General features: G+C 35.7%; 2 protein-coding genes, 2 long non-coding RNA genes and 1 pseudogene across 29 annotated transcripts; 2 read left to right on the top strand and 3 right to left on the bottom strand.

The window, feature by feature from the left end:
- Nucleotides 1–5,507: 5,507 nt before the first annotated feature.
- On the bottom strand, nucleotides 5,508–12,506 carry LOC147411158 (putative LRR receptor-like serine/threonine-protein kinase At1g07650). Of its 24 annotated transcripts, none has more exons than XM_086445339.1 (10): nucleotides 12,170–12,506; nucleotides 11,497–11,547; nucleotides 10,964–11,029; nucleotides 10,595–10,635; nucleotides 9,538–9,917; nucleotides 8,907–9,450; nucleotides 8,326–8,694; nucleotides 6,772–7,519; nucleotides 6,128–6,437; nucleotides 5,508–5,810 (listed from the first exon to the last, which is right to left on the bottom strand). In XM_086445339.1, exons 5-6 carry the CDS (start codon nucleotides 9,769–9,771, stop codon nucleotides 9,148–9,150), a joined length of 537 nt encoding a protein of 178 aa, XP_086301465.1. In that variant the 5' UTR covers nucleotides 9,772–9,917; nucleotides 10,595–10,635; nucleotides 10,964–11,029; nucleotides 11,497–11,547; nucleotides 12,170–12,506; the 3' UTR covers nucleotides 5,508–5,810; nucleotides 6,128–6,437; nucleotides 6,772–7,519; nucleotides 8,326–8,694; nucleotides 8,907–9,147. The 24 variants fall into 24 exon arrangements, with proteins under 24 accessions (XP_086301465.1, XP_086301458.1, XP_086301491.1 ...); XM_086445332.1 differs by having other exon boundaries at nucleotides 10,595–10,638; XM_086445365.1 differs by lacking the exon at nucleotides 11,497–11,547.
- A 21,566-nt stretch (nucleotides 12,507–34,072) lies between these two features.
- Nucleotides 34,073–37,699, bottom strand: LOC147411159 (uncharacterized). 2 transcript variants are annotated; one of them, XR_015179142.1, is made up of 3 exons: nucleotides 37,204–37,699; nucleotides 35,600–35,710; nucleotides 34,073–34,581 (listed from the first exon to the last, which is right to left on the bottom strand). It is a non-coding gene; the product is annotated as an uncharacterized LOC147411159 (long non-coding RNA). The 2 variants fall into 2 exon arrangements; XR_015179143.1 differs by having other exon boundaries at nucleotides 37,103–37,214.
- Nucleotides 37,700–39,657: 1,958 nt separating this feature from the next.
- Nucleotides 39,658–43,878, top strand: LOC147411160 (tropinone reductase homolog At5g06060-like). The gene is made up of 5 exons (XM_086445425.1): nucleotides 39,658–39,818; nucleotides 39,921–40,128; nucleotides 42,723–42,939; nucleotides 43,210–43,316; nucleotides 43,502–43,878. Exons 1-5 carry the CDS (start codon nucleotides 39,739–39,741, stop codon nucleotides 43,673–43,675), a joined length of 786 nt encoding a protein of 261 aa, XP_086301551.1. The 5' UTR covers nucleotides 39,658–39,738; the 3' UTR covers nucleotides 43,676–43,878.
- A 6,438-nt stretch (nucleotides 43,879–50,316) lies between these two features.
- LOC147411161 (14-3-3-like protein D) lies at nucleotides 50,317–51,814 on the top strand (annotated as a pseudogene). The gene is made up of 4 exons (XR_015179141.1): nucleotides 50,317–50,544; nucleotides 50,648–50,954; nucleotides 51,050–51,137; nucleotides 51,721–51,814. The product of XR_015179141.1 is annotated as a 14-3-3-like protein D (transcript).
- A 3,401-nt stretch (nucleotides 51,815–55,215) lies between these two features.
- LOC147411162 (uncharacterized) lies at nucleotides 55,216–56,930 on the bottom strand. The gene is made up of 3 exons (XR_015180333.1): nucleotides 56,368–56,930; nucleotides 55,930–56,208; nucleotides 55,216–55,849 (listed from the first exon to the last, which is right to left on the bottom strand). It is a non-coding gene; the product is annotated as an uncharacterized LOC147411162 (long non-coding RNA).
- Between the last annotated feature and the right edge of the window lie 15,159 nt (nucleotides 56,931–72,089).

Raw genomic sequence — 72,089 nt, forward strand, 5'->3', positions numbered from 1 at the left:
TTCATGGTTGGTAGTATGAACAATATCCAGACAAACCCTAATTTGTAAGGAGTCATAATCATGTAAAAAATAAAATAATGAAAACATTACGTCAATTTAATTAAATAATATATGATTAGGGTCACATTTTTCTAAAACTGGGCCGTAGTAAAGTTTTAAACATTTTCATATATTTGACCAAAAACGTGACCTGATTGGTAGTATGAACAATATCTAGGCAAACCATAATTTGTTAAGGAGTCATAATCTAGTAAAAACCCAAAATAATGAAAACATTACATTAATTTAATTTAATAATATATGAATAAGGTCACATTTTTCTAAAACTGGACCATAGTATAAAGTTTTAAACATTTCACATATTTGACCAAAGTATGACCAAAATGTGGCCTGATTGGTAGTATATATGTAGACAAACCCTAATTTGTAAGGAGTCATAATCAAGTAAAATAATGAAAACATTAAGTTAATTTGATTGAATAATATATGATTGTGGTTGCAATTTTTTTTTTTTTTTTTTTTTATAGAAGTCAGCCACAGTATTATTCTAAACATTTTCACATAATTCAATTTCATTTTGGGTTTTCAACCCAAAGCTCCACCTTTTAGAAAGTATTTGATTAAATAAATATGAATATAATTTAAAATTATTGTTCCTTCAAAAAAGTGTGAATGAACATTCACAAGTCAATCAAACAAATATAAACAATCATATTAAATAAGAATAATAAGATTGTTTTCATTTGGTATGGTTGGCACATGTATTGACTACCCCACGTGGTAAACTCAATCAACTACCCATACGTGATAAGTTTGTGAATCGTAAATCTGCATTCCTCAGGATACATGACTGTACTTCCCCATAAAAAAGTGTATCTCGAAGGGAATTGTATTTCTCGATGAGTGAAAATCTACGATTCCCGAACTTGTCACGTCAGGCAGTTGATTGAGTTTGCCACATGGGGTAGTCTCATTATCACGACTCAAAAAAGTGTGAATGAACACTCATAAGTCAATCAAACTAGTATAAACAATCATATTAAGTAATAATAATAAGATCATTTTCATTTGGTATGGTTGGCACATGTATTGAGTGTGGATACCACAGGCTGACATGCTAAAAAAGTGGAATCATGATAATCTGACTACCCCACATGGCAAACTCAATCGACTACCTTGACGTAATAAGTTTGGGAACCATAGATCTGCGTTCCTCGAGATACATGGCTGCACTTCCCCATGAAAAAGTGTATCTTGAGGGAATTGTGTTCCCCGAGGAGAGCAGATCTATGGTTTTCTAACTTGTCATGTCAAGTAGTCAATTGAGTTTGTCTCATGGGGTAGTCAAACTATCACGACTCAAAAAAGTGTGAATGAACACTCATAAGTCAATCAAACAACTATAAACAATCATATTAAATAAGAATAATAAGATTGATTTCATTTTGTATGGTTGCACATGTATTGAGTGTCGACACCACAGGCCGACATGATAAAAAAGCATCGTGATAATCTGACTACCCCACGTGGCAAACTCAATCGATTATCCTAACATGATAAGTTTGGGAATCATAGATCTGCGTTCCTCGATATTAGTGTATCTCAAGGGAATTGTGTTTCTCGAAGAACGCAAATGTACAGTTCCTGAACTTGTCACGTCAAATAGTCGATTGAGTTTGCCATGTGGGGTAGTTAGGTTATCACGACTCAAAAAAGTGTGAATGAACACTCATAAGTCAATCGAACAACTATAAACAATCATATTAAGTAAGAATAATAAGATCGATTTCATTTGGTATGGTTGGGTGCTGAGAGCAAATTTGTTCCGAGAAATTTTTATTTTTAGATTTTAAATCTTAAAAAGTATTGTGGGATCCACATGAATTATCATATTGGCCATTAAATACCACAATCTTTTAGATTTCATGCAAACTTCATAGTAAAAAAAATGTAAAAATTAATTAATTAATATTTTTGAACTTAATTAATAATATTGAAAATGGACGGCTACTGAGCAACTAAATTTAAAATTAAAATACAATATTAAAAAATACTTTTTTTTTTAATCAGTAGAATTTCATCCCTTGTAGCATTTTTCTATTGGATCATATTTTTGAATAAGATAAAATGATCTTATTAGAAAATTTTGATTTTTTACCATGACCGAAGAGAGAGAAAAAAATCTCTTATTATTGCTTATGTCATGAGGGCCACATGTATTGAGTGTAAACAGCACAGGCAATAAAAAAATGGTAATAGTGGGTAGGGTTTGGAAGACTGGTGGTTGTAGATGGTAACAATAATACTCCCACCCTGATGATGTCCAACATGTCGTCACCTTGTTTAGAATAAAGTGTGAATCTAGATCAGATACATCCAGAGAAAGGTTAAAAAATCTTACTTGAAACCTCAGATCTTGCCAGGTTGAATATGTTAGTAAAAGAAGATTTTGATATCTATGTGGAAAGATTTGAGCTGCGAGTGTAGGGTATTAAATCTCTCCCTAGTGTATGCGATCCAAACTCTCCTGTGGAGACCGTTTCTTTTTGGCTGAGGTTATGAATGGGAAGTATCATGCCGCTTCTTTTCCCACACGAGGTGAAGAGGCTGGGTGAAGTTTCCTAATTTAATACGAAATTAATTAATGATAGAAGTGAGAGAGAAAGAGAGATATGGATGAAGAAGAGTTTGGGTCTCTCTCTCTGTCTCTGACACACACACACACGCAGATTGTTGTTTTTGACTTTTTGTAGCTTTGTTAGTTTGTTTTATTGCCAGCCATGCAATCGTGGAGGAGCTCGCTGGCTTCGGAGCGTCTGTCCACACGTGTTCCCGCAAAGAAACTGAACTCAACTAGGTCTTAAGTGAGTGGAGTCAGGCGGGTTTCTGAGTCTCTGGCTCGGTCTGCGATGCATCAGAGAGAGCCCAACGAGAGAAGCTCATGGAGGAGGTCTCAACCGTCTTCAAAGGGAAGCACAAAATCTTCGTGAGTTTATTACGTATCGGTTCAATTTTCTAGTGATATATTTAGAATCGTGATAATCGGACTATCCCACGTGGCACACTCAATGGACTCTCCTAATGTGATAAGTTGGGGAATAATATATCTATACGACTCAGGCCCCACAAAAAATTGTGTCTCGAGGGAACCATGTATCTCAAGGGTTAGCCGGGTGCCCCTGTTTCGAAGAATGGAATCTTAGTTATGAGAATAAGACCGGGGCCAAACCCTTCCAACATATGATATTAGAAACTTTTTCAATATTACCATCAGCTGCAAAGCTTGGCTTCTCGCCTCGAGACTCAAGGTTCCTTAGACCCAAGTAGGCGAAAGCCCTAACTTCCTTGACATAGTATAGATTAAGCTCAGAAATCTGAGTTTGAGAAGGTTAGGATAATAAAAATAAATAAATAAATATATGAACTGTGATAATCTGACTACCCCACCTGACACACTCAATGGACTCTTCTGATGTGATAAGTTTGAGAACCGTATATCTATATGTATCGGGATATAAAATTGCACTTCCCCATAAAAAAGTGTCTTGAGAGAATCATGTATCTTGAGGCATACAAATCTACAATTCCCCAACTTATCACATCAAGAGAGTCCATTGAGTGTGCCACATGAGGTAGTCAGATTATCAAGACTCGTATATTTATTTATTTTTTATTATCCTAATCCTCTCAAGCTCAGATTTCCTAGAGGTTTGTACAATTTTTCTTGATGATTTTATAAAAGTCCTTTATACTTTACACTACTTGAAAATACCCTAAATTAGACAAGTTAAAATCATTGAATTTTTCAAAATTCGACAATTTCACCCGTTAAATTGGGCCATGTCAAAAAAAAAAAAAAAATTGACGACTATAAACCATAGAGATTATTTTTTGTCGAACTTGAAAATCGTCGAAAAAGCTAAATTCAACGGCTTTGAATTGTCGAAAAACCTACATTCGATGGCTTTGAGCCATTGAATCTGGTATGTTAATATGCATTGGACAAGTGTGTATTAGAGGTGACGACGCCATCAAGAGATCCTCGAACATCAGAGAAGATAAGCTGACATTGAGGGTCACCATTGAGGTCACACTGATCAAAAAGTTAGTACTCACCAAATATGGAAGATCTTAGAACAAAATAAAGTAGTGAGGATAGTTGAAATACTAGAATGGTTATAACCAATGAAGATAACTTCATCTTCCACAGTGCCCACCATCTCCCTGTAATTCCAGCCAAGGAAAGGATTCTTTTCCACACCTCACTACTATAATGACATTTAAAGAGCAAGTGGTCATTTTCTTCACTATCATTGGAGTAAATTGAATTATCTCAATTGGGAAGTGATCGGAAGCCCTAAAGAGAGTTAAACATTGTGTCAAATATTTTTCAAAATAAGGGTTGGAAGTTTCGGAATGCACTGATTTTTTTGTGAAGATGATCTCTATGCTGAAGAGATCATCCTCACCAAAAATCAGCCCATTCTGAAACTTCTAACCCTGGTTTACAAGTTGAAGAATTGTGTACCGTCCAATTTTTGTAAACCATTTTTTATGAGTATAAGTTTCAGAATGGGCTGAAGAGATCATCCCTACAAAAGATCAATCAATTCCAAAACTTTTAACCCATGCATTGAAAAAATGTTTGACTCTCTTTAGGGCCTAATCCCAAAGTACTGCTTACCTTTAAATAGAATAGAAAAAGAAATGTAGTTGAATGAAATATTACTCAAAGATAATGACAGCCTACAAAACAAAAAATTGTTGTTTTTGTAAGGCTCTATTCTGGTACCACTAAATTAGTCACTTGGCAGCTTCTACTTGACATCTTATTCGGGAATTTTCTATATATGGTCCCCAGCCACTCCATTAGGATTTTATTAGTTAACATTGGAAAGATCATGTTCAATTATAACTTATCATCATCATCATCGAAGCCTTATCCCAAATACTAAGGTTGGTGTAAACGAATCATTCTCCTATTCAATTCGGACTAAAGTCATGTCTACTATTGTTGAAAATATATTTAATTACCAATTTCTACCCTCTCTAATCATGAAAATGTCAAATTTTGTTAGTAGACAAGACGGAATGTGAGTTGTGATACATCAATGAGTGGTAATTCCTAATGGCACTACAACAAATATGGCAATTAGGAACGGTTTATTACCGTTCCTAAGCCACTATGAAACGGCTTGCAGACCGTCTTTAATCGAGGCGTCGTTAATGAGGTTAAACGGCTGAAAGCCGTTCTATATATCATGATTTGAAACGGTTAAAAACCGTTCCAGATCTCGGAATTTGGAACGGCTTAAAACCCTTCCTAATCTACGTCTTTATATAACAGCACACAGTACCTCAAAAAGATTTGAGACATCGGATTTTATAGAACTGATGTCTTACGTCTGAGACTTTAGACATCGGTTATAAACCGATATCTTAAATTGATATCTAAAATTATTATTATTATTAAATTTTTTTTTTTGCTACTTGCCTGTTACCCACGATTAAAATAGATCCAAATAGAGAACATCAAGGTTCTCTATCACATTAATTTATACACAAAAAGAACTGCAATGAGTCATAATTTACAAATCCAAAATTACAATGCATCGATAAACCATTCACAATCATTACACAAGCACAAGTGCTTACAAGGAAGCAATGCCATCACTCCCATCCTTCCTTATCTTCTTTATGATCCCCGCAATGCCCGCAACTACCAATAAAAGAATTCTTTCGTGTCACCACATTGCATACTCTCACGATGAGTTTCCGCACCTTCAAAAAAGTGTTTGAAATAAGTGCTCCTGATCAACCAAAGATGATACAGATAAGCTTCCACTCTCAAAGATGATGCAGATAGCTGTCTAATCAATTATTTCACTATCTATGGAACACAATAAATAGCTATTGTTTTACAAAGAATTATTGATGGAGGAATGTGATTTATGTCAATATAGTTGGGATAGAGGTGGTGATGATTCATGTCAATATTGTGCTATGTACCCACATTAATGTTCACCAAAACTGAAATATAGTGATAGCCACAACTAATGATGTGATGTGGATTGAAAATACAGACTAAAATAAAGCTCATAAATAGTCAAAACCTATGCAGCCTTACCGAAGAATGTGTGGACTCTAGTAGCTATAACAATGGCCTCGATCATGGATTTGTCCACAGTAAGCTTGTTGAGGGTCAAAGTCCCAGTCTTGTCACTGCAAAGCACATCCATCCCAGCCATTTCTTCAATGGCAGTCATACGCTTAGTGATGACACCTTGTTCAGACATCTATGAGACCCAATAGCCATAGTAACAGACAACACAGTTGGCATAGCAATTGGAATCCCTCCAATAAGAAGCACCAACAAGTTATCAATTCCCTCTTTGTACTTCCTGTGCTGTATGGATTTCACATGCTGATAATGTCTCCTGGTACCAAGATACAAATTTGTTTTGTTAATGGCTAAGATACCCCTGCATATTTCTACTATTAACTCTTACTCTTGTTTAAGGGACAGTATGGTCAATAAAAACACAATTAAGAATGTATAAGCTGTTTTTCACCCAAACCCTCGTGACTTTTGGAAGTGTTTTTACACTCCAAAAAATACTTCTTGTATATCTTCACCAAACAATTGATATTGCAATCATGATTCTTATAGAAGTGATTCAAAGAATTTGAGGCTCATAGAGAATAATATTTCTGTTAAAAAGACTACCAAGTTATGCTAGATTGAAGAAGTAAGTTGGAGTTGGAACTTACAATGAATGAAATTGTTCTTGAGCACTGTTTGTCATAGAGGTGGGCTTTGGATTTGGATCAGACTTGGACTGAATGAAATTCAATCTTCTTGACCCAAGATAGATGACATGAGAATACAATTGAGAGAGATCTGCACAAACAGAGACCACCCTAGTTTAATAAAATAGGGTAAAAAATTCTAAACCACAAATAGATTTAGAATCTGTGTTGCCATCACCCAACACAACACCCATAAGTTTAATAAAATATATGTAAAAAATTTAGATCAAAAGAGAAGAATCTGCCCTTTCAAGAACCAAAGAGGCATTTTTCCTTGATAACATTGTAAAAGAGTAGCCAAAAGGACTGAACCCAAGGCCCCCAACAAATTCCACGGATCATACTTACTACCTTGTCATCTTCGTCACAAAATAAAATTATTTCTTACCATTATTATACTCAAAACAGAACCTGTCTCACAGATCAATTTATTTACTAAACATGACCCATTACTTAACCAAAACATTGATGCTGCTCTCAACCACCAACATATTACCTACTTAATATGTTAATTATTTTCATTACAATCTACAGAGAGAACCACTGCACTGCTGCTTCATCACAGCAATAAAAATAGTGGTCATCATCAGTACACTCTGAATGAAATTTCATTCAGAAGAGAAGGCCAGCCAATCGAAAGCCCTTTTTACCAATTCTGTAAAGCCCTCTACTCCACCAACGAATTGTTCTTGGTCGGTATCTCCAGTACCTGCAACATACAGACATCAAATGACCATTGGATTTTGTTTCTCGACAGGCCTTTTGTTACATGGCATCAAATTCTAAACCACAAATAGATTTAGAGTTTGGCCAGAGCAATCAAATGGTAAGGCATCTGAAGATTGTTGATATTAGGGGAGGATAAATAATGCCATTGTCAAAACCACAACGTGAAAATGGAAACACAAAATAGGATGATTGTCATTCATAACCACTGTTAGCATATATAGATTCACTGGTGAGAACCACCACCAACTCACATCAGCGCGCCTAATTAAATTTAAAGAGAGAAAATAGGAGGTAATTCAGTCATTCCTCTGAAGAAAAGAAGCAGCAGGCCTCACGTAAGTGAACCCCTTGAAGTTGGTGTCGCTGGCAGTTGGGCTTGAGGCAGGAGAATCTAACAGTGACATGTTAGTAAATCATGGCTTATGAAAAATGTTGAAGATGAGGTTATATAACTCATTTAAATTATTCTCTCAGAGAAGACCTAGGTCAAGGGAGCATGTCATCAGTTTGAAAACAAAATGGGCATCTCTACTATGTGCTACAGCCTACAGGTACTAACCAAAAAACAAAAAAGATCTGCCCCTCACAAAGAGATCTTCAAAATGCTTCGAGAAATAAGATTGAAACAAAACCACAGCTTACTAGCTAGATCATAATTTCTAATAATAAAAAATTAAATAATAATAATAATAATTGTTGTTTGTAGTCCAAGTTTAACCAGTAGTAATCACTCTCACAAAAACAACATCAACAAATTCTACCTTTTCATTAAATTTTTTGCTTTACCGATCTAATAAATGTTTTTCGATCCCAAGATGGAATCATTGGAGAAGAAAGCAGCAATAGAATTCAAAGCAGCAGAGACGCTCATCTTAAAACGGGATTCCGTAGCATTGGTAGAAGCAAGAGAATGTACAATATTTGATAGCGATCAACAAGAAGGAGATCGATGCTTAAGTGCTGTCGATGAGATCCAACAATTGATGGAGTCTGTTACTGTATCCACTACTGGTCCTAGGAAGATCAACAGTTCTGAATTACAGATCATAATGGCTGGGGGGCTCCAAGATGAATTCTGTAAAATACTGATCACTCACACCAATCAAATTGAAACCGACGTGCTTATATGTCCCAATTCTTCAACTCCCTCGAGTTCTGTAATTGAAAGTACTACTGATTTCAGAAATATTTCATTTGAAGATGAATTCCACAACATATAATTCACTCATACCAATTCAATTGAAAGTGTTAAACCACTCATACTGTTTTTATTTTTTATTTTTTTATTATAAGAAACTCTCATTACTAACCTCACTATTAATACTTCTATATGTGAGAATGAGAAAAAAGATGAAGAAAAGCAATACCTGTTAGCACTTTAATACTCTTTGGATCATCCTTTTCCCTCCTCCTTTATCCGGACTTGGGACCGGCAGTGTAAAATATTAATTTTACAATGGCGGAATTAAAAAGGGGTTAGTTGACACAAAAACATATAGTTAAACAATATAACTAAAAAAGTAAAAGTACTTTGTTGATAAAGAACCTTATAGTGAGAAGAAACATTACTAGTAGTAGTAAAACTTTAGAGGGGTTATCCAAATACAACTAGTAGTACCACTTAGTATCTAGACATATGCCAAAAGAAGGATAACCAGTATTGTACAGTAAAATAAAGGAAAATTTGAGGTATACTACGTGTATTCGGGGTAACTCACCAGGGTTCACAGAAATTGCTGATATAAGAGGACCATAGGTTCCTTTAACAGGGATCCCAGTTGTTCCCTTCCCAGCCCAATATAAGCAAATCTCTAAAGTACTCGTCACAACCGCTTTAAATGTTTTTATGACTACCTTATCAGCACCGCCCGCTTCATCCTCAATATTGAGATCCTTCAGTACTAAATTTCCCTGCAATAAAATTAATCTAGTTAACTCTGACATTTAATTTATATGCTAATAATAAAAGCATATATTCGTAGTTCTGTTTTAACATACCTGAATGTAAATGTCAAATATACATCTTCCAAGGCTACTATATGTTGTATCATTTGTAAACATTATCTCCGCAAAGTGACGATTCACGGTATAGTTTCCCTTTAGTAGACAGAATCCATAATATGTGAGAGAGATGGGAGAAATGCGTGCTGTCGTGTATAATTGGTAGTTGTTCATCGTGAGTCTGAATATATTCGTTGTTGTGTAGGGGTCCACATCATTATCATTGTCCATGAAGTTTCCCGTGGTACTTAATGCCTAGTTATATCTACTTTGGATAAACTTTGAAGCACCAGCTGAGTCTATATCGTCATGGTATGTAGTATTTCCATTGATAGTAACTTCTCTTCCATCGCAGTTTATATGTAACGAATACCAGTCTGGAACCAAAAGTACTTATAGATTAATGCTCAGTGGTTATAAGCCTTATTACAAAGTTAGATTTTTCCCTTTCTTTCAGTTTTAATTTCTTTTCTATTTAGGAACTGGGAGGAAAATGTGCTTAAGGTGTTTTTAATGAATAAATTGTCAATCAATTGAGCGAGATGCTTAATAGGTGTTGGTTAGAAAAGGAAGAAATACTTAGTGGGTAACTTAAAATAACTACGTTACTAGCTTTGAAGTTCTCAAAAAGTATTTTAGAATTCTAAATTGAAACAATATATATATATATATATATATATATATATATATATATATATATATATATATATATATATATATATATATATATATATATATTATGGCTACATAGAAATAGTTTTAATAATGAATATGATTAGAAGATCTTAATGCGAGCCCTCGAACGTATTCACTTTTACTACAAGCTGACTTGTGGATTAAAAGCTACAAGTTTTGAAAAAATTTAAGGAATTTTTTTTATTATCAAGAGAAGCTAATTTGCTTTTTTGATAGGAGAGAAAATACAGGAACCACTACACGTTAATAATATAAACAGATGACATTTATAATATAACTGAAGGAAAAATAGAAACTAATCTCCAAACAAATGTGAATCCCCAAAAAAGAAATTAAAAAAAAAAAAACACAGCCTTACTTCATGGACAACGAAAGCTCCTCAAACATGGAACCACTCCACTTCTTGATCAATATAAAAGGTCCAAAGCATGTCAGCATTACGAGATTAGATTGCGCATGCTTATATATAACAAAGAAATGAACTGAAGATGATTTTCATAAACAGTTTTGATAATCTAAGAAATTTATTATGATGCAATGTCACAATAAAAAGATGTATTAGTGACTTATGAGTTATTCCCCAAAGAAGAACTTCCAAATAAGTTTCTAAAGAAAATAATCCAAAGTAAAAAACAAAAAACAAAAAAGTATCGAATTAGAAAGAAGATAATTAACCATATGAAGATAGAAACTATAAAGAAGCCAGAATTTAAAGGAGTATTCTTACACATTCCGCTGTTGACAACCAACTGCCCCCGAGTTTCCTACTGAGAAGTTGTTGTAGGAAAGATCACTGTATGCCAACATTGTAATACAAAAAGTCATCTTCTTGACTTAGCTAAGATTAAGTAATTTGAAGAGCAGTGTAGCATTCAATGGTGTGTACTGAAAAACATGCATGCATTCCTTATAATTAATAATAAAAGTAAAAAATTCAATAAGAATTTGGTTCATCCCACACGTACACTGCACGTCATGGGCATCGTCCCTTTATTTTTTATATATACTTATATGTAACTCTTGGGGGTCAGGCTATTTTATATAATGTGATTTTGACACTTAAAAGCATGATTTTAGTTCAGAATGATCAATTTGTAGAATCGTAACAAATGTAAGATCACAAGTGTTGTTTCCACCCAATTGAAAACTGCACATTACATGGGAAATTGCTCATGGAGAAACAGGGAAGCAATTTAAACCAGTGGATAATCTACTGCACATTACATGGGAAATTGCTCATGGAAAAATAGGGAACCAAACCTATTGCATCATAGCTTGAACTAGCATCACATGGAAATTTCTAAACTGTTGCTGCACACAGAAGGAAACATATTATAGAAAATCAAGAATTTTTATGCATACATATTCAAGAAAATAGGAACTTTTTAAGTACCTGCCAGGTCCAGTCTTTTGACTTGCAAAAGTTACATTGGGATACAAAATCAAAAACTATCCTACTATACTATTGTCATAACTACCAAAGCAATATGTTGCTATACTATTGCTCATAATAGAAATTTATCAAAGAAATGAATGTAACCCATCATTTTCAAGTCCTGTTGCTATACTATTGTTTGGTTATCTCTTAAAGATAAAAAACAAAGATATAATGTGAATAACTTGGTCTGTAACGAGAGAAGGTGTTTAAACTAATAGAGATTAGTGTTACACACCAACAGAAAATTGAAGTCTTCTCTGAAAATTTCAATGTTGAACTTGAAATCTCAATGAAAACAGAGAAATCAACAAGATCAATTTTGTGTTTAAGAGACAGATCCGAAATAAGATTTAGGGTTTTGTGAAGATCGATTTAGGATTTGAGAGACAAATCCGAAATTAGATTTAGGATTTTGTGAAGAATGAAATCGAAAAGATCGAGTTAGGGTTGTGTGAAGATCGAAGATGGAATGTCAAAATGGAAGATCAAACCTACTCGAGCTCTTATGGTTCTTCCTTTTTTCGTTTCTGTGAAAATAAGAGCCCGAATGTGACGATCGAAGATGGAAGATGAAGAAGGGAGACTGCTCAGGCTCTTACGGTTCAGCCATCTTCTTCGTTCCTGTTAGAATGAGGATCCAAAGAATGTTTCTCTTTTGATGTTCATCTATTAAAACGGCTTTTAACATTGAGATGAGATCGAGTGGTTGAGGGATCGACTGAGAGGTCGATCGAAGGAGCGACTGAGAGAGAGAGATGAGATCGAGTGGTTGAGGGATCGACTGTGAGAGAGAGTGAGAGAGAGAGACAGAGAGAGTGGCTCGTTGAGACGGAAAATGCGACATTTAAAACACGATTAAAACGGCTTTAACAGGTAAAACGGTTTCAACCCGTTTTTAATTTGAAACGGATAAAATCCGTTTTATAATTTGGTTCCAGATTCACTATTTTCTTGTAGTGTGGGTTCTAAATCAAATTAATTCAAGAACCCTCTTTAACAATTAAATCAAGGAATCAGAAGGCTATTTACAATCAAAGCCAATATAGTGATTCCTCTTCGTTCTTGCAAAATCAAACAATGGAGACAATCTACTCCAAACACCAACACTGTGTAACACATTAAAAATGATGGGAACTTATTAACTAGTATTAGGGAGGCGGACGACACTTGTCCAATTTATAATGCTTGTCCCATTTCTGCCCACCATGGTAGTTGGAGAAGAGTTAGGAATCACATTTTTCAAATCATGGAGATCACACCCATGTCCTAGATTGCTGTAAGTTTTAATTTGCACCCTCTAGCTTTAGATAATTTCATATCAACTCTTTATTTGAAAATAGTGTATGTAAACCACATAGGGAGATTTTCATAAACAATTATTTTATTTTAAAAGAGGAAAGCATGCCATCCCACGTTTCTTGCAAACATGAAAACGCCCCCAACAATTCCATAAGTACTTGGGCTTCCATGTTCGTGTTTACCAATTTATTTATTAGAAGAAAGCAGAAAAATAAAACATATAAGGTCGATTATGTCCATTTAATTCTATGGTATATAGAATCCTTCTTTGATTCATTAAGCATGGTTTTAAAACTTGTTTGATATGAATGAGACTGAGTCATCTTAGACGAGATATCCAATATATTTGAGTCATCTCGGACGAGATTTCAAAAAATGCCTAGAACCATGTCTTTCAGACAATTTGTCAACCTGTCTAATTGGTGGATGATACCAAGACAACTCAGTCGAGTCATCACGATCTCATACGAGATTTAAAGCCATGGTGTCTAGTAACCTTATGTTTTTCCCGAGTGAATGACACTCATATTTAAAGGACAAACATATTGTAGACACCCCATTTTTGCACTCGCCTGATTAATCAACTCGTCAACCCGATCGCAATGATTCCCAATGATGGATGTGTATTCCATTGCTTTATTTTGTTACCAGATGTGTTTCAGAAATCCGGATGAGGTATCTCAAACTAACAAAACCTTAGAAACCACGCTACGCTAGGTAAATACGACCCCAGAAACATAGAAATCATCATCTTGCAAACCAAAAAGAAGCTTCACGATAAAAATCATTAAAAACTATCAAATTACCAAAATACCCCTAATCTCAAAACAACCCTAGAGCCTACGTTACGCTTAGGAAAACTCATTCAAACACATAAAACAACAAATCGAAACCAAATAAATCATTTCGTCAATTTTCACAGAATTCGACAAAATTACGAAAATGCCCCTCATAAAGTTCACTACCATTTCACACAAAAAATTTCATAAATAACACAAAATAATATTTCCATTGAATTCCTTACGAAAAATTGATTCTAAAACATCTTAGAACATTAAAAACCGACTTAAAACGTGAAAAGTCCTCTCTGGGGGCAAAACGGTAATTTCACAATTTTCATAATTAAAAAAATTCGAAATTAATAAATAAAACATTAAATAATTAAAGTAAAATATTAATGAAATTAATTTAAAATTTTGAACCTAAAAAATCGATCAATCGGACTCTCAGGCAAAATTGTTGAGGGTTCGTGGGATATTTCTTTAAGGACCCCTCCATTTGGGGGTTCAAAGAATTAAAGAAATAATGGAGGGGCCTTCTCCAAAAATTTAAAGTAAATCAAGCAAGACTGAAGTCAAGGTATTAAAGTCAATCAAGTGAAACTGAAGTCAAAATTAAAGTCAATTAAGCAAGACTAAAGTCAAGATATTGAAAGTCAATCAATTAAGACTAAAGTCAAAACATTAAAAGTCAATCAAATAAGACCAAAAGTCATAATAGAGATCTAATTAAATAATAACTCTATCTAATAGAGTTCTAACTTAAAAACAATTCTACCTAAAACAATTTGAATTAAAACACAATTCTACCTAAAACAATTCTAATTAAAACACAATTCTACCTAAAACAAGTCAAACTAAAACACAACTCTAATTAAAAGATCTCTAATTAAACACTAACTCTATCCAAATCAATCCCTAAAAACATCTATAAATAGAGGTGCTCACACCCTATTTTCGTATCAAATCATAAATCCTAAGAGAAGTAGGTCTAGAAGCTCCCCTAGCCCCCCATAAATCCTAGTTTTGGAGTCCCAACTCCTTAGCTAACATCCCTCCTTCAATTTTAGTCTAGAAAACACCCAAAAGCCTTCTAAAAACACCCCCAAATCCTCAACGAACTTGAAGAGTTTAGATTCAAAAACAAGGAGATACCTTGCCTCGGAGATCGAAAGTCAAATCCGGAAACAGAACGAAGCGAGGGAGCACGGTACAAGGAGCTCTTTTTGTCAGATCTGAGGGAATAAAGTCCTTGCATCGGAAAGGTAATTTTTTTTTATTTTTTTTTATCTAGGTTTTAGCAATGTAATTTACTTGGGAATTTAGTAGAGATCGACTTTGGCCGGGCGGGATTGGTGCCTAACACCTTCTAATCCCGTAACATGATCCCCGAATTCAGTTTTCTTGGTTTTAGATTAGTTTTTATCCGTTTAGAGTCATTGATCGGTTCCTAGACCGTAATAACTAGGTGGCGACTCCCAAACCTCAAGGGTCAAAAGCGGATCCGCGCACCCCGCGGATCGAGGGCGCTTTCAGTGGCGACTCCACTGGGGACTATTGAGGATCAAACTTGAAAAACCCCAAGTATGGGAGCATTGCCAAGATGACCTAGTTTTTTTTTTATTTAGTTGGATTTATTTTATTTATTTTTTCTCTTTATTTATTTTTTTATCTTGATTGTAGATGATTTTGGGTATTGCATTTTTTTTTCCAATTAAGGATCACTTTTTGATGACTCCTAAATAATGAAAGATTCAAATTAACCTATGAAAATGATGGAATGATGGAGGTTGGACAGAAATATTAAAACGTTTTTAGAGAATTTTCTAGCGAGAATTAAGTCTGGGAGCCTCTTAATAAAATATAGATCTCGTCGAGTAGATTAATTTACAATCTGAGTTCACTCAATTTCGTTATCGGAAGCCTTAGATATCATCGATGCAAGTTCAATCTATAAATCTGAAATTATTTCTGAATGAAAGTTGGGACAGCAACGTTAAAACTTTTTTACAGAATATTCTAGTGAGAACTAAGTCTGGGAACCTCTTAATAAAACGTAGATCTCGTCGAGTAGATTAATTTAGAATCTGAGTTCACTCAATTTCGTTATCGGAAGCCTTAGATATCATCGATACAAGTTCAATCTGTAAATCTGGAATTATTTATGAATGAAAGTTGGGACAGCAACGTTAAAACTTTTTTACAGAACATTCTGTTGAGAATTAAGTCTAGACACCTATTAATAAAATGTAGATCTCATCGAGTAGATTAATTTAGAACTTGAGTTCACTCGATTTCGTTATCGGGAGCCTTAGATATCATCGATGCAAGTTCAGATTGTATTTTCCTAATTTACAGAAAATCTGAATTTATCTAATGTTGGCACAATTAATGTTCTTGAGAGTGAGCTCATCTCAACCATTGTCATTCTATCATCAATGTAACACCTATTGGAATCTCAATTTATTTTGGATCACCCAAAAGTGATCATTGATTGGACCTTAAAAATTATAAAAATTATAAAAATTATGCCTATTGCAATGTTTGTTTGATCATTATCATATGCCATATTTATTGATGATCTTGTTTGAAATACATGATTGATGTTGATCGTAATGTTAATGTGCTTATGTGATGGGAATAATGTGATCTTAATTGAATATTCATATGATTTGAATGATTTTGATTTTGATTAAATGTATGATTGGTTTGATTGGATCCATGGGCCCATTTGTTTGAAAAAGGTCCCGGGCACACCCCACCCTGTTTTGCACACACCACATGCACGTTTACTGTTTTACTCACTTACACGTCCCATTTAGCCAACGTGGCACTAGTGCGTGGTCCGGTCTCTTCGGAGATGCGACGTCATTCATGAAATCCACAACTCCAGTCACGTACCTTAGGGTATATCAAACTGGGGGCATCAATACCATCTGATCAGGTGATTCTGAGAAGTATGTTGATGCACCCAGGCTGGAGTGACCTGAGCCTTTGACCTATCGTAAGCCACACAGTCACATGTCCCGATTGCCAACGTAGTACTAGTACGTGGTCGGTCCCCTCGTGGGATGCCAAACCATTTATGAAAGCTACAACTCTTGACTCGTACCCGTAGGTATAAAAGGTAATCTAAGTATATCAATTGCACTTCTTGGTCAAAATCGGTGCCTAAGCAAGATCTTGCCCCGCTGTACCCTACTATACGAGGGGGATAGACTACGTCTATTCTAGACAAGAGGTATTTAAGTGGGCCCTTGCTCAGCATTGTGCGCCACCTCTCAACTGGAGATCAAACTGGCTGTTTTTGGCTTCAGAGAAGTGAGTTGAGGTTTTAGATTATCACCTATACGGTATATCAAACCAAGTCACCACGTATCGAGAGTTATATAGGTGTGCTTGGGCAAGGGTGGCTAGATAAAAATGCATTGCACGTAGTAAACCTAGAGTCTAGAAGTCTTCCTATAGGTCACGACCCGAATTGACTATGGGTGTTCCTGGGTTGCTTTATTCAATCCAACCAACAGGTAGGTGGGCGGACCGATCCAGAATAATCAAACAAAACCCGCAATATCGGTCCTACCCAATCGGTGAAATGTACTGATTAATTTGAACCACTTAAACCAGTTGACCCAATGGACAAATTGATCAAACTGATCAATACCAAATCAGTTGGACTAATTGGTTTCACTTTTAAAGATCCAGACCACTTTATCTAGAAAAATTTGATCTTAAGATCAAATTAATTTATCTGATCAAAGGTTCAATCCCAATCAGGGGTAGACCCGCATCTAATCTTTCTCACTTTCTTGGTCACTATAGACTTATGGTGCATTTGGATTTGATATTTTCCACCGGACTTAGGCTATTCTATATCGAAACTTTAATCATGTGGATAAGAGTCAAACATTCAGAATCAATGGTTAATTTTAGGTGCCTCTAAATGTTCTAAACCCTCATATGTGTTATTTTGGGTCCGTCAAAAGAGTCGTATAGTCAAAATACCAATGTTAAGTTCAAGTAGTCTATCCACCAAGAAGGACCTTCTCTCTTTGTAGATAATTGTCCCTAAGTTTTCTTTGAGTTTCAATCCAGTTTTTGTCAGTCTTTAAATCCAGTAGTCGAGTTTTGTCAATCAATGTTTTTCAATTCCAATAAAATATAGAAGCTTCTGATTATCATACGTGTAATAATGATTTGAGCATAATATCTAACATGAGGACTAACTTAGAGCTCACTAATCAAACTTAATAAATATTGGAATTAAAGAGTACACTTAAGAAATGCAAATGGGTACTACATTTTCCTTAGAAGAATAATAAATTTACTTGAGAAATTCAACAACGTTCCTGCATGGTCTCGTGAGAATATGGATAGATTGCACCAAAATAGATCAAATCCTAAAGTTGAGGGTGAATTTCAAAATCAAATATTATCAAGAATGATGTATTTGAAACCATCAACAAAGGTGTTAAGATCTGCAAAGAAGGGATTCATCATGTTTTTCACTTAAGAAAGAAGAGTTCTCATTCGCGAAAGAATATATGGTTTTTTTCGAAGTTTGGAAAATGTTGAACAAGTCAACGTCAAATACAAAGAAGTCAATCACACTCAACTTTGTAAAAGAAGACTAAAGATTTCTCTTTATAAAAAAAAAGACTGAAAATTATTCATTCTCAGAAGAAGATTGAAGACTCATTCTCAAAAGAAGACCTTACTCGATAGAGCAATCAAGACATCAAGTTCCTAAAACCTTGGCCAAATCAAGTAGTATTTCACAAAAGGAGGCCTTCATTGGTCGAACCATTTTCCTGTCTTACCAAGAAAAATATAACCGTCTTTAGCCCCTCGCAGCCTAAAAAAAAAAAAAATCAATAGCCTCTTCTTTCTAAACTATGCCGACCAACCTTGGGAGGGAATCTTATTATGAACTACGTTTTGACCTGATCCCAAAAGAAAAAAAAGAAATATTTGGGGTACGTAGGCAACCTGAGAAGTTACTTCAGGCCCGGTCATTAAAAGAAAAATGTATTCTCTTAAGGAAAGTGTCATCCAAAAGAAAAATCTACTATTGAAATGTTCAAAAGAAAAGAATGCCAAACTAAGGGCATTAGAAAAAAGAATCAAAAGAATTGATAAAAAGAAAAGAATGCCAAACTAGGGGCATTTAGAAAAAAAATCAAAATAATTGATAGAAAAGAGAGAATATCAAACTAGGGGCATTTTGGGAAGTTGAGCCTTATATCTTTTCTTTCTAAACCATATCCTAAGCCCACCTATTAAGTCCTCCTGAAGGCTAATTGACTGAGAAGTTGTCGAGTTGGTTATATAAGATCATCAAGAAAAAAAGAGAAGCCCGCTAAGTCGAAAACCTGAAAAGGTGGCTTAGGCAAAATTTAGGGCATAACCATAAAAAAGAAAGCCTGCTAGGTTGAAAACCTGAAAAGGTGACCTAGGCAAAAATCAAGGCATCATCAGAAAAAAAAACAAAGCCCGCTAGATTGAAAACCTAAAGAGGCGATCTAGGCAAAAATTAGGGCATCATCAAATGGGAGGAAAGGTCCCGTCAAGAAGAAAAATTAAGAAGGAAGCTTGTGCAGAAACTGCAGAACCATTCAAGCCACGATATTTGTCTTTTAGCCAAGAGTTCACATCCGACAAAGACAATATTGAAGTCGAAAAAAATCAGAAGTCATCTTAAACATTGTAGGATCTTCAAAAGTATGTTTACTTGTTCAAGTGTTCGCTAATGGAAGATGTAGAATCATCAACCACTTTGAAAGAGGAAGATCTTTTATTCTAATATTTATCAAGATTTTTTAAGTCCAGCTCAAGCATTTTTCAAAAGAAATTCGAAAGAAAATGATCAATTCTTTATTGCACATATGATAATCTTAAGAGTCTTAAATTTAAGAGAATGTCAGTTCTTCTATCTATCATACATCAGAGTCCATATTTTTCAAGCGTAATCCATTCCATCAGTCTCGTAGTCAAGTCCCAATTAAAGCCAACCTTGAAACTAGGGGCATTTTTGAAGGTCATTTAATTCCAAAATTTTTGTTCTTAATCACATGATAAAAAGAAAATCATACAAAAGCTTAAAAGTCCGGCGAAACCCAATGATAATTACGAATCCAGATGCATGATAAGCCAATAAAGGCCTGATCTTTCAAACTTTGAGCTCGATTTTGAATCATATAATCAATTAATAGGATTGTTTAAGTTCCTATAAATCTAAGCCCGAGAAACGTGGCTTAGTAAGTTCGAGTCCGAGAAACGAGACTCCAATTTTTTTGAATCATAAAATGAATGGGCTTGTTGAAGTGCCTATAAACCTAAGTTCGAGTCCGAGAAACGAGACTCCAACTTGTTGAATCATAGAATGAATAGGCTTTTTGAAGTGCCTACAAACCTAAGTTCGAGTCCGAGAAACGAGACTCCAACTTGTTGAATCATAGAATGAATAGGCTTTTTGAAGTGCCTACAAACCTAAGTTCGAGTCCGAGAAACGAGACTCCAACTTGTTGAATCATAGAATGAATAGGCTTTTTGAAGTGCCTACAAACCTAAGTTCGAGTTCGAGAAACGAGACTCCAACTTGTTGAATCATAGAATGAATAGACTTTTTGAAGTGCCTACAAACCTAAGTTCGAGTCCGAGAAACGAGACTCCAACTTGTTGAATCATAAAATGAATAGACTTTTTGAAGTGCCTACAAACCTAAGTTCGAGTCCGAGAAACGAGACTCCAACTTTTTGAATCATAGAATGAATAGGCTTTTTGAAGTGCCTACAAACCTAAGTTCGAGTCCGAGAAACGAGACTCCAATTTTTGAATCATAGAATGAATAGGCTTTTTGAAGTGCCTACAAACCTAAGTTCGAGTCCGAGAAACGAGACTCCAATTTTTGAATCATAGAATGAATAGGCTTTTTGAAGTGCCTACAAACCTAAGTTCGAGTCCGAGAAACGAGACTCCAACTTTTTGAATAATATATAGGCTTTTTGAAGTGCCTATAAACCTAAGTTCGAGTCCGAGAAATGAGACTCCAACGTTTTGAATCATAGGCTTTTTGAAGTGCCTATTAACCTTAGTTCGAGTCCGAGAAACGAGACTTCAATTTTAATAGGATTGTTTAAGTTCCTGCAAACCTTAGCCAGAGTCCGAGAAACGAGACTCCAGCTTTGTTTGAAATCATATTGAATTAATAGGATTGTTTAAGTTCCTTAGCCTGAGAAGCTTGGCTACAATAGGCTCCAGTCCGATAAATGAGACTCAAACTTTTTCGAACTCTAAAAAGAATTTCAAATAGGATTTAACGAAGTTCCTACAATGTTATAACTCCAATTACCTTTATTAAACCTTGCTATGATTATTTTCGTTGCATAAGTGCATCTCAATTTTGAATCATTATTGTCAGTGAGAGAAGATCTCTAGGACCTGGCACATTTTTACTTAGTTTCACACAGCATCACACCATTGCACACACGTGCACTTTTGCATCAGTCAGGGAGAATCTTCTAAAATTCGAGGATCTGACATCGTCAGTGAGAGTTCAAGCTCGAGGACCTGACAACCTTTTAGTTCGGGAAGAGTTTTACGCTCAAGGATCCGAACACCCTGACGAATTGCTAAATCAGGCTGCAAAATGAACTGTCACTAGCTTTGGCATTCGGATATCGCACTATCTACCAAAATAGATTTGCTATCTAGTTTGCTTCAACCCTCTGCCAAAGAGGGGCATCTGTAGACACCCCATTTTTGCACTCGCCTGATTAATCAACTCGTCAACCCGATCGCAATGATTCCCAATGATGGATGTGTATTCCATTGCTTTATTTTGTTACCAGATGTGTTTCAGAAATCCGGATGAGGTATCTCAAACTAACAAAACCTTAGAAACCACGCTACGCTAGGTAAATACAACCCCAGAAACATAGAAATCATCATCTTGCAAACCAAAAAGAAGCTTCACGATAAAAATCACTAAAAACTATCAAATTACCAAAATACCCCTAATCTCAAAACAACCCTAGAGCCTACGTTACGCTTAGGAAAACTCATTCAAACACATAAAACAACAAATCGAAACCAAATAAATCATTTCGTCAATTTTCACAGAATTCGACAAAATTACGAAAATGCCCCTCATAAAGTTCACTACCATTTCACACAAAAAATTTCATAAATAACACAAAATAATATTTCCATTGAATTCCTTACGAAAAATTGATTCTAAAACATCTTAGAACATTAAAAACCGACTTAAAACGTGAAAAGTCCTCTCTGGGGGCAAAACGGTAATTTCACAATTTTTATAATTAAAAAAATTCGAAATTAATAAATAAAACATTAAATAATTAAAGTAAAATATTAATGAAATTAATTTAAAATTTTGAACCTAAAAAATCGATCAATCGGACTCTCAGGCAAAATTGTTGAGGGTTCGTGGGATATTTCTTTAAGGACCCCTCCATTTGGGGGTTCAAAGAATTAAAGAAATAATGGAGGGGCCTTCTCCAAAAATTTAAAGTAAATCAAGCAAGACTGAAGTCAAGGTATTAAAGTCAATCAAGTGAAACTGAAGTCAAAATTAAAGTCAATTAAGCAAGACTAAAGTCAAGATATTGAAAGTCAATCAATTAAGACTAAAGTCAAAACATTAAAAGTCAATCAAATAAGACCAAAAGTCATAATAGAGATCTAATTAAATAATAACTCTATCTAATAGAGTTCTAACTTAAAAACAATTCTACCTAAAACAATTTGAATTAAAACACAATTCTACCTAAAACAATTCTAATTAAAACACAATTCTACCTAAAACAAGTCAAACTAAAACACAACTCTAATTAAAAGATCTCTAATTAAACACTAACTCTATCCAAATCAATCCCTAAAAACATCTATATATAGAGGTGCTCACACCCTATTTTCGTATCAAATCATAAACCCTAAGAGAAGTAGGTCTAGAAGCTCCCCTAGCCCCCCATAAACCCTAGTTTTGGAGCCCCAACTCCTTAGCTAACATCCCTCCTTCAATTTTAGTCTAGAAAACACCCAAAAGCCTTCTAAAAACACCCCCAAATCCTCAACGAACTTGAAGAGTTTAGATTCAAAAACAAGGAGATACCTTGCCTCGGAGATCGAAAGTCAAATCCGGAAACAGAACGAAGCGAGGGAGCACGGTACAAGGAGCTCTTTTTGTCAGATCTGAGGGAATAAAGTCCTTGCATCGGAAAGGTAATTTTTTTTTATTTATTTTTATCTAGGTTTTAGCAATGTAATTTACTTGGAAATTTAGTAGAGATCGGCTTTGGCCGGGCGGGATTGGTGCCTAACACCTTCTAATCCCGTAACATGATCCCCGAATTCAGTTTTCTTGATTTTAGATTAGTTTTTATCCGTTTAGAGTCATTGATCGGTTCCTAGACCGTAATAACTAGGTGGCGACTCCCAAACCTCAAGGGTCAAAAGCGGATCCGCGCACCCCGCGGATCGAGGGCGTTTTCACATATATGGTTTTCTACATGCTCAAGTACACTCTGTACTACTTGGCATGCTATTTGAAATCACTTTAGAATTTTTCTCATTGAAATTGTCTTAATTAAATGACCATTTCCGTGGTGACTTGAAATAACACTCAAAGTGTGCAGAAAATGACAGATGCTTTTCTTCGGGATATTAGTGTTATCCCAGAGAGGAAAAGAATTGATGGTTCTCTACAATCAAGATGTTACATGAAGTGTTATTTCAAGTCATTTATGCATTTTTCTAAAAACAATGATATTTGAACTAGAATAAAGATGTGCAGTTGTGTATCCTAGGAAAAGAGATTTATGGTTTCGTGTCCATGCCACGTCAGTTGAGTATTCACCGAGTGAAGACTTTCTAGTTAGAATATCAACACCTTTTTTCTAATTAGATTGGCAAGTGATTAAATAAATAACAAAAATATTTAGGACAAATTACCATTTCATGAGTTGAATATAACAAATTCCAACTCAGCGTTCATTTTAATTCCCAAAACATGAAAATCCAAATCGAAACTTTTTTAAAGTGACAATCTCTCTTATTAATTTAAAGTAGTTCAATAGCTGTGAATTTGTGAGATCATCACTTTTACAAGAGTTGTGATAATCTAATGCTCCTTTTTTGTAAGCTACTGTCACAGAATTGTACAAAATCATAAATATATGTTCTTGTATATCCCAAAGCAACGGATCTATAATATTGAGAAGGAAGTGTAAAAAAAAATAAAGAGCATCAAATTATCATGATTCCATTTATATCAGTGAGATTGTCACTCTTAAAAAAAAAAATCAGTGGTCTTGCTAATTTAAATTAGTCGTCAAATTGAAAAATCTGTCATCTTGCTATTCATATTTTGAAAATTAAAATAAAAAATTAGTTGGAATGGAAATTTCCTCAAAAGTTGTTCACGTTTTGAAAATTTTCTTCACAAGTATCACAAATATCCTTGTCAGATGGATAAGAGGACAAGCATATGATGGGTTAGGAATAGGATAAATCCATTAATAATTGAAAGCGACCATCAACCCACCAATGCACAATTATAACCTTTTATATTTATAGAGAACAATAGTTAGTAACTCAGATAAAAGATCCAACTGTTGAGAAAAATCTAAAGTACTTGACTCTGAATGCACAAATATTAGATATAAACAAGTAAATAATTTACTTGTACTATACCCTCAATAAAAATATCACTCACAAGTTGAAGAAGAAAATAACACTTTATTAAAAAAAAATACACTTTTACAAACACTCACACTTTTTACAACCTCTCAATACCTCTTACTCACAACTTATTTCTCATAACTTGTTTTCTTACTACTTGTTTACAAAATGAGAGAACTCACCCCTATTTATACTTGTGGCATCTCCTTAACTAATGGATAGGATTGTGCCAACACATTTTTAATCTAATGGTTATAATTTGTCATCTAGAAATTTCCACTAAAATGTCTATTAGTCTAAAGTTTTCCACCAAAATATCTATTATTCTAGAATTTTCTATTTTTCTCTTATCTAAAAACATCTAGAGTTTTCTCTAAGAAGATTCTAGAAATTGAGCTCTAAATTGTCATTGGGCTTGGACAATAAATGTGGACTTTTTCCAATTTGGGCTGATGTTGAATTTCAACACTCCCCCTCAACACCAGCTCTCACTTTATGTATCATGTCAAGCTGACGATGAAAATTTTTGAACTTTGCCAGTACTTGATCCTTTTGTGAGTTTCCTCACCTGACTATACGTTTCATCATATTGTTGAGAAAACCCTCGAGTCACCAATCTAGCCTTGTATATCTCTATTGATCCATCTGGACAACGTTTTATCTTGTAAACCCATTTGGGTTTCACATTTTTTGTCTTTGATTCCAGATCCTAGGTTTGATTTTGCTTTAGCGTTGTGACTTCTTCTTCCATAGCTTTGATCCACTTAGAGTTTTGTGATGCTTCTTCAAATGTCTCGGGTTCTTTAGCAGTTGCTTCTTCAGCTATGGCTACATTGGCATATTTGGGATTTGGTTTGGGAATTCTGTTTGACCTTCTCAGTTGTGATTGTGGGGTTGATACTTCTATTTCTTCAGGATGATCTGATTGTTGATATACACCTGTTTCCCACGGATTCTGAGCCATCTCTTGATCACCATCACTGTCATGCAGATTTCCAGCTTCATCTGAACTTGGTTGAATGTTGACAGTGTGCTCCTCCATCTTTTGTTGTAGTTTGTCTTTGAATTCTCTTGAGTCTGGCAACACCTCTTTTCCTGAGGATCACCAAGAAGATGCTTCGTCGAATACCACATCTCGCGATGTATAACAGCTTCCAGTTGTAGGATCATAGCATCTCGACCCCTTTCTCTGATTATCGTATCCAACAAAGATACATCTGACTATTTTCTTATCAAACTTGCTACGTAAATGATCAAGAACAAATACATAGCATACACATCCGAATACTTGAAAGTAGCTAACTATAGGTTTTATGTCCCACAGTTTCTCAAAGGGTGAAACAAACTCTAACCTTGGTTGAGGAAGTTTGTTGATCACATGGGCTGCTGTTCTCATAGCTTCGGCCCAAAACCTTCCAGGTAGATTCTTTGCATATAGCATACTCTGACCAATTTCTGCAAGATGCCGATTCTTTCTTTCTACTACACCATTTTGTTGTGGTGTATTGGCACATGTATACTGACGACGTATTTTGCATTCACGTAGGTATAGAATGAACTCATCCGAGTTATATTCTCCCCCGTTGTCTGTGCGTAAGCAACGAATCTTCTTTCCTACTTCTCCTTCAACTATCTTATTGAACTCTTTAAACTTTGAAAAAGTTTCAGATTTTTCTTTCATAAAGAAAACCCACACATACCTAGAAAAGTCATCAATGAAGGTCACTATGTACCGCATTTCGCCAACTGATGGTTGCTTGACTAGCCCGAACACATCAAAGTGAGCTAACTCTAATGGTTCTTTTGCTTTAAACTTCGATTTCTCGTATGGCAATTGATGTGCTTTACCATATTGGCATCCCGCACAGACCGTGTCTGTTCTCACATCAAGCTGATACACATTTCATTCTCTTAAATTAAACATCACTCAATCAATCAACCACCTTCTTAAACACCCATCATCTCACCTTACCAAACATTCCACCCAAATGATTTGGGTAAGATCCAAATTATTTGGATCAAAACACAATCCATTTACCTCCATTACATAATTACTTATCTCCTAACTCCTAATTTTATACCCCCCCACCTTTAAAACATGTGTCATTCTCTATTTTCCCACACTTTACCCCATTATATCCCCAAAGTATCCTCCCAACACCTCTAAATACTTATTTTCTCTCCTAAAAATGGTTACCAAGTCTCACATAAAAAAATATTCCACTCAATCTATTCTCTACTCATCTCTTCTCTATTTTTATACTAATCTTCTAAAAAGAAAAATATACTCTCACATTCTACTAAGGACCTTAGAAGATATTGAAGAAGAAGAAGAAAATAAAGAAAAGCAAAGTTGAAGCTTCAAGGTGGGTCAAAGTAAATCCCCCATCTTCCTCTCTACCTTCTCCATCTCCCTCTTCTATTATCCCCCTCTTCTCTTTATTTTTATTTTAGGACTTAAGATGCAATGATCCCCCTTTCTTATCTCCGGTAGATCGGATTTTGGTCCGATCGAAAGTATAAGGGTTATAATCCATTTTGAAAACAAAATCGATTTTAATCCCTCAACTGTTTTGATGTAATTGATGTTCGAGTTCTTCTCAACTCATGAGAATGAACCCATAACCATAACTAATATTTTTCAAATCACACTTAGCTCCCAAGGCTCATGATTCAAAGGATCATCTCCTTCAATGGAATGATTATATAATCAAGCCGAAAGCAAATCCCTACTAAGGGTACAAGATATCGACACGTGGCATCTCACTTTTGTTTTGCATTTTCAATTTAAAATGATCAAGTTGAGTTGAGATTACCACCATATGGTGGGGAAAAAGGGGTGCCTAACACCTTTCCTTTTCTCCAACCGAGTCACTTACCCCGATCTCGAAGTTGATCGGCACTTTATCCATCGTGAATTACTAAAATACCAAAATGTCACTTTTTCCGAAAAATGTACATCGGGTGACCATCGCACCCACTTATAATATGAATGATGACAACTCCAAACCTTAGTAGATGTGGCCATCGAAATCGAGAACCACGTATCTACAAGAAGAATAAAATCGATTTCATTTTGTATGGTTGCACATGTATTGAGTGTCAACACTACAGGCTAACATGATAAAAAAACAGAATCGTGATAACCCTTTCCCATTAAAAAAATGCATCTCGAGGGAACTATGTTTTTCGAGGAGTGCAGATCTACAGTTCCCAAACTTGTCACGTCAAGTAGTCGATTGAGTTTATTACGTGAGGTAATCGGATTATCACGACTCAAAAAAGTAAACCAGAAAGTCAGGTCCAAATGTGCGTTCAACTCTACGTCTCTTACTTCTCTTAGGTTCAGGATCTTGTTGATCAAAACCTGGGTCACCAATAGTGTTATCTTGAATAGGTTAATGAATTTGTTTAGGAATAGAATTTTTAGAAATTGGATCATAAGAACTTGACTTAGTGAAATCCTCAAAAAATTCTACATCTACAGATTCAATGATATCACCAGTTTCGATATCTAGAAAATGATAAGTTAGGCTATTTTGAGAATAACCAATAAACACATATTTGTAAGTTCTAACTCCTAACTTTAGTCTCTTAGGACTAGGTTTTTTTACATAAGCAAGATACTCATACTTTGAGACGATTAAGATTAGGCTTCCTTTTGAATCAGATTTCATAAGGAGTAACATTATTTTTCTTTGTTAGAACTCTATTCAAAATATAACAAGTAGAAAGAATTGCTTCACCCTCTAACAAATAAAATAAACATGAACTTATAATCGTAGCATTTACTATTTCAACTAAGGTTCTATTATTTCTTTCTGCAACTCCATTTTGTTGCGGTGTGTAAGGAACCGTAACTTGATGGATAATGTCATGAGTTTCACAAAACTTAACGAACTCATTTGGATAGTATTCACCACCCCTATCTGAACGTAGAATCTTAATTTTATGCTTAAGTTGATTTTCAACTTCTGCCTTAAAGATTCGAAATTTCTCAAATACTTCATCTTTAATTTTTATTGAATAAATATATGCGTACCTTGAGTAATCATGAATGAAGGTAACAAAATATATATTGCCTCCTCGTGTTTGACTATTAAGGTCGCATACATCACTATGAATAAGCTCTAAGATAGTAGAAGTTCTTTCAATAGATTTAAAAGATTTTCTAGTTATCTTAGATTGAACACAAGTTTGGCATTTCAAAATATTCTCCAAATTACATTTAGAAATAAGTCCTAGATTAATCATACCTTTAATTGAATCATAATTAACGTGTCCTAATCTACCTTGCCACAAACATAATAAATCAATAATATACAAAACAGAAGAAATTTTACTATCTAAATTTAGGCGTATTATGCCATTACAAGAATAACCATGTCCCATAAATTCATTGTTCTTGGACAAGGTAAGTTGATCGATTCATATACAAGCTTGAAACCTGATTTATTAAGCAGGTCTCCTGACACGAGATTTTTAGAGAGATCTGAAACATGGAAAACATTGAAAAGAATTACAGTTTTCCCAGAAGTGAATCTAAGACCTACAGTCCCAACTCCGAGAATGTTGGAAAGAGAACTGTTTGCCATTTTCACTTTTGTACCATCACCACAAGGTTCATATCTTATGTAGAGAATTCTATCATTACAGAAGTGATATGTTGCTCCAATATCAACCCACCAACTACTATTGTTTGACAATACATTTGCAAGTGAATGAGTATGGGAAACTGTTGTAATCATTGGTTCCTCAATCACTACTGTATTTGCTTCTTTCTTGAATTCTTTTTTCGATATCGGCATTCTCGTGCATAATGATCAGGCTTATTACAATAAAAATACTTGCTGTTTTTCTTCTTATTTTTATTAGATTTCTTCTTGAAGAATGAAGTTTTCTTAGGCTTTAACCTAAAATCAACTTTCTTGGGCTTATCACCCTCAATCAAGTTTACTTTGATTTTCTCTATTTCTTGATCTTTATGTTCTCTATTACGAGCATCTTCTTCTATACAAAAGTGACGTTGTAAAGATTCCAAAGTATATTTTTTTTCTTCATGCTTCATCTTCTTCTTGTAACTTTTTCAGGATTGAGGAAGCTTTAAAATGATAGCTCTCACTTGAAAATCTTCTGGAAGATTGATTCCAACAATCTTAAGATCTCCAACGATTAATTGAAGTTCATGTACTTGTAACAGAACTGGTTTGTCATTGGACATCTTAAACTCAAAATAATTACTAATAAAAATTTTTTGATTACTTGCCTCTTCTATTTTGTATTTGTTTTCCAAGGCTTTCCAAAGTTCTTTGGCTGAGTTGACTGTATGGTAGTTATCATAAATCGAATTGGAAAGAGCATTAAGAATGTAGTTTTTGCACAGAAAATCATCCGCCTTTTGTTTCTTCCGCCTTTTGTTTCTTACACCTTTCTTTTAATTCCGTACTATCTTCTAGAGTAGCATTAAGAATGAGTTCTAGATCATCTTCTAGAACGTGTACTATGTTTAGTATAATTAGAAAAAATAACACTTTCTGTTGCCATCTAGTAAAGTATTGTCCATCAAATCAGTCAAGACGAGACATGTCTTGATTCATCATTCGGAAAGAATGAAATGTCGAAGCCTTCATCGAATAAAAAGGATATTTGTCTAAAACTATTGGAAAATTAGCGGGAGTAATTTGATAAATGAAGAAAATAACTCTAGGCTCAAAAAAAATTCAATCTCTTTTAGACAAATATTCTCCCCTACTGGTTGAATCATAGTACACAAAGATCAAAAAACAATTGCCTTCATGATACAAAAAAGCCTTACACTTTGATTTACTAAATCAGATTATGTACAATCTGATTTAATCTAGAATAGTTGGAAAAATAAGAAATTGATGATACCTTGTTCTTAAGCTAGAGAGAGGAGAACACAAATTTTTTCAGTGAAGAAATTTGAATTCTAGTTGGCTTTATATAGCCATTTTTGTGTCTGTTGACCAAGAGTCATGATTTAATATCTCTTAGTTTAATAGTCGTTGGATCGCGTCTGATCTGAGATCTAACAATCCAGATCGCACCCTAACGAAGGTATGTGTCTCATGTCTTTTAATTAACACCTTTTAGTTGAATTTATTTGATTTAGTGGCTTTGATCGCGTCCGATCAGTTGCCATTTGATCTAACGGATCCGATCATTCCTGTTCGAATACCAATCATGAACCAACACACCTAATCGATCCTGATCGAGTACAATCATGAATCAAAGTACCTGATCGTTTCTAATCAGGCACTAACTTGATCCAACACATCAGACCGTTTCTGATCCGGTATTAATATGATTCATCGTATCTGATTGATTATCAATCGGATACTAACTTGATCATACGGTGTTGATCGCACCCAATCCATTACACGTGATGGATCAATGGATCCGATCGATTCCCGATCAGATACTAACTTGATCATACAGTGCTGATCGCACCCAATCCGTCACACGTGACGGATCAACCACAACCGTTAGATGATTTCGTATCTCGAAAACTTTAAGGCTCCCCACCTCTTCGCAACGATATGTACGTGCAAAGTGCGCCTCAAAGCCCAATCGCACCTAATACACCCTAAACGCCCTTTCGCACGTCGCACGTGCGCGTGCGCATGTGGTGATTTGCACCACCTTGAAGCACTGGATTAACGCCTAAAGGTGTGACAAAATACAACTAACTATATTGACTATTAGTTATAAGGTACACAATTTTCTTACTTGTGAGCAATGTGGGACATACACACACAAAATCTCAAAAACTAACTTAAGAAAAACAAACTAATAAACGTCAAAAACCTTAATTTATTTTGAAAATGTTCAACAAAAAAAAGTTTAACACCACAATAAACATAACTTGCACTTTGTGTGATAGAGGTGAGTCAATTTTTATTGTCATTGCAAAGAATATCACATATCTTTATTAACATCACTAACAAAGTCTTCTTTTTCCAAAATTGGAGTAAATTGAATTATCTCAATTGGGAAGCGTTTGGAGGCTCTAAAGAGAGCCAAACATTGTGTCAAATATTTTTCAAAATAGGGTTTAAAAATAGAGATCATTCTCATAAAAAATCAGCTCATTCCGAAACTTCTAAACCTAGTTTACAAATTAAAGAATTGTGAACCGTCCTATTTTTGTAAACTATTTTTAGTGGGATTAGAAGTTTTAGAATAGGCTGATTTTTTATGAGAATGATCTCCTCATCAAAAAGATCATCCTCACAAAAAATTAATCAATTCCAAAATTTCTAATCCATGCATTAAAAAATGTTTGACTCTCTTTAAGGCCTTTGAAAGTCACCCATCTCAATTATGATGATTTCAATATTTTATGTTCATTTCTTTCTTCATTATTGTTATCATAAAAGGCCTTATTCCAAAGTACAGCTTACTTTAAATAGAATAGAAAAGGAAATGTAGTTGGATGAAATGTTACTCAAAGATAATGACGGCCTACAAAACAAAAAATTGTCGTTTTTTGTAAGGCTCTGTCTGGTACCACTAAATTAGCCACATGGCAGGTTCCCCTCGACATTTTATTGGGGAATTTTCTATATGTGGTCCCCCAACACTCCATTAGGATTTTTATTAGTTAACATTGGAAAGATCGTGTTCAATTATTACTCATCGTCATCATCATCGAAGCCTTATCCCAAATACTAGGGTTGGCCTAAACGAATCATTCTCATATTCAATTCGGACAAAAGTCACGCCTACTATTGTTGAAAGTATATTTAATTACCAATTTCTACCTTCTCTAATCATGAAAATGTCAGATTTTGTAAGTAGACGAGACTGAATGTGAGTTGTGATACATCAACGAATGATAATTCCTAATGGGTTCTAATTCAGATTAATTCAAGATCCCTCTTTAACAATTAAATCAAGGAATTAAATAGCTATTTACAATCAAAGCCATTATAGTGATTCCTCTTCGTTCTTGCAAAATCAAACAATGGAGATAATCTACTCCAAAGACCAACACCGCATAACACAATTATAAAAATGATGGGAACTTATTGACTAGTATTAGGGAGGCAGACGAAATTTGTCCAATTTACTATGCTTGTCCCATTTCTGCCCACCATGGTATTTGGAGAAGAGCTAGGAATCACATTTTTCAAATCATGGAGATCACAGTGGGAGATAATTTCATATCAACTCCTTATTTGAAAATAGATATTGCATATGTAAACCACAGTGGGAGATTTTCATAAACAATTATTTTATTTTGAAAGAGGAAAGTATGCCATCCCACGGTTCTTGCAAACATGAAAACACCCCCAACAATTCCATAAGTGCTTGGGCTCTCATGTTTGTGTTTACCAATTTATTTTTTTAGAAAAAAGCAGAAAAAAAAAATATGTAACGTCGATTATGTCCATTTAATTCTATGCAAAGGTATATAGAATCCTTCTTTGATACATTAAGGATTTTTGTTGAAAGATCCTTGTGCAGTGACTCAAAATAACATTTGAAGCAGAACTGTGTACAACATGGTTTTAAAACTTGTTTTGATATAAACAAGACTAAGTCCTCTTAGATGAGATATCCAATTTATTTGAGTTATTTTTGGATGAGATTTTAAAAAATGCCTAGAACCATGTCTTCAAGACAATTTGTCAACCTGTCTAGTTGGTGGACAATACCTAGACAACTTGGATGAGTCATCTCGGTCTCGAAAGATATTTAAAGCCATGGTGTTTAGAGAACCTTATGTTTTTCTGAAGTGAATTACACTCATACCTAAAGGAAAACATATATGGTTTTCTACACGCTCAAGTACACTCTGTATTACTTGGAGTGCTATTTGAAGTCACTTTAGAATTTTTCTCTTTGAAATTGTCTTAATTACATGAGCATTGCCATAGTGACTTCAAATAGCACTCGAAGTGTAGAGAAAATGATAGATTATACTACAACATTTTTGATCTACAGCGGCGGATTTTTCCGTCGCTACAAGGTAATTTTTCCGCCGGTAAAAGATGTTGCGGCGATGAGCAGCGGAACCAACGATCCGTCGTTATTTCCTCCGTCGCTAACTATAGCAGCGGATAATGTATTTCGCTGTTACAGGTAGTACCTTTAGCGGCGGATATTAATATCCGCTGCAATAGGTCGAATTTTTAACAAATAGCATATACTACATATAGCAGCGGATCTTAATATCCGCTGCAATAGGTCAATTTTTTAATAAATTGAATATAATACATATCGCGGCGGATATTAAGATCCGCTGCAATAGGTCAATGTTTTTTTTAAAAAATATAACTCATATAGCGGCGGATATTAATATCCGCTGCTATACGCTTTTTTTTTTATAAAAAAAATTTATTATATATCCTTCAAAAATAATATATGAAGACGGAATTTATATCCACTACTGTAATTTGTTTTCATATATACATACATATATATATATATATATATACATTTAGCCTTTGTCCAACCTGTACAGATTGAAAACTTTAAAATAAATAATATAAGAGAGTTGTTATTGCCACACTAACTTTTATTAATCCTGCACTAATACATAAGTAAATCACCAAAAATACCCCGAACTATTTCTAGTGTCATACCTTGGATCTCATCCTCACTATTCACACAATCTAAACTACATAAATTGCTCTTTAATTGATTTCTGAAAGCACTTATAAACCCAAAAAGCACTTCTCTAAACAAGGTCACCAAACAATAGATATCACAATTGTGACAAACCTCGATTGATTTCCACACACACATCAATGTTCATCAATTTCCACACACATCCATATTCATCAATTTCCACACACATACACATAAATCCACTAAAGCAGATGATCTAAAAGCTTACCAAAAGGAGTGCATCAATGAAATAGCTGTAAATTGTATCAAGAGGACGCATATTGTAATCCGCTAGAGTACAAATAGCAACCAGATTGATCATCTACAACACAACAAACCACATTAACAAGATATGACAGATCGAGAGAACTAGTGGGACAAGTGAGTGAGTGTGCATTTGCGTATGTGTGACTATGTTCCTAACTAAATCGACAATGTGTATTTCTTATCTTTACATTTGGAAGGGGAAGGGTTTCCAAGAGTTGTGACCAGCTGCACAACAAACCCAAAGCAAAAAAAATATCAGAAAATCCATCTTTTGTAGTCTCCTTTTTGTAAATTTAAAACTGCTCACATCAATACTCAAATACTTAAAATTACAATGTACAAGAACTCAATAGCAAGCAAAGCTGTTTCTTCTCTAAGAAATTTGACAAAACCATTATTGCATAACTTCAAGGATACAACTTTGAATTTTGTTAATCTATCCGATTGTGACCATGTAGTCAAAGTTAATCATAGCCCCTAGTATCCTCAAAGCCTTAGCAAAAACAATTGCGTTGACCAATGTAGTATTGAATCAAGATGACATTGAAAAACCATGAATAAGCTAATATAGATGTCTAGAAAGAAACCAAGTGTACAAGCAAAGTAGAACACATCTTAACGTGAATTGTGAGTATAATGTTAATCACATCAAGCATTTAGTTTACTTATTTATTAGTATTAAAATCCTTGAGAGAAAGTGGTTAACCTCTAAGTACAAATCAATGGCTCCACTACGTTGGCTGTATAACCAAGGTAGTGGTCAAGTGGTCCCCTATTAAAGCCTTTCGGCTCATTCACTTTCATGATTCAAGATTGCAAGAAAAGGTACGAACCACAAATCATGTTTATTTACTTCACGGCACTGCTACCCTTTCCAATTGAATCGATTAGAATAAGAGTCTTGAGAAGAAAAAAAGGATGTATAGTTTAAGATGGTTAAATTTCATATAAAATGAAAACCCCAAGTGAAGACCAGACATTGACATTCTCCATCCTTTTTTCTCTTGTTTTTTACAACATAAAGTCCGCCATTTCCATACAAAGTATATGCCCCCAGTAAAGAGAAAAAGAATAAAACCACACCTACCATTGCCAAAAAAGAAGAGAATTTCCATCTTTTATGCTAGTTATCGAGAATCAGAAATCTAAAATTAGTTATTTTTGATGGTCGAGAAGTGAAGTAGTGAGAGCAGATATGAACACACGGGCAAACGAATTTGTAAACTTTGAAATGTAGACGTACCTTAAAAACACCATTGATGTTCCAACCGCCTACGAGGAAAGTGCATCATGTTCTCTTAGATCCTAGCAGTATTTCCAACATCTTACGATGATCTCCATCATAGTACTTTGGCTGAAAATTAAAGACAGATTCACATATTATAGCATGAATCCTAGAGACAAGAACAATGATGATTTTTTTCTGTGCTAACGTGAACCAATTCTAAAGGACCATAGATATACTTAGGGAGGAAACACAGGCACCATGCGCAACTAGTATTTTCCATGAGTTCCATGTCTGAAATGCATCTCAAAGAAGCATGGGTGGTTAGGCATCATTCACACAGTGTTGAATGTTTTTACAGGTTCACGGAAGTCATTCAAGTTCAGTTATTTTATTCTATAAAGATTTAACTAATTTCTACAAGACAACTAGTAAGAACATTAACTCTTCATCTTGAAGTACTCCAAAGAATCAGAAATGAGGGCCCTTTTACAAGGTTACTAATCTTTATGTAAAATTTCTCAGATCCACTATAGGTGGAAAGTGATATTTCTAGTGCCATGTTGTAGGCTTCTACGGGAGGTGAATAACAGAAATTGGCAAAAACCTTTTACCTATCAAAAAGAAATTACAAAAAAAAAGAAGGCTTAGTCACCAGTTCATATCTATTACAAAATATAAATAGAAGAACTTGGTATAGTTTTACTCACTTACACTTTTTCATCCTTTCCCACTCACTTACACTCTTTAGTATAGTGCTCCCCTCCCTAGCAGAATCCTTAATAGAAATTGGGATTTTCAGAAGAAAAAAAAAAAAAAAAACCCACATTTGAATTTCTATTTTGATCTCATTTACGTAAATCATTCTCACTATGTTCTTCTCTACTATTATTTCATTAGATTTTTGTTTTCTGAAATAGACTAGATTACTAATGCATTATGAAAAATCCTAATGACTCAAATTAAAGCTCTATTTTCAAGTTCAAACCTACTTATCATAGGTAATTTACTCTGCCCAACACTAGAAAGCTCAACCCTCCAATACCTGATCACAATACCAAACCAACCCAAATCAGAACCAAGTCTTATGGATCTCCCTCAATGATGGCAGCTCAACCACTTCTAAGAATCCTCCTCATAGGTGGATTCCACACAACAACATTGCCCAACAGTTCACATTAGACCTCACACTTCAAAGAATCGCTACCAAACCACATTAGGTTTGAGCTTAGGGATGAGATTTGAGGGAAAGGAAACTACAATTAGGTTCGTTTGCTATCAATCCAGATAAAAACAACAAAAATCCCTAACAACAAAAGCAATCAATTTGTCACTCATCCACTGATAGATTCATGTTAGATGCATTAACAAAAACATCCAGATCAAGAGCAAAAAATAGATTTTAAAAAAAAAATTACGAAAGGTTTTCTTACATTTTCCCTAAAAAGAAAATTATAAAATTGTCAAAGCTATGCAACCACGAGAAACGATGATAAGAAGAGAGTGGCAAACCTTACGAACCTTGATAATGAGTTCGAGAAAAGATTTCTTCTGAGATTTAGATCAAGAGCAAAAGAAGATTGCTTGCTTTTTTTGTTAAAACAAGATCAAAAGAAGATTACCGTTAGGGTTTGGGGTATTAATCTTGAGGGGGTTTCGAGGATTCCTTCTGCAAAAGTACCGTTCGTTGTGCTAGGGTTTCAATTTCTTAGAAAAAGTAGCGGCTTTGCAACCATGAGATCAAGTTCTGACTCTGAAACTTTCGTAAAAAATGGAGAAGACCGAGTTGTGATTCCGTAAAAAACTGATATTAGAGAAGGAGATGATTTAAGAGAATAGGCAACCAAGATCAAAGAGTTACGGTTTGAGTGAGAGCAGAGAGAGAGAGAGGAAGAACTCTTCGTTCTTCAATGGCGTTTCCAACGAGACTGCCTCTATACCTCGTTCTTCAATGGCGTTTCCAACAAAACTGACCCTCTAATAGCCCTCGATTTTGTAGTACAAACACCAACAGATGAGAGAATGAGAGAGAGTGACAGAGACGATGAGGGAAAATGAGAGGCAAGAGGGAAAAAAATTTTGCACCTGTTATTTCGTTGCTAAGGTTTCATTTTGAAAGTTTTACAAACGGATTCTTTTTTCCGCTGGAATTTTATATGTCTATGGCAGCGGATAACTTTATCCGCAACTAAAAACGATTCATAATGTGAGAAATGTTGCATCTATACCTGCGGAAAACATAATCCGCTACTGTATTCATTTTAAAAAAAATTTGATAGAAAGTAAATCGAATTTTTTTCATAAAAAATTTGACTTTGTAGCTGCGGTAAATTTGACTTTTTAGCTGCGGAAAATTTATTCCGCTGTTATATTCAATTTTTTCCATCGATTTATAGCTGCGGAACATATATTCCGCCACTATATTCATTTTTTTAAAAATTGATATAGAGATAAATCGAATGTTTTCCATTATAAATTTGACTTTGTAGCTGCGAAAAATATATTCCGCTACTATATTCAAAATTTTCCATCAATTTATAGCTGCGAAAAATATAATCCGCTGTTATATTCATTTAAAAAAAAATTGATAGAGAGATAAATCGAATTTTTTTCATAAAAAATTTGACTCTACTGCGACGGAAAATATATTCCGCTGCTATATTCAATTTTTTCCGCCAATTTATAGCTCCGGAAAATATAATCCACTGCTATATTTACTTTAAAAAAATTTGATAGAGAGAACTCAATAAACCGAATTTTTTCATAAAAAATTTGACTCTATAACTATGGAAAATATATTCCGCTGTTATATTTAATTTAAAAAAATTGACTAAATAATAGAGAGAACCTACTAAACCGAATTTTTTTTATAAATAAATTTAATTTTTTTAGTGGCGGATGTACTATTCTGCTGCTATGTGTACCTGAATAACCAAGAAACTATTGAGTGCGAATTTTCTTTGTATGCGGATCCCTATAGCGGCGGATCGAATTATCCGCTGCAAAAAAAGTATCTATAGAGGCGGATAAAATAATCCGCTGCAATAAATATGCATATAGCGGCGAATAAAATAATCCGCTGCAGTAAATATATATATACTAGCGGATCAAAGTATCCGCTGTTATAAACCGCTGCTGTAAATAAAAAATGTTGTAGTATGCTTTTCCTCAAGATATTAGTGTTATACTAGAGAAAGAGAATTGATGGTTCTGTACGGTCAGGATGCTACATGAAGTGTTATTTCAAATCATTTTTGCAATTTTCTAAAAACAATGATATTCGAACTAGAATAGAGATGTGCAGTTGTGTATCTTAAGGAAAGAGATCTATGGTTCCATGTCCATGCCACGTCAGTCAAGTATTGACTAAGTGAAGACTTTCTAACTAGAATATCAACACCCTTTTCCTAATTAGATTGCCAAGTGATTAAATAAATAACAAAAATATTTAGGACAAATTACCATTTCATGAGTTGAATATAACGAATTCCAGCTCACTGTTCATTTTAATTCCCAAAACATGAAAATCCAAATCAAAACTTTTTTAAAGTGACAATCTCTCTTATTAATTTAAAGTAGCTCAATAGCTGTGAGCTTGTGAGATTTTCACTTTTACAAGAGTTGTGATAATCTAACGCTCCTTTTTTGTAAGCTCCCTTTATAAAATCGTACAAAATCATAAATATATGTTCTTGTCTATCCCAAAGCAATGGATCTACATATTTGAGAAGGAAGCGTAAAAAAAAAAGGAAAGGGAGCGTCAAATTATCACAATTCCATTTATACCAGTGAGATTGTCACTTTTAAAAAAAAATCAGTGATCTTGCTAATTTAAACTAGCAAGAGATCATCAAATTGGAAAACCTGCCATCTTGCTCTTCATATTTTGAAAATTAAAATGAGCAATTAGCTGAAATGAAATTTCCTCAAAAGTTATTCACGTTTTGGGAAATTTCTTTATTCAAAAGTATCACAAATATCCTTGTTGGATGGATAAGAGGACAAGCATTTGATGGGTTAGGAAAAATCCTCTAGAAAAATAGGATAAATCTATTAATAATTGAAAGCGATCGACCAACAACCACCCAACGCACAGTTATAAGCTTTTATATTTATAGAGAACAACAGTTAGTAACTCAGGTAAAAGATCCGACTATATGGAAGAAGCACAGAAGAGGAGAAGATGGTCTCTCAAAGGGATGACAGCTCTTGTCACTGGTGGAACCAAAGGAATTGGGTCTCCCTCTCCCTCTCCTTCTCTCTCTCTCTCTCTCTCTCTCTCTCTCTCTCTCTCTCTCTCTCATACACAGAAACTTATGTAACACTTCCTTTTTATCAGCCGTGCAATTGTTGAGGAGCTTGCAGACATGGGAGCGTCTGTTCACACGTGTTCCCGGAAAGAAGCCGAACTCAACCAGGTCTTGAGTGAGTGGACTGAGTTGGGTCTCCGAGTCACTGGCTCGGTATGTGATGCATCAGTGAGAGCCCAACGAGAGAAACTCATGGAGGATGTTTCAACCACCTTCAAAGGAAAACTCAACATACTCGTGAGTTTTTTTTTTCTTTTCCAAATTTATAATTACGACTAAGATCAAGGGGCTTTCCTATAAATAATAATCTGGGACAAAAAAAAAGGGTCGGAACCCTAATTTGTATCTCTCATATCTTTTCTCTTGATCAAGGGGGACTTCCCCTTTGATCTGAGGAGCTACCATTCTCCCTCCAAGATAATCATCTCCATTAACATCACCTAAGACCTTATCCTCTATTTACGCCCTCTACAATTACTATTCACGATGGTCTGTACACAGTTGACGTGGCAAGTGCACAGAACCGTTGATTTTTTCCTTGTGTATCCCTAAGAAAAAGATCTATGATTCTATGCACTTTCCACGTCAACCGCGTATGTTTTAACACGTCATTTAATCACAACTCTATAATTAATTCTAAAACCAATTATTCCAAAAGACCGATTTGTTGGAGAAGGGGGAAAACAATGAATATAAGAGAATTATGGGGCTTGACGGGGTATGACACACCCAAGAGTAGAGGAAAATATACACTTCCCCTCACCCATAAGGGTGGGAAGATTTGAACCCCTAACCTACATGAATCTTGTACTCTGATACCATATTAACTAACAAATTACTCCAAAAGACCAATCTGTTGGAGAAGGGGAGAATAATGAATACAAGAGGGTAACGGGGCATGATTGGGGTAGGACACACCCGAGAGTGGAGGAAAATATACACTCAACATGGGGTAAGCCAATACACCATGTTCATTATCTCCTATTTGTGGTGCATATATAATTTCGTGAAATGTGGTGGGTTGTGGTTATGATCAATTCGATTGAAAGGAAGGATTACTGTGCACTTTTCATTCGGAATTTCCTATAGTAAATTGTTGCATCTTCCTTCGATTCCTTAAAATTCACTTTTGATTCCTTAGTTTTCTTCATTGCTTTGAAGTTATAGACATCATTAATTGGTCTTTTGAGTAGGGTTGTCCATTGTGCCTAATGGCCTACTAGCCTGACCTTGATCTTGATCCTAAAGAGATAGAGTCGGACTCAATTTTCCAACCCATGAAATTCGAGCCGGGCTAGGACTTAACAATGCCAATTGGTCTCACCCCATTTGTACACTTTATCACCATAACAAACTCAATTGCGGAGATCTTGAGCTCAAATGTACCCTTAGGAGCCACCCTCATTGATTTGTCCCGAAATTACCTATGCGTATGGGGGGAGGGGACTGCATGAGTCCGATGATTAGTCGGGTGCTCTAAGAGGCCTTGACAGTTCAATTACAAATTTAAAAAGATATTTAGAGTATATATGATGCATTAATAAGATGTATGCTAGTACTCAGCACACCATGTCATGTTTAGGACTCCTTGTAATAACGTGTGTATGTCAAATATACCAAACCATCTCACCTTGAAGGTTAGATAATTAAAGAAGAAAAAATTAGGATTATATTAAATAGGTTACTTTCTACAACATGGAAAAAGCCTATATTGTACGGCCCAAGATCGTCAAATTTCATAAAATTTGATACATTAAGGTGTCAAAATTTTCATTATCGAATATTTCCTTTTGCCGGGGCAAAACTGTTAAATTAATAGAGGATGGAGAAATTCGACGGCTCTAAGCCATCGAATCTGAGGAACATAAAAAATTTTGATGGCCCTTAACCGTTGAAATTCGGTTTTTAAAATTCTTGGGCCTTCGGCCGTCAAACTTTCCTGTAGAATTTTCCACTTTTCACGTGGTGCTACTGCTTCTTCATCCTTTGTTTTTGTAGGTCTACATTGTTATGTGTTATATTGTGTTTATTATTTTCTTTATATTTGGAAAACCCCGGTTATTAAGCTAGCATGCAAGGAATAAAATGATCCTTTAGTTAATTCAAAGGCATGTTTTAGTCTCTTAAGTTTTATTGGAGATATATCCATTTGAAGAGAATTAGAATTGAATTGCTGAAAAAGTTGTATGATACGATAAATAAATGCCCGTATCTTATATCGTTACAAGAATGACAACAATAAAGTAAATTACAAATCAAAATAGAAAAAGCATGATACAAAATTTACGTAATTTGGCAAGATTGCCTACATCCACAAACTATGATAAGATCCTTTCACTGTTTATGTGAAAAGAAGGGTTACAATCTCTGAATCTCACTTTCTCTCGAAAAAATTGAGGGCAAAAAAAAAAAAACCATGTAGGAACTCTGCAACAAGTTGGCCATGAATTTATAGGCTGTACAAAGATGAAATCACTCTTACGACAAAATTTATGAAATTGTGAAAAATTTACCTTAGCGCGTAGAATCATTCCTTGGTGAACAGTCTCTAATACCAATACAAAGCTATTACACCTCCAAACAGAAGACATGAGACAAATATATTCATTAGGAACCATAGATTATTTTGCACATAAAAGTCACGCATCCATGATTCATATTACAATATTGATGATATATACTTGTGGGTATTTTATTCTGTCATTGTTCTCCTTTGATACCCGATCAAATCTTGATTTTCTTTTTTTCCTTGTGTCGAACTTGGGAGAAGAGGAACATACCAAAATATTCACTTGGGATTGACTTGTTCTGTTTTTGTTGCGGCGAAATAGATAAACAATGTTGGGACAAATATATCAAAGCCAATTGTTGATTATACCGCAGAAGATTTCTCATTCATGATGGCTACCAACTTTGAATCTGCTTACCATTTGTGCCAACTTGCATACCCTCTTTTAAAAGCCTCTGGAGAAGGAAGCATTGTTTTTATCTCCTCTATTGGTGGTATGACAGGCATAAATTTGTGCAGTATTTATGGAGCAACTAAAGGTTCGGTATACTCTTAGGAGTCGTGCTGGGGTGACACAAAGGGGGACACAGGGGTGACACAATGACTTGGTGGTGTGCATATAACTGTAGATGCTTTTCTGCGAGATACGAGTAAAAAGCATCTACGGTTATTTGTGCGCCACCATGCAACCCTTGTGTCTCTATTTGTGTCATTCCAGCATTAGTATATTCTTAGTGGGTTTGAATTTAGTTTCTAAGCTCAAATTTGCTAAATAAATAAATAAATTTTCTATGTATTGACCTTATTAGGAGCAATGAATCAACTAACGAAGAATTTGGCGTGCGAGTGGGCGAAAGATAATATTCGGACTAATTGCATTGCACCTGGACTTATAAGAACCCCCTTGGCGAGAGAAGTAAGTTCTACTTCTACCACTCTATTGCAATTAATTCTTTTTTTTTTTTTTTTTATAATTAGATTAACGATACCAAACACTCCAATTCTAATATCAGAACAACCAATTCAACCATCTCAATGTACTAGACATAATGGATGATGATTAATGTCTTTGTTATTTATTTTTATTTTTTAAATCTTCAGTTTCTTGAAAACAAAGAGTTAGTGAAAAATTACATTTCTCGAACTCCTCTCGGCCGCATTGGAGAGCCTAAGGAAGTTTCATCATTGGTGGCGTTCCTTTGTTTACCTGTTGCTTCCTACATTACTGGACAAATAATATGTGTCGATGGGGGCCTTACTGTCAATTGTTTATAGAACAAAATGGTGATCTGTTAATTATCAATTATTATGGCCAATATTTTGTCGTTTGGAGTGATAAAAGTTCTTCAAATCTTGAAGAATTGGAACTTATATGTATAAAAGTCAAATAAGTTGTGATGGTAATTTAACACAAATAATGGATGTCTGAGACAATATCATCTTTAGTGTGCATATATATAATCTCGAAATCAAATGCATCTTCACTTCTCTTTGATTTAAATCAGTTATGATGTTGGTTTATAACATAATGGTGTGACAATATCACAGCCCAAAATATAATACCAATGGAATTTTGGGGCCCGTATGGATACAGGAGCCAGAAGTACTTAGAACATAAGTACTTTCATAAGTACTTTTGGAAGTACTGTCTAGAGTAGGTGGATAATTATTGTGTGTTTGGATGCAGGTTCTGAAAAATACTATCAGAAGTACTTTTGATAGAGTTTTGTGTTTAGAAACTGTTTTGGATTCTGTAAAAATGATTAAAATGCTCTTATAAGTATCAATTACTATTTTCAACATTATAACTCAACAAATTATTCTTCAAAAGAAATAAAAGTTATTATTTTTATCCATAAAAATTAATATAAACACTCAATAATTATTAACAAATAAAAGATATTGTGAGCAAATATATACAACTACTAAAAATATGAAAAAGCTTTCATCACATCAATGGATAGTAAATTTGTGTGTAATTGTTTACATCAATCTTGCAATAAGAAAATTTCAACAGTGATTGGAATGCTCATGGATAAATCATTGAGTGAGTAAATGGGGGAATTAGAAATCCAAATTCAAATGCTACACTAAAAGGTTATCATCACATCAATGGATAATAATAAAATATTATTTAATTACATTTTTGAGGTATGCTTGTAATTTTCGAAATTTATGAGGGGCATACTTGCCCCAAATGCTACACCAAAAAACTACCACCACATCAATGGATAGTAATATAGTATTACTGCAATTGCATTTTTGAGGGTATGCTTGTAATTTTCAAAATTTATGAGGGGTATACTTGTCCCAAATGTTACACCAAAAGGCTACTACCATATCAATGAATAGTAATATAATATTATTCCAATTGCCTTTTTGAGGGTAGATTTGTAATTTTCAAATTTTATGAGGGGCATACTTGTCCCAATTCTATCATTTTGACAATGTTTTGTAGCTCCACGAAAGAGTAGTTTAGAAAAGTAGCACCTTCGATACTCAATAAAAAAGTACTAAAATAACTCCACAGTAAAGTAGTTTTTTCTAGGAGTTATTTATCCAAACACCTTTAAAGTGCTTCTGACTCCCGCAAAAGTCAGAAGTACTTAGAAAAGTCAATCCACACAGGCCCTTGAATTTTACTATGAACGCTAAAATAATAAACCCTCAAATATATCAAAATTTTGAAATTGTGCTAAGAACCAATCTTGGGATTGACTTCAGATCAACATGTATCAAGGTAATCTATATATAATAATCAAGCTCATTTTCATCTTTGAGGTGAGAAAGAATGGATTGCAAATGTTACAACCAGGCTTGCTATATTGTTTGAATTTAATTTGTATCAAAAAGGTTTTTCTCAACTACTTCATAACATTCATGGTGGCACTTTGGTGCAAATTGAAAGTAAGGGGAAGGAAAAAAAAACCCGACGGGTTGGCTCAATGGAAATTTTGGACTGATGAATTGTTAATGCCCGTAGGTCATGAGTTCGATATCCAGTACGAGCATTAATTCCCAAGGGGGCCACCCACGAGGGTGCACCCTCACTTACTTAGTGCGTGTGGTGTGTGTGAGTTGCACACGCCCTAGGACTAGTCTTTGGACAAGACCATAGTATATGGATTAGGAAAAGCCCAAATATGAGCCTGGCCCACTATCTAAAGGGATACCCGGTCATTAAAAAAAGGGGGGAAGGGGGAGGCCAAAAACAACATGATTAGAGTTAGTAAGAATGTAGGGAAAATTACATAATAGACGTTGTGAGGGCTTTTTCTTCTTCTAAATAGCCCCTAACTTTTTGGGCGTTAGCTTGATAGTCCATTTAGTGAATTTTTTCTTCCCTCGACCTAATCTCTCGTTGTCATGTTTTCGAAATACTCAAACTATTATTTTTTCATCTTTTTCACATACTTCAAATTTTCTATTGTGATTGCGATCATTTGGATATGGTCCTATTTTTTAACGTTCAGATGTACTTTTTCAAATTATTTCGATAATTTAAAAAAAAAAATGAAGAATGAACTTGAGATTCTTAAATTTTTGAAGATTACATAGTAATTATTAATTTGAGCATTTCTTTCACAACTATAATGTATGCATTTTGGGTGTTTCGAGAAGATTTATCTATTATGTATCAAAATAGGAAAAACAAAATTGATCACATTTATAGCGAGCTCAGCATTTTATTGTTGAATTCAATAATTGTAATGTTGATCTCGATGATCCATGTTCAATCATTGAGATTGACTATTTGTACTCTTTGATCTTGATGATTATAGTTATCGATCTCAAAGATTGAAATAAAGGTTGATCTCGATGATTTGAACGGTGGATCTCAACAATTGAAAGGGGTCAATTGATTTAGAAAGAAAAAGTTCACTAAAAATGAACTATCAACTTAGCGGAAAAATTAGCGACATTGAGGAAGAATTCCATCCAACTAATTTTTGCCTTGGAGACAAATTTAAATGAGAGTTTCTATTGCCACACCAATTTTTGATAATGTCATTCCAAGATGTGAGCTAATTCTTTGATGATTTACATAGAGATATTTATGAAAACATGCACGACTTTTATTCTAATTACAGTTTTGGTACACTTTTCATTTTATTTACGAAGCCATGCACGCGGACTGTTCACTTTTACAAATCTACGAACTCATAAGTTTAAAAGTGACAAACTTACGAATTCATAGATACTAAAAGTAACGAACTTCCGAGTTTGTGAACGTGTAAAAGGTGAACAGTGTATCAAAATCATGGTTTTAAAACTCATTTTGACGTCTCATTCGTGAATGAGACTGAGTCATCTTGGATGAGTTTTCCGATACGTTTGAGACATCTCGTTCAATAGTGAAAAAAATGAATGTGGGTTTAAACATAGTCACAAAGTCGGCATACATATTTAAATTGGCAAGGGAAAACTTCGTAAAAAGCAGGAAAGAAAGATGAAATTAAAAGATAAAAAATATATATATTAAAAATTATGAAAAAAAAAAATTCATAAAATCAAGTTATTATCATCAAGTCCCATATTTTTAAACTTATTAACCATCAAATTTCATTATGCATCAAATCCCACATTTAAAAATAGAAAGAAAATGTTTAAAATTTTATCCTTGTGAAAAAGAATGAAAATAGTCAAAAAAAAATCAACAATTTTCGTTACATGAAAAAGTCATATTTTTATTTATTTATTGTTTTAATCATTAGGAATGCATTTTTTCAAAAGATCACCGATTTTAGTTACTATGATTTTAAATACTTGTCCATCCATCCTGTTGTTGGGTTATATTGAGACGACTCGGGTGATACGTCTTGATCTTGGACGAGTTTTGAAATCATGACCAAAACCGAAATTTTGGCACGAACCGAAGATTCACCATTTACATATGAATTGTGGTGACGTTAGCAAAAGTTGGTGTGGCAATAAAATATCACATTTGAATGAAGTAGGAGCCAGGTCAGCATTAGTATAGAAAACCGTTTGATGTCGTATACTCGTATGTGGTCACTATGTCTTGCTAGAACCTCGAGATTGTAAAGTCTCTTATAATATTACAAATGATCTAGATTTGTGGATGACATACTCCACGAGTAGAAGAGTTGGTGGGCTGCAGCTGTCCGTTCGATGTAAAATGTCATTTTCGCATTCATCTTTCGGGTTCCCTCTCTTCTTCTCCGTTTGATAATTAAAAAAAAAAAATGAAGAATAAAGTTGAGATTCTTAAATTTTTAAAGATTACATAGTAATTATTAATTTGAGCATTTGTTTCACAATTGTGATATATGTATTTTGGGTATTTCGAGAAGATTTATCTATTATGTATCAAAATAGGAAAAAAAAAATTGATCACATTTAGAGCGAGCTCAACATTTTATTGTTGGATTCAACAATTGTAATGTTGATCTCGATGATCCATGTTCAATCATTGAGATTGACTATTTGTACTCTTTGATCTTGATGATTGTAGTTATCGATCTCAAAGATTGGAATAAAGGTTGATCTCGATGATTTGAATGGTGGATCCCAACAATTGAAAGGGGTTAATTGATTTAGAAAGAAAAAGTTCACTAAAAATGGACTGTTAACTTAGCAGAAAAATTAGGGACATTGAGGAAGAATTCCCTCCAACTAATTTTTGCCTTCGAGACAAATTTAAATGAGAGTTTCTATTGCCACACCAATTTTTGATAATGTCCAAGATGTGGGCTAATTATTTAATTGAATGAAATTCCTTAAAAAAATGAATTTTCTTAAAATTTGCAATTATGAGATCTCATGCTTAGAGTAGTTAGGATCATTGACAAAAGAGATATACTATGAGAAAATCCTTGACAGAGTGGCATAAAAAAATGACAACTTCAAACCAATCTTCATCATGAAGCCAAGGTCACAGCTCTCAAGGTATGGTTTTAAAACTCGTTTTGATGTTTCGTCTAATCCATGAATGAGATCGAGTCGTCCGATTTAATCATCTCATTCAATAATGATGCCTTCCACCTTATTTGAGCACCTCAAGTTTGAGATGACTTGTCAATCTGTCTCATTAAAGGACGATACTGAAAGGAATCGAACGAGATTTAAAACCATGTCCTAGAGTGGTTAATATTTGTCAAATATAGGGTCCCGTTCAGCACCCTAAGCTTTACCACACACTTTAACAAACGTGTTTTGTCTTACATGGGTTAGAAGTTTTGGAATTGACTGTTTTTTGGTGAGGATGATCTCTATGGTGAGGAGATCATCCTCACCAAAAATCAGGTCATTCCAAAACTTCTAACCACATCAAAAATGATTTACAAAAAATGGACGGTCCACGATTTTTCAACGTGTAAACATGGGGCTAAACATTTCGGAATGGGCTGATTTTTGGGGAGGATGATCTTCTAATCATAGAGATCATCCTCACCAAAAATCAGCCCATTCCAAAACTTCTAACCCATGTAGGACAAAAAACGTTTGTTAAAATGTGTGGTAAAACTTAGGGTGCTGAACATTTCCCATATATATATATATATATATGGGTCCCGTTCGCCACCCTTAGTTTTACCACACACTTTAACAAACGCGTTTTGTCTTACATGGGTTAGAAGTTTCGGAATGAGCTGATTTTTGGTGAGGATGATCTCTATGGTGAGGAGATCATCCTCACCAAAAATCAGCTCATTCCAAAACTTCTAACCCCATCAAAATTGATTTACAAAAAATGGACGGTCCACGATTTTTCAACGTGTAAACATGGGGCTAAACATTTCGGAATGGGCTGATTTTTGGGGAGGATGATCTTCTAATCATAGAGATCATCCTCACCAAAAATCAGCTCATTCCAAAACTTCTAACCAATGTAGGACAAAAAACGTTTGTTAAAGTGTGTGGTAAAACTTAGGGTGCTGAACATTTCCCTATATATATATATATATGGGTCACGTTCAATGGCAAACTTTTTGGCAAAACATGAGTTAGAAGTTTTGGAATGGGCCGTAGAGATCATCCTCATCAAAAATCAGCCCATTCCAAAACTTCTCACCCCAACAAAAACAGTTTACAAAAAATGGACGGTCCACAATTTTTCAACTTGTAAACATGGGTTAGAAGTTTTGGAATGGGCTGATTTTTGGTGAGGATGATCTCCTCACCGTAGAGATCATCCTCACTAAAAATCAGCCCATTCCAAAACTTCTAACTCATGTTTTGAAAAATGTTTTGCCAAAAGTTAGCCATTGAATGCTACCCTCTATATATATATATATATATATATATATATTAAAAATTAAGAAAAAAAAATCATAAAATCAAGTTATTATCATCAAGTCCCATATTTTTAAATTTATTAACCATCAACTGTTATTATGCATCAAATCCCACATTTAAAAAAAGAAAGAAAATGTTTAAAATTTTATCCTTGAGAAAAAAAATGAAAAAAAGTCAGAAAAAATCGACAATTTTCGTTACATGAAAAAGTCATATTTTTATTTATTTATTGTTTTAATCATTAGGAATGCATTTTTTCAAAAGATCGCCGATTTTAGTTACTATGATTTTAAATACTTGTCCATCCATCATGTTGTTGGGTTATATCGAGACGACTCGGGTGATACGTCTTGATCTTGGATGAGTTTTGAAATCATGACCGAAATCGGAATTTTGGCACGAATTGCAGATTCACCATTTACATATGAATTGTGGTGATGTTAGCAAAAGTTGGTGTGGCAATAGAATATCACATTTAAATGAAGTAGGAGGCAGGTTAGCATTAGTATAGAAAACCGTTTGATGTCGTAAACTCGTATGTGGTCACTGTGTCTTGCTAGAACCTCGAGATTGTAAAGTCTCTTATAATATTACAAACGATCTATATTTGTGGATGACATACTCCACGAATAGAAGAGTTGGTGGGCCGTCCGATGTAAAATGCCATTTTCGCATTCATCTTTCGGGTTCGCTCTCTTCTTCTCCAATTGTTCGTCGGCAGGAAAAGAAAACGAAGCACAGAGAGAGAGCTCTAATTGAAACCCTAATTTCGTAGAGAGATCTCTACTTGGAACCTTAATTTCGCAGATCGGCCATGGCTGCCACCAAAGAGCGTGAGAAATTCGTCTACATCGCGAAGCTCGCTGAACAGGCCGAACGCTACGATGGTTAGGGTTTATCTTACTTGGTCTTGAATCTCAACATAGGATTTTAATCTTTTCTCGTTCAATGAATTTTAGGGTTAATTTTTTATCGTTTTGTGAATGGCAGAAATGGTGGATTCGATGAAGAAAGTTGCAAATCTCGATGTCGAATTAACGGTGGAGGAGCGAAATCTTTTCTCTGTTGGGTACAAAAACGTTATTGGATCTAGTAGGGCTTCATGGAGGATTCTCTCTTCGATCGAGCAAAAGGAGGAGGGGAAGGGGAATGAGTAGAACGCGAAGCAGATCAAGGATTACAGGCAGAAAATAGAATCGGAGCTCTCCAGCATCTGTAACGATATCATGATTGTGATCGATGAGCATCTCATTCCTTCATCATCTGCTGGAGAATCCAACGTTTTCTATTACAAGATGTGAGGGATCATAGTGTTGTTGCCGATCTGGATCTGTTCTTTTTTTTTTATGATATTCTAGGGTTTTTAGGGTTTGGAGTTTTGATTGGTTGCAGGAAAGGAGACTATTATCGCTATCTGGCAGAGTTTAAATCCGGTAATGAGAAGAAGGAATCCGCCGATCAGTCGCTGAAAGCGTATCAGGTCTGTTGATCTGTGTTTATTTTACACTAAATATCTATGTTAGATTTACCTATCAGAAAAAAAGAAATCTATGTTAGATTTGATTACTATATGTCAAATGGGTAGCGTTCAATGGCAAACTTTTTGGCAAAACATTTTTCAAAACATGAGTTAGAGGTTTTGGATTGGGCTGATTCTTGGTGAGGATGATCTCTACGGTGAGGAGATCATCCTCACCAAAAATCAGCCCATTCCAAAACTTCTAACCCATGTTTACAAGCTGAAAAATCGTGGACCGTCCATTTTTTGTAAACTGTTTTTGATGGGGTTAGAAGTTTTAGAATGGGCTGATTTTTGGTGATGATGATCTCCTCACCGTAGAGATCATCCTCACCAAAAATCAGTCTATTCCAAAACCTCTAACTCATGTTTTGAAAAATGTTTTGCCAAAAAGTTGGCCATTGAACGCACGCCCCCCATGTCAAATAAGCTTAAGATTTCATAAGTGTGCGAAATAAGAGTTGTACGAACAATCCGGTAGATGAGACATTAGATGAGATTAATGGACAAAGAATAGCCATAAGGGTCCATTTATATTATACAGGTTTATTAATCATCTATATAGATGGCTCTTCGCACCATGGTTTCAAAACTCGTCCGAGACAGAGATGTATTGCCTGAGTCGTCTCAGTATCAAGCATGGACGAGACGGACGAACAAGTCAATTTTTCGGATGAGATTTAAAATCTCACGTTCATTTTTTTTTTTTTCATTTTTGAACGAGACATCTCAAATGTATTGGAAAACTTGTCCGAGACGACTCAGTATGTGGCATGGACAAGATGAGATGCGAAACCAAGTTTTAAAGCCACGCTTTGCACGACAAATCCGCTTTGAAGTTGACTTATTCGTCGGTCAGTCATGGGAATGTGTATGAAAGATACCATAAGGGTCCAGTATCGCAATAACACCTTTGTCTAAAGCTTCGAAGGGGATTGAATATCTGAAAGGCAGGAACAATCTCACTAGAATACTAACTTGATCCGATCGATTCTTGATCGTATGATCGATTTTCGATCGGATACTAACTTGATCATACGGTGCTGATCGCACCCGATCCATCACACGTGACGGATCAATGGATCCGATCGATTCCCGATTAGATACTAACTTGATCATACAGTGTTGATCGCATTCAAGCCATCACATGTGACGAATCAACCACAATCGTTGAATGGTTTCATATCTCGAAAACTTTAAGGCTTCCCAGCTCCTCACGACAATGCGTACTTGCAAAGTGCGCCTAATGCGCCCTAAACGCCCTTTCGCACGTCGTACGTACGCGTGCGCGAGCACCACCTGGAAGCACTGGATTAACGTCTAAAGGTGTGACATAAATACAACTAACTATGTTGACTATTACTTATAAGGTACACAGGGGCGGATTTACAGTGGGGGCAATTGCCCCCACAAGAATTTCTAAAATCAATAGGGAGGTATTAATAATTTAAAAAAAAATTTTAACATTCTACTGCTTTGCCCCTACAGAAGTTTTGAAAAAAAATTTATTTGTAATTTGCCCCCACAAATTTTTTTAAAATTCTACTGCTTTGCTCCCATAGAAAATCAGAAAAAAAAATTTATTTGTAATTTGTCCCCACGAAAATAAAATCCTGGCTCCGCCCTTGAAGGTACACCATTTTCTTACTTGCGAGCAATATGAGACTAAATCTTATATAAATAAAAAATCTCAAAAAACTAACTTAAGAAAAACAAACTAATAAACGCCAAAAATCTTATTTTATTTTGAAAATATTCAACAAAAAAAAGTTACCACAATAAACATGACTTGCACCTTGTGTGATAGAGGTGAGTCAATTTTTAGTGTCATTGCAAAGAATGTCACATATCTTTATTATCATCCCTAACAAAATCTTCTTCTTCCAAAATTGGAGTAAATTGAATTATCTCAATCGGAAAGCGTTTGGAAGCCCTAAAGAGAGTCAAACATTGTGCTAAATATTTTTCAAAATAAGATTTGAAAATAGAGATCATCCTCATAAAAATCAGTTCATTCCAAAACTTCTAACCCCAGTTTTACAAGTTGAAGATTTGTGAACCGTCCTATTTTTGTAAATTATTTTTAGTGAGATTAGAAGTTTTAGAATAGGCTATTTTTTGTGAGAATGATCTCCTCATCAAAGAGATCATACTAAAAAAATCAATCAATTCCAAAATTTGTAATCCATGCCTTAAAAAATGTTTGACTCTCTTTAACGCCTTCGAAAGTCACCAATCTCAATTACGATGATTTCAATATTTTATATTCATTTCTCTCAATGCTTAGTTCAATACTGTTATCATAAAAGGCCTTATCCCAAAGTACAGCTTACTTTAAATAGAATAGAAAAGGAAATGTAGTTGGATGAAATGTTACTCAAAGATGATGACGGCCTACAAAACTAAAAATAATCGTTTTTTGTAAGGCTCTGTCTGGTACCACTAATTAACCACTTGGCAGGTTCTCCTTGACATTTTATTCGGGAATTTTCTATATGTGGTCCCCCAACACTCCATTAGGATTTTTATTAGTTAACATTGGAAAGATTGTGTTCAATTCTAACTCATCGCCATCATCATCGAAGCCTTATCCCAAATACTAGGGTTGGCCTAAACGAATATCATTCTCCTATTCAATTTGGACAAAAGTCACGCCTACTATTGTTGAAAGTATATTTAATTGCCAATTTCTACCTTCTCTAATCATGAAAATGTCATATTTTTTAAGTAGACGAGACTGAATGTGAGTTGTGATACATCAATGAATGGTAATTCCTAATGGATTCTAATTCAGATTAATTCAAGATCCCTCTTCAACAATTAAATCAAGGAATCAAATGGCTATTTACAATCAAAGCCAATATAGTGATTCCTCTTTGTTCTTGCAAAATCAAACAATGGAGATAATCTATTCCAAACACCAACACCGCATAACACAATTGTAAAAATGATGGGAACTTATTGACTAGTATTAGCAAGGCAGACGAAATTTGTCCAATTTATAAGGCTTGTCCCATTTCTGCCCACCATGGTATTTGGAGAAGAGCTAGGAGTCACATTTTTCAAATCATGGAGATCACAGTGGGAGATAATTTCATATCAACTCTTTATTTGAAAATAGATATTGCATATGTAAACCACAGTGGGAGAATTTTGCACTACAACAAATATGGAAATTAGGAACGGTTTATAACCGTTCTGAAGAAAGTATGAAACGGTTTACCGACCGTCTCTAATTGAGGCGTCGTTAATGAATTTAAACGGTTAAATCTCAAGATTTGGAACTGCTAAAAACCGTTCCAAAACTCAGATTGTGGAATGGCTTAAAACCACTCCAAATATGCATTATATAAACGAAAAAATAAAAAATATCTTAGACATCGATTTAAAATCTGATGTCTATAAGAGTGATGTCCTAAGTCTGAGACTTTAGACATCGATTACAAACCAATATCTAAACTTAAAATAAAATAAAATAAAATAAAAAAAATTTTCTACGCACATATTACCCGCGGTCAAAATATACCAAAATAAAAAACATTGAGATTCTCTATCACATTAATTTATATACAAAAAGAGTTACAATGAGTCATAAGTACAAAATTCAATTCATGTGGCCTCAAAGCTCCCTGAACAATCTCTTGAACTCCTCTATTGCGACGGCAAACATCTGATAGCTTTTCAACTGAAACTATTAGAGCAAAAATATCACCCCTTGTTGCTACCTTGGATAATGCTTGCAGAAATCTTTATCGCTCCACCTCAGTCACGACCGTTGATGGAATCAATGAAATGATCTCCTTGGGCCAATCCAATGCCTTTATCCCATATGCCATCACCAGAGATAGCAGTGCATATGTTATCTAACGAAAAAAAAAGAGGTTCACTTATCATAAATGGAGATGAGTAAAAAGCTGATTTTCGGCAAGAATAATTTCTAAACCGTGGAAATCATTTTGACATATTTAGCCTGATCAAGAAACGATAGATAGAGAGAACAATAACCTATGCTCAAGAGTATTTACCACTTCTAATTGAGAACTTGGGAGTGCCCTAGTTAATGAGGCTACCAAGATTCTAGTGATGCTTGCACCTTGAGGAATTACCAGATTATCCCTGATAGATTTGTACTACTCTCTTCGATTAGAGTTTGCAAGATCAAAGACATCGGATAAGAATGTCAATATGGAATTGCAGGCCTTCTTTAAAAGCAATAATGAAAATAGAGGGTAAGTTAGATGGGAAAAATGCCAATATTTGGCCAAAATAATTGCGAAGAATATAATTATCCATGTCAGTACTGCTTCCTCATTGAAAACTACTGGGTCTCTTCTTGCTTAGCATAGAGAATCAACTAGATTGATATCTGATCCCTTACTGTGGGTATGCCTACTTTTGAGTAGAGGGCTATCTAAGCTCCTCAGTGTTACACTCACAGCATGTTTGCAAGCCCAGCATGGAGCATCCATCGTTCTAATGTCCCAAGCACGACTACACAACAAGAATTTACAAGCTCAAATTGGACATCGACAAGAAAATTTAGGCATTTAACCATTGAAAATTGTTCCCTAAAAGGAAAGTTATTCAAGAATCCTTACTGATCAAATATGGCTTTGAAAATTGGCCATAACCTTTGAATTGCATATGCCACAGCTTCAGGGTGATTTACATACCTAAAAATTAATAAGTTGGGCAATTGAGAAACCACATAATAGAAACTGGGATACATAAATAAAATACATGTCAATTCTACCTGAAAATGTTTCCAAGTCGATCAATATGAATATTAAGCTCCCGTGCAATTATTTTTTGCAATGGTCCTGGACCTTGATTGATGATTTCCTATTTGTTTAGAAACAAAAATAAAACAGTATTACCCAGTCCAATAGAATTTTAGACTACTTTCTTTAGAAATAGAATTTTAGACTTTTTTTTTTAGAAATAACACTAACCTGTAAAGGAGTTACAACTGGCAGGCATAAAGCCTCCAGGGCTTTCTTAGCATGCATCTGTGATGGTATAGTAAACAGACCTGCAATATAAAAAAGAATGTACTTCACAAGAAAGATTCAGAATAAGAATGGTCTATCAATGACAATGATACTAGTAGTAGATACACAGGATAAAGGTTGATCTAATAGATGGCTACGATCATCCAACTGAGATTGGCTTCAAAGATCTCATAACTTACTCTGATTTCCCAGTCTTTGCTTTAAACTGCACTTGAATGTGTCTAATCAGAATGTCATATGCACCTAACGGTTTTTCTTCATCTTGCATTCAAATGAAAGTCATAATCAACTTTTAGTGAAAAACAGCATGATCTTATCTACCAACCGATGCTAATTGTACTTTGTAGAACCAAATAAGAGTAAAAAGACATAACACTCACACAGAATTTCCAATTTTAAATGAGCATTAAAGAGGATATATTATCTGGTTTAAAGTTTTGTGTCACTCCTGAATGTTTCAGCCAAAACTTTCTGTTTTTTTTTTACATACAAGAATGCCACATTATTTAATCTCCAACAATCTTTAGCTTTCAAAAAAAAAAAAAAAGGAATGCCACATTAATATTGTTTTGAAATTCCAAATGTATCCCAATGTTTCACAAAACATTAAGGAAGATAACAGAAAAACATATGTATTCCCATTAAGTCACGGGTACATATGCTTGTTCCAGAATGTTTTAGAAACATTTGTAATGTGTATTTGTAAGGTGGAGTCCAAAATTTCAAGTTGCTATAGTTTTAGAGAGAATTAAGGAAGGTCAAGTAGTTGAGGGTGTCGACAATAAATTTCAACGAATCTACCTCGAGATCCGTGAAATATAATTGCAAATGATTTTATTGATTTTTGATGAAAAGTGAATACAGATCTCAATGTTTCCTCTGATTAACAGTCAAATACAAAATAGTGATGATGTATGTAGCTTTTCTTCTCTCCGTGCTTCGCGCTTTATCGGCTGAGAAGGTTGCTTGAACGGTGGCTTTGCTTTGTGCTTGATCTTCTATAGAGGCTTCTTCTCTCCGGGCTTCGCGCTTTATCGGCTGAGAATGTTGCTTGGATTCCGGAGAAAGGCTTTATGCTTGATCTTCTCTTTAGTCGGAGTCCGGATCTTTGAAGAACTTTGCTTTTGTCTCTAGAGGAGGGCTTGAGAGCTTCTTCTTCTCTAGAGGGAGAGCTTCTGTCTTCTGAGAGAAAGTGATCCAGATCCCCTCCCAATGAGAGAGGCTCTTGTATTTATAGATTTAAAGGTAATTTAACTTTCCAATTATACCCTCAATTTAAAAAGGCTTAATTGATTTGTTTAAAAGGCTAAATTTGTCCAAATCCAATTTTAAGGATTTTATGGATTATTATTGAGCCAAATTTATTCATTTGGGTATAAGGCCCAATATTTTAATGTGTGGATCACTTGTATTTACTGGATCATGGGCTTTATCTGCGAAAACTCAAAACCCAAACTTGTAGGGGGCCCGTCCTCAATTAATGGACTCAATTTGGCTGTGAAGCCCATTTATAACTTTAGAGATTTTTTATTTATAAAATTTGTAAAACCTCCTCAAAATTTTGGTGCCTACAAGTGCCCCCTCAAGGATGTGTAGTTAACGACGATGTTTCCTTGATCATATTGTAAGGAGTGTGGACACTTTGGTGGAGACGGACGTTGTTGCTTTTTTTTTTTTAGGCGCTTCTGTTTTCAAATCAGATGTAACCTCAAGACCCCCTGATTCTGTTAATGCCTTTATCTTTCAAACTTTCAAACTTAGAATGTCTAAATTTGGAGTGGACAGCCCATTTCAAATTTTTTTCTTTTTTTATATATGGAACTCTCCTCGTGGTATTTTGAAATTATTTCGAGCCTCTACATTTTTACCAAAATCTGAAACACATCCTTGGCCATGCCACGTGTAATCCAATGGAAAGGATTCCTTCCAAATTTTGGAGCCCTTGCATTTTTGCTAAGATCCGAAACACGTCTTTGGAAATGCCACGTGTAATCCAATGGAAAGGATTCCTTCCAAAGTTTTGGAGCCCCTGCATTTTTTGCTAAAATCAGAAATACTTCTTTGGAAATGCCACGTGTTTTCCAATGGAGGGGATTCCTTTCAAAAAAAAAAAAAAGGCCCCTTAAAATAATGAAACTCATATTTTGTTGTAGGTGTACTTGGGTTGCATAGGATCATGCTCTCAAAAATATCTTAATTCAAGGTGTGCACTTGAGTTGTATAGGATTAGACCTTCCAAAATATCTAAAACCCAAGGCTTGTGTATATGAGTTGTCTAAGATCAAACCTCCAAAATATCCAGCAACTCATATTCCGTTGTGGTTGAGATGCATTATCAAGACTTAATGTATGGGATCAAACCCCATCTTCCATTCTCTTTGACCAAGCAAAGCTACTTCCATTACAGTAGCTTTGAAGAATAAATACAAAATTGCAAAACCTCTCAACACTGGAGGTCTTCGTAATCTACTCAAAGCCCATTCATTTTCTCCAAAATCAATTCACCCATTCTTTTTATTTGTTCACTTCAAAGTACCATTTTCTTTTAAGCTTAAAATCCCTCTTCTTTATTTCAGAACAATTTGGGAAGCTAGAAGATAATGGATATTTGAGATCTTAAAGATCAAGTTTTGACCGACGAACTCGAGGGTTGTGTTCAAAAATCACAGCCGAAGAATCGTACAAAAGCTTGTGGATGAAGAGATTTTGGATAGTGAACTCAATGTTTTTTTATTTTTTTATTTTTTATTTATTTATTATTCCAATTAGATCTAAATAAGAGCTTGAAGACAATGGAGCTCTGGGCAGAACGATAACTGGATTTGGACGCTCCTTCAACCAGATGCTCGAGTTGGATCATTCAAATCTCTGAGTTGATTCATAGAATTATTCCAATGAATGTTGTGACCGAGTCACCTCAACATCTAATTGGGCTGGGCTGACATGAATTCTTTATGGGCCAAATTATCATTAGAAGCCCAAAATCAACATAATTAGTGAGGTTGAATGCGTTCAAGCAAAACACTTCACCGATTAGTCGGAATTCCAAGAGAGGTAATTTTCCAAATCCATCAAGAAGTTTAACACATTTATGATTTTCCCTATCTTTCACGAATTTGGTGGGATTCACAACAGTTTCATTGTCTAAGAAGGACTCCTTAGAGTTATATACAATTACGCCGCTCCCATCCCTTTTTTAAGATTTCTATTCTCTGCTTCTTCTCCTTCTTCAAACTAGAGTTTTTGTTGCACACGAACTCAACAACGAGTTTAACGAAGAGTTGGACTCTAACCTTATATAAATAAATCGCAGAGACTAGATGGGTTTGTTAACGTGTTGAAGGCTTCTCTCCTTCGTTCAATCTCCTTTTTTTTTATCGTTCAATTCTCGAACAGAGTCATTCCTAACAGCCAACGTTGGGAGCTTCTCCAACGTTTCAGCAATAACCTCGGAGTGACATATGCTGGCAGGTACCTCTTCTCTTTATCCTTCTTCTTTTCTAAAATTCTTTATTTACCAAAACAGAATATGCACCTTGTATTCACAATGCAACACACATGTACGCATAGCCTACGTCACACCCGCTGATACGCTGATGTATATGATGTTGTACATTCTCACAGATCCTCTCTCTATTTTTCTTTTCTCTTCTTTTTTTTTAACACTGCCATGAGAACATAAAGACAACGCACTCCAGCAGATATACTCTACTTTCTGGTATTTATCCCTTTTTTTTTTTTGCTTTCTTTTTATTTGTCACATGAATTTGACAGAGGATCATCATGAATGTGTCCTCAACCATCAGAGTTTGACGACTCACATATTCCTGTGTGTCTAGTTCTCCACCATTATTACCCTTGGAGATGCAAAGCAGCATAGCTTCTTGAGTCCGCATGGCATTTTTAGTTTTTTTTTTTTTTTGATTTCTTCATTATTGTTTGCAAGTTTGGCACAACCAATGTTGGCTGACATCAGAGAACCATGGCCATGGCATGATTTGACTTCTTCAAAGTTTTGATTACTTGTCCTTTTAGGCATCCACGGATATGAAACTGCTTGTGGGTTGCTTTGTTTCGTCTTGTCCATCATGAGAAAGGATAATGGTTGGTTTATTATCAGTTTCCTCTGCTCTACTGGAAGCAGTAAATTGTTTGACCTTAGTCTTAACAACAAAGATTCTTTGCTTGCTCCCATTGTAAACAATATCTGCCTCCTTGGGAACTACTACTTCTGGAACGGGCAGCAAACCATCAGATAAATGTCTTTGGTGTATCTGCCGGAGATAAATGTCTTTGGTGTATCTGCCAGAGGTTCTGGAGGAGAAAAGTGGGAACATTAGATTGAGCAAGAAACTCTGAGATTCAAGATCATAGACGCAATCAGCCTTTCCCTCTTATTTTCTATTCTTCTTTTCTTTTGCTAGTTTATTCAAGAAATATGGGACCACCCCTTTTTTCTTCTTGTTGCAGTCTGAACCAAAAAACAAAAATAAAAATACACACTGTTTTCTCTTCTTCCTTATTTTTATTTGGTGAAGTAATAGGGAATGCCTCATTTTTTTTAGAGACGACGAGTTGCTAAAGATTTGAAGAGCCCACCATTATTTCATCTTCTCATAACACTAGTCAGCATACACACTAAATCAGGTATGTCTCCTTTTCTTTTCCTTTCTCGTTTTGATTCCAATTTGAACCCCATTTTGATTACTTTGTTTGTTTCTTTTCTTGATTGGGTCTCTATTTTTTTTTTTCAGAACTTATGAATGCATCAATATTGAAACTTCTCTTTTTCTTACAGATCCAGGATTACCAGTATATTGATACAGAGATCTGATTCTTTTGACTCGATACAGCCTGGCTATAGCTTTGAAACCACAGGAAGGTATGGATCTTAATCATTCTTCCCATATATTTTCATTGAACTTTGTCATCCTCGCATTTCCTTTCTTATGAATTGTAACCAGAATTACAAATTGAGAACTTATAACCCTTATCAGTCAACCTTTAGAACATTTATCTGTTAGTCTGCTTAGCGGTGGCCAATGTTGAATTGTTAAAAGTATTGCTTGATAAACGGTGTACACGTAGAAGAACCATACGACACCCATTTGTCCAGCTAGTTGGCTGACCTCTAAAGCAACTGTTTATCAGTAATGCTTAGGAGGGGATGATGTCAACTGGCTGACAAACGTCAACTGGCTTGCAGAATTATGGGACACAAGATTTATGCACGTAGAAGATTCATTGCGACAAATCATTTGTCCAGCTAGTTGACTAACCTCTAAAGCAATGTTTATCAGTAACGCTTAGGAGTGGATGACGTCAACTGGCTGACAAACGTCAACTGGCTAAAAAAACGCGGTACGCAAGCTTTATGAATGTAGAAGATCCATGCGACGACCCATTTGTCCAGCTAGTTGGCTGACCTCTAAAGCAACTGTTTATCAGTAACGCTTAGGAGGGGATGACGTCAACCGGTTGACAAACGTCAACTGGTTAAAAGAAACGCGGTACGCAAGCTTTATACACGTAGAAGATCCATGCGACGAACTATTTGTCCAGTTAGTTGACTAACCTCTAAAGCAACTGTTTATCAGTAACGCTTAAGAGTGGATGACGTCAATTGGCTAAAAGAATCGCGGTATGCAAGCTATATACACGTAGAAGATCCATGCGACGAACTATTTGTCCAGCTAGTTGGCTAACCTCTAAAACAACTGTTAATCAGTAATGTTTAAGAGTGGATGATGTCAACTGGCTGACAAACGTCAACTGGTTAAAAGAAACGCGGTACGCAAGCTTTATGAACGTAGAAGATCCATGCGACGAACTATTTGTCCAGCTAGTTGGCTGACCTCTAAAGCAACTGTTTATCAGTAACGCTTAGGAGGGGATGACGTCAACTGGCTGAAAAACGTCAACTGGTTAAAAGAAACGTGGTACGCAAGCTTTATACACGTAGAAAATCCATGCGAAAAACTATTTGTCCAGTTAGTTGACTAACCTCTAAAGTAACTGTTTATCAGTAACGCTTAGGAGTGGATGACGTCAACTGGCTGACAAACATCAACTGGCTAAAAGAATCGCGGTATGCAAGCTATATACACGTAGAAGATCCATGCGACGAACTATTTGTCCAGCTAGTTGGCTAACCTCTAAAACAACTGTTTATCAGTAATGTTTAAGAGTGGATGACGTCAACTGGCTGACAAACGTCAACTGGTTAAAAGAAACGCGGTACGCGAGCTTTGTGAACGTAGAAGATCCATGCGACGAACTATTTATCTAGCTAGTCGACTAACCTCTAAAGCAACTGTTTATCAGTAATGTTTAAGAGTAGATGATGTCAACTGGCTAAAAGAATTGCGGTATGCAAGCTTTATACACGTAGAAGATCCATGCGACGAACTATTTGTCCAACTAGTTGGCTAACCTCTAAAACAACTGTTTATCAGTAATGTTTAAGAGTGGATGATGTCAACCAGCTGACAAGCGTCAACTGGTTAAAAGAATCGCGGTACGCAAGCTTTATACAAGTATAAGATCCATGCGATGAATTATTTGTCCAGCTAGTTGGCTAACCTCTAAAATAACTATTTATCAGTAATGTTTAAGAGTGGATGACGTTAACTGGCTGACAAACGTCAACTGGTTAGCAGCATCACAACGTCAATTGACTGACAAACGTCAACTGGTTAGAAAAACCATGCGACGAATCATTTGTCCAGTCGGTCTGGCCAATCTTTAAAGCAGTTGTTCATCGCTAATGCTTAAGAGTACACAATGTCAACTGACTAGCGGCATCATAACGTTAATTGGCTGACAAACGTTAATTGGTTAGAAAATCATGCGACGAATCATTTGTCCAGCCAGTTGACCAATCAGATCATTATTGAGCATGATGATTTCCTTTTTTTTATTCATACTCTTACGTATCTCTAATCAATGTAACCCTAATACTTAATGAGACATGTTACTTTTTTTTTTAATAAGTGTATTTGGTCCCCCCCCCCTTTTTTCAGAGATGGCAAGAGACATTTTTTCCAAAGGTTTAAAGAATAAGAACCGTTCCAAACGGAATTTACCACGTGAAGGTTGGGTAGATGATTCTGCAGATCCTTCTCAAAAGGGAAAATGACTTTGTTTTTCCCATGTTATGATAACCGACCGTTCAAGAAGAGGGAACATTTCATCTGTAGAACTGAAGCTTGTTGTGCACACACCGATGACTGGTCCTTTGAAGGCGTAAGATACAGAAAGGGACACATCACTTGATATGACAGCTTTAAGTGAGTATCCTCCAACAGCTGACTTACTCCCTGGAGATGAGATTGATACAGAGCTTCAGCCATCTTTATGTCATCCTCCACATCATGACCAAACTCGCAATTGTCCACAGGCTACTTTAGCGCAGAAAATCATGCAACGTTTTACTCGATGGGTTCAGATATTTAACCTCGAGGCGACATTCGATATTTCAGTGGTTTTTGGGACTGGAGCTTGGATGTGAGCCATAAACTACAGAGCAAAAAGTCGACAGTTTTCCTTAGTGAAGCTATATTTGCAGCTAGTAAGGAGTACAGTCGTCCTAATGGCATGTATTGAGCTTTATGTGAGTTTTTGTGTCCCGAGACTAACACTTTTGTTACGGGTCGTGGGGAAGTTGGGATTTCTTTATGGGAAATGCAGAAGATTTCTGGGCTTTCTATCACGGGTGAATATTATGAAGAGGTGGTACCTAGTTTTGATGAACTTATGGGTTGCAATAGTGTTTTAGGTCTTCCTCTTTCTTGCCAGTATCTATTCAAAGCGTATGCTTTACTGATTTTTGAAAAAGGGAGTGACTGTGTTAGCCATAGTGAATGACTTGATTTCTAGTACACTAAAGCTGAACGGATTTCTAATCCTCGTCTAACAGTAGAATATAAGGAGAGAGCAAAATTATTTTACTTTGATCGTAGTGGCTGTCAGCATCCCAGAACAAAATTACGAAGACCTTTTTCTTCTCGAGTTACTTTGGCTAAAGAAGGTCATAAAGAGGGAGAAAATCCATTTATCAGGCTCGGTTTTCCTGCAAATCAGAATGTTGAAGATGAAGCTATGACAGCTGCATACCTCTCCTTGTGGTTGTGTCGTTTCATTCTCCCTTGTGAGAATGGTGATCTTATTCGTCCAGGCACTTTCAAGGTAGTAGCATTGATGGCCCGAGGTACTACGTTCAGCTTGGTACCTCCACTTCTGTGTTGTTTATACAAAGGTCTAACTCAGACCTATTGGGGTATGAAAACATAGAAAATTGTAGGTGCCTCCACGAGTTATTGTCCCCTTCATTACTTGTTTAGGTGGGTTGGACTTCATTTTCCTTGGGGAGTATTTGGTAGCATTGATGCTGACTTTGGACCTCCGTATCTGGTTCGCACAGCTGGTGTTTCCAACTCATACTTTAATTGGGAAGATAATGCTAAAGATGCAAGGAATCTGATCAGCACTATGGATTCTAGTGATTTTAAATGGCATCCTGAGGAGATTTGGCCACCAAAAGGTCATAGAAGGATGCGGACTGATGATGGTGATGATCCTTCTGAAGTTCAAGCTTTCATGATAAGCTGTCGTCCTGGATTTGATATGTTTCGATATGGTGATGTTTGTGAGGTGGAAATGTATAGCCCTCACAGGTTTGCTCGTCAACAAGGCTTTCGTCAACGTATCCCTGGAACTCCGATTCCTTTCATAAGATCCGTGGATGGGATAGAGTTATATAGTTTATGGTTGTCTTTGACTCAGACCAAAAGTCGAGTCAACTTTTTCATTCCTCCAAAAGTACAAGACATGAACCGGCAATTTGATAAGAGTTATAGGGATTGGTGGATTCAAGATGTAGTACCTCACTTGGATGCCCTTGATTTTCGTCTTCTTGAAGACAGTGTCTCCGTTCCGAACTTTAATTTTGATGAAAGAAAAGGAGTTGAAGATCGTGAGGCACATCATACTTTGCTTGCCATGCAAAAACCTTCTCGAAAAAGAAAAATAGAACACACACGCATTAATGATACGCAAAATGTCATTACGGAGCCTAGATTGAAATTGCGTTTCAAAAAAATACTACCAACGCCAGCGACTACTCAGACGGAACAGGCCAACATTGTTAGGATAGATGTAGAACAAACTGTTCATAGATCAAATCCCGTGGATTCTTTGAAGCCTGTTACTCATATTGAGCCTAAAGATTCGAGTGTGACTCTAGATGAGCAAGAAGCTGAAGCTGAGAATGATGTGTCTCCTAGGAAAGGTAATTTTACACACTTTTTTCCTTTCTTAGAAATTTTCATTTTTTTTTTAAATCTTTTGTGATTTAATTGTTTTCGCAGAATCATCAACCAATATACACTCCATTATCGATTTGTACGCCTCAGAAGATTTTCCAGCCCTCCCTGTTTTCTCGGGTATGGGAGATGTTTGGAATGTCAGTCATCTTAGTAGAGGACTTCCGAAATTGGTTGATAATGAAGACCCCTCAAAGAGTGATGGGGACGAGGTTTCTTCATGTCCTCGTCAGAATTCTCGTGGCACTCCATCAACTTCAACTACACATACGACTCCTATCGCATTGACTTTACCTTTTCTAATAAGTTGGTTGATTCATCTGTGATTGTTCCGAGGTCCTGTGGAATGCTTACTGTTTCTACCCAAACTCGACAAGCTTCTTTGCATGATAGTGACATAGAATTATGCGTTCAACAAGCATTACATAGAGCTCGTGATGAATTCCTTCGATCTAGAGTTGAGTTGATGCTCAATATTGGCTTTTCCAACCTAAGAGAATGACAATCACTTCATATGCCTGCCATCATCTCTTCTCTCAAGAATGCTTTCAAAACTGAACCTATGCCTTTTGCTAACTTCTTCGAATCGCTTATAACTGGAGTAGAAGCATATCTTTCAAGACGAGAGAAGGCTTTATCATCTTTGTCAGCAGATGATAGGGATATTCAGCTATCTGTCTTAGATCAGGAAGCTCAGCTAAAACGTCAATCAGTGGATAGTTTACGTACGCAACTGACTGAAGTTAAAGATAAAGAAGTTGAACTGACTAAACGAGAAGTTGAGATAGAAATCGAGTTGACTCAGATCAGAGAAATGCTACCACAAGTCGCTGCTTCTAAAGAATCTCTTAATACTCAAGTTCAGGAAGAGGAGGTGGCTCTACTTACTGTTGAAGCAGAGTGTACTCGCTTATCTAATGTTCCAATCATTGATGATGATGAAATAGCTGCTTGCAAAGCTGAGAGAGAGTCTTTGAAGAAGAAGTTTTGGAACCTTACTTCTTTATATTAAGTTCAATTTTTATTTTTTTTTTATTTTTTATTTTTTTACTGTATAGGACTTAGAAAATTATAACATCGTTTATTTCATTCAAAATTAATAAAATTCCATTCTTTCCTTATACGAGTATATATTTTTTTTGTTGATGTGGTTGAACCTGAAGTAACTTTACAGGCTGCCTACGTACCCAAAAATGAGATCAAACCATAACGTAGTTCATATGGATAATGCTCTAAGTTTTGCCTAGACCGCCTTCTCGGGTTTTCAATCTAACGAGCTCAATTTTTTTTTTTTTAAACTTTGGACCGTTCACAATTTTAACTCATGCGGGTCAGGAGTATCATGTAATTTAAGCTCGTACGATAATGAGCATTGCTAAACAGTTTAGGCTCGTGCCGAGGAGCATTGTCAAACAGTTTAGGCTCGTGCTGGGGAGCATGATTCTTTCAAGGATAGTATCGTTTGAGAAATTTTCCGTTGATTGGACCAAGACGTAATCCTTCTAGTGTTACAAGAAGATATGCACCATTAGTATATACTTCTTTCACTACATGAGGCCCATCCCATTTTGGATCAAACTTCTTTCCAAAACGATGTGAGAGGATGATTGGTCGTTGTACAGCGAGAACTAAATCGCCAACTTGAAAAGAACGTGGTCGAACTTTCTTATTGAATGCACGTGACAAACGGGCTTGGTAACATTCTAGCCGTTGTTGTGCTTCCAATCTTTTTTCGTCCAATGCTTCAAGTTCAGCTAGACGTAGCTTAGCATTTTCATCGCAGGTCAAACCTTCTTGGATCGCAATTCTTAGGGAAGGTATTTACTGTTCCAATGGGAGAACAACTTCAACTCCATAAACCAATGAGTAAGGTGTGGCTTGTGTGGAGGTGCGGTATGAGGTTCTGTATGCCCATAATGCTTCTCCAATTCGTTCATGCCAATTTTTTTTTCGATTTTGAGACAACCTTTTCAAGAAGCTTGCAGAAAGTTTTGTTGAAGGCTTCGGTGAGTCCATTTGCTGCAGCGTTGTACATTGTAGAACATCTCTGCTTAATGTTAAACTTCATGCAGAATTGATCCATCAGCGTATTGCTAAAAGATTTCCCATTATCTGTCATGATATATCGTGGAATGCCGTAACGAAAGACGATATTGTTTTTGATGAAGTCTACTACCGTTTCTTTTTTGACCTCTCGAAAGGGAATTGCTTCAGCCCATTTAGAAAAGTAATCTGTTGCGGCGAAAATATAGAGATGTTGCCTTGAAGATTTCGGAAGTGGTCCAACGACATCAAGTCCCCACCCTTCAAAGGGCCAAGATGCGATTGTAGGATGTAATGGCTCTGGTGGTTGACGAATGTAATCCCCATGAAATTGGCAAGCTTTACACCTCTTTGCATGGTTTAAAGAATCTTTCACCATAGTAGGCCAGTAAAATCCCATCCTCTTCAGACTGTGATGGAGTTTCGGTCCTGACTGATGTAAACCGCACACTCCAGAGTGTGCTTCTTCTAAAGCATCTCGAATTTCATCATCTCCGAGACATCTCATTAAGATATCGTCGAAAGAGCGACGATATAACTTATCATTGAAATATAAAAATCGAGGTGCCCTACGACGTATTTCGATTTTGTGTTTTAGGTCGTCTGGCAGCTTCCCATGCTGTAGATAATCAATAAATGGCTGTCTCCAATCTTTGACTTCGGCTATTTCGACGATATTTGCTTCATGCAATTCGCAATTTTCATCTATTAAAGGAGGTAGTACCCACTTATGGCAGATGGGAATACTCATTGTCTCTCCTTCTAGCATAGCCAAACTTGCAGCAAGACTAGCTAAAGCATCAGCCTGCTTATTTTCGACTCTTGGTATGTGCTTAATGATGACGTCTTCAAACTGACTTAGAAGTTGTGTAGCATACTGATGATAAGGTACCAACTCATGTTTTCGAACGACATACTCCATTGAGAGTTGATTGATGACAAGTTGTGAGTCCCCATACACATAAAGTTGGTGTAACTTCATCTCTAACCCGAGTTCTAAACCAATTATCAACGATTGGTACTCTGCAACATTGTTTGAACATAGTTTCGTCAAAGGAAACGAGAATGGCAATACTTCATTTTGTGGGGTGATAAAAATTACACATACCCCCACTCCATCTCTTCTAGCAGCCCCATCAAAGAACATTCTCCAAGCTGGAAGCACATCAATAGAAAATACTTCTTCATCAGGCAAGTCATGAGACAATTCCCATTCAGTTGGAATAGGATGATCAGCAAGAAAGTCGACTAATGCTTGTCCTTTTACAACCTTTTGAGGGATGTAAATAATCTCGAATTCTGATAAAAGAAGAGCCCATTTAGCTAGTCTTCCCGACAAGACTGGCCTTGTCATGATATATTTGAGTGGATCAGCTCGCGCAGTGAGTTGGATTGTGTGCGACAACATGTAGTACCGGAGTTTCTTTGTGGCAAAGATGAGCGCTAAACATGTCTTCTCGATGGGTGAATAGTTTACTTTTGCTCCAACAAGAGTTCGACTCAAGTAGTAGAGTGCACCTTCTTTTCCTTTATCATTTTCTTGAGCCAACAATGCTCCTAGTGACATTTCTTGTGCACTAATATAGAGAATCAGTGGCTTTTCCGGAATTGGTGCAGAAAGAACAGGAGGCTTGAGAAGATACTCCTTGATGTTTTTCAGAGCATTCTCACAAGCTTCATCCCATTCGAATGATATATCTTTCTTCATCAATCGACTGAAGGGATGACAACGCCCAGCTAAGTTTGAAATGAACTTACGAATGTAAGCAAATTGGCCTTGTAGACTTTTGAGTTCATGAATATTCTTTGGTGCCGGCATCTTTTGAATGGCTTCAATCTTGTTTCGATCGATTTCAATACCGCGATGTCGAACCACGAATCCCAAAAATTTACCCGAGGTGACTCCAAAAGCACATTTTAATGGATTCATCTTAAGTTGGTACCGTCGTAATCTGTCGAAGGTATCACGTAGATGTTGTAAGTGATCTTCTCTTTTCTTGGACTTTACTACTAAGTCATCAACGTAACATTCCACCTTGTCATGTAGCATGTCATCAAAGATTTTCTGCATAGCTCGCTGGTAAGTGGCACCAGCATTCTTAAGTCCAAAAGGCATAACTTTGTAACAATATATACCCTTTGGGGTACGAAAGACTATAAGCTCCTTGTCTTTTGGCGACAATCGAATTTGATTGTAACCAGAAGATCCATCCATGAAAGACAAGGCTTCATGTCCTGTAGTCGCATCAATCATAAGTTCTATAATTGGAAGTGGAAAATCGTCTTTTGGACATGCATTATTCAAGTCGCGAAAATCGACACATACTCGAATTTGTCCATTTTTCTTTCTTACCGGAACTATGTTGGAAATCCAGGTTGGATATTTTACTTCTCGGATGAAGCTAGCTTCTATCAACTTGTTGACCTCTGTCTCAATTTGTGGTATCACCTCTGGTCGAAAACGACGTTGTGCCTGTTTTATTGGGCGAACTCCGTGTTTAACTGCGAGCTGATGAACAGCGATCTTCGGATCAAGTCCTGGTATTTCTTTGTAAGTCCAAGCAAATACATCTCTATACTCTTGTAGCAACTTGAGGTACTCGGATTCTTCATGCTGGTTTAGAAGAGTGCTGACGAACGTGGGTTGCAGCTCTTCAATTGTCCCAAGATTTACTTCTTTTAAGTTGTCGACAGTGGCCTGTCCGCCTTCTTCAAAGACCGGTGGAGCATTTTCGAGTTCTTCATCTGATGAAGTAGAATCTTCTTCAGGGAATTCCTCAATGGTAATATGATTTACAGAAACAACATCTTCAGAATTGTCTGTTCCAACAGTTGAAGCTTGGTTGTTACCCGTTTGGTTTGTGAGGATAATGGTGCGTCACTTCACAATCAATGCATCTGATATCGAGACTTCTAAAGCTGCTTGTCGTTTCATGCGAGATGGAATAGCGCTATGCAAGCCACTATTATCTTTATGCTCTATATGTTTATTCATTTGCTTAGGTTGATGTCGTGATTCTCTTCGTATTTTTACTCGAACCTTTTGACCAAGTCTAGATAAAGCAGACGCACGAGATTTATGAATTTGTACATCATGACAATCATCTAAAACACCCAATCGATCAAATACCGACGTGGTCGAGATGTGGCCACCAATTCGATTAAAGATCGATATTCGTGGCATTGGTGTTTCTTCTACAGACTCATCGATGACCTCTACTATAGTATATTGTGAAGAAGCCATCTTCATCTTAGAAATTTGGAGCTTCTGACGTATAACCTAGCCCCGCTCGTGTGAATGAAACTTTTTCTCTAGCTCGAACGAGTTTGACTTGTGTTGCAGTCAAACCATGAATTTGATCAGTTGGTAGTAGTTCGCCCAATCGTACGGGTTCACCTTTTCCGTAACCAGCAATTTCGAATAACTTTGAAGTTTTAGGACCGAACCAACTTTCAGACTCAATCTTCGCGATGTTGTTCGTGATTAATGTAGCTGGGATAATACTTTTCACGGGTGTCCTTACTACGTAAGAATTTTGGAGAAGTGTAACCGGAAATGTTAACTCTTCTTTCAACGTCTCCAATTCGATTTTAGAGACAGAAGGTTTGGTCTTTGAAGAAATCTCTTCGAAAGGTGATTGTCCCGGCTTCCGTCTCGATTGCGGCACGTAACGAAGCATTGGGGTTGGCAACACAATTGTGGATGGCGCGTCCACCATTGATTGACCCACCTTGATCTGTCGATTTTCTGGTTCTTGTTTCTTACTACGTTCTTTCTGAAGTGGAAGACCAGGAGAAATTTCCTCGGCATCCTTCATAGTATGCTTTCCTTTGTCGGGTTTTTGCTTACTAGAAGGAGGTATCGAAACTGAAAGTGCTTCTTGAATGACATCCCCTCCAACATAAAATTTCGCATCTGCAAAATACGTTTCTGCTTTGTCAAACGGTTGATCATCGGCTATTACATGCTTCTGCACACCATCTTAGTAATACTTGAAGCATTGATGTAACGTGGATGGTACTAACCCAGTTTCATGCAGCCATGGTCGGCCGAGAAGCAAGTGATATGAAGTTTTACAATCAATCACGTGGAAGAGTGTCGTTGACTCCAAATCTGCAATAGAGAGCTTGACTTTTATCATGCCGATCGCTCTTTGACCTCCTAAGTTGAAACCTTGAATCATCAACTTACTGCGAGCAAGTTGATCCGATAAGATGCCAACTTGGTTCATAGTACGAATTGGCATGATGTTGACCGCAGAACCGCAATCCAGGAGGATTCTTTAAATTTTAGTTTCCCTCACATAACCTGTAACATAAAGAGGCCTATTGTGAGGTCGGGACCCCAATTGGAGATCCTCGTCAGTGAAGGTGATTGTGGCCATGCACAAATCGTCTTCTCGTGGATCTATGTTGGGTTGAACTTCCTGCGTTGATTCAATTGAGCTTTGCTTTGAAGCATACTAAACCTTTTGGAGTTCATTAGAGAAATCCAAGTCAACCTGCAAATCTTTCATTTTCGAGGTGATATTGTC

The sequence above is a fragment of the Akebia trifoliata genome, chromosome 1, assembly GCF_017979445.1.
Source record: "Akebia trifoliata isolate Shusen 1 chromosome 1, ASM1797944v1, whole genome shotgun sequence".
NCBI classification, from domain to species: domain Eukaryota; kingdom Viridiplantae; phylum Streptophyta; class Magnoliopsida; order Ranunculales; family Lardizabalaceae; genus Akebia; species Akebia trifoliata.

Coding starts and splice junctions, on each gene's coding strand:
- LOC147411160 (XM_086445425.1), top strand. CDS start 39,739: ATGGAAGAAGCACAGAAGAGGAGAAGATGGTCTCTCAAAGGGATGACA. Junction 39,819..39,920: donor GGTGGAACCAAAGGAATTGG/GTCTCCCTCTCC, acceptor CCTTTTTATCAG/CCGTGCAATTGTTGAGGAGC. Junction 43,317..43,501: donor GAACCCCCTTGGCGAGAGAA/GTAAGTTCTACT, acceptor TTAAATCTTCAG/TTTCTTGAAAACAAAGAGTT.
- LOC147411158 (XM_086445357.1), bottom strand. CDS start 9,771: ATGGACAATGATAATGATGTGGACCCCTACACAACAACGAATATATTC. Junction 9,451..9,537: donor TATTTGACATTTACATTCAG/GTATGTTAAAAC, acceptor ATTTTATTGCAG/GGAAATTTAGTACTGAAGGA.